This window comes from Cupressus sempervirens, chromosome 11 (genome assembly GCF_028749045.1).
Source record: "Cupressus sempervirens isolate cs-2001-9-10 chromosome 11, ASM2874904v1, whole genome shotgun sequence".
In the NCBI taxonomy this organism is placed as follows: domain Eukaryota; kingdom Viridiplantae; phylum Streptophyta; class Pinopsida; order Cupressales; family Cupressaceae; genus Cupressus; species Cupressus sempervirens.
In genome coordinates, this window is record NC_143128.1 from 25,250,446 (window position 1) to 25,322,534 (window position 72,089).

Below are 72,089 nucleotides of genomic sequence, written 5' to 3' on the forward strand. Positions count from 1 at the left end.
TGACTAAGTGAATTTACAAATTCCTCTCTATTGAGTATGGTGAAGAAAGGAGAAAGCATCTTTGTTATATTATGTCTTGACAAGTGGTTGAACCCTTATTTAAATAACATTCTGAAACATGTCAAAATAGAGTAGCCCACACATAATTGTTGTCGCCTGGACTTTATCATGAGACAAGTATCAATATGCATCAACTAGCACGTAATATCTAGATAATATCCATTCTGGAAAGTGAAGGCATTCTTACCTTCTATAGCATCTACACGGATCCTTGATATGCCAAAGTGGTCAGACTGCTTGATGAATGGGGGTAGCTTGAATGTTCTTAATGTCTTAAAAGTACGTGTTGTTACATTTGACCTTTCACATCATATAGTTGTATAATTTTCAAATGCTCTCATCTCTAAGACACGTTGTTTATAACTACAATGATCATCAATTTGATCAAACAGATATGCATACACCTTTGCAAATGTATATGGCTTCTCTCAAAAGACTCGGGCTCATAACAATGATTGCTCTTGTGCCTCCTTGACATTTGCAAATTTTGCCAAAACCTCTTTATCAAACACCTTCGATTACATTAAGGTTGTCGGCTAGATATAAATTGGCTCCAAAGGCTTGTCGCTGCATAAATCATGGACGAAGGTGATCAAGGAATTATCCAAGTGGGGTCCAAACATGCCACGCTTTTCTCATACAGACTAATAACTACCATGCTTATGTTGACATGTCATCAAACAGTTTACATACTTCTTTGTGCCTTGTAAGGTACATTCGAATAAACGCGTTTCTATTTCAAGAAAAAGAAAGGCACTTGTTATCATTAAACACAATCATCCTGAGAGCCAAAGAAACTATCACGATGACGAAAAATCAAGACTATTATTTCAGTGCGCCCGATTGCATTTCCACTCCAAGGCATTTTGTCAAACAACTTGATTGCATCGTTTGATAATGAATATTTTGTTGGACATAGTATATGCCTAATGCTTCTTTGAAGTGCATAACTTTGTATTTGAATGTGATGCAAGGTGCATCATTAACTAAGATTAATCCAGTCCTATATGCAGGATGCGCAATCCATGGGTTGTGTGATCTACACAAACGTCAGGCCCGTTGTCATATAATTGCCACTACCTCTCCTATTTAGGAACAAACATTATACAATCGATGACCACCTCAATTTTTGATACCATGAAAGTACTAGAAAATCAAAATTCTTATGAAGTGGGATTCCTCTCCCTTCCCTAACACTTTGGAATATATATATATATAACCAATTCCCCTTTTCAATGATTGCAAATTTTGATTCACCCAATAGCACATCAAAACATCATGGGATTCTGCTCTCAAATAGCACCTCGGGTGTGCTATTACTTCCTTCAGAGTGACTGTGAGGAGTCAAAGGTTTGTCATATGCTTTTGGCACCTAATGGATGAACCTTTGTAGCACAAATAAACTATGGAGTGGAAGTCGTGTCATTCACTTTAGTTTGTGTAGCCAGTGCTGAGAATCAAGCATCATTGACATGATGCAAGACCGCCTATGTGTACAATGAAGTTCTCTTGCTCAAATGCGGGTCTATTAACTCCCACGTTTCCCCTAAAATCCATTGATTATCCTTGCTATGCCTTGTGGCAGTGCATATCAAGGGTTTTGTCCAGCTATGTTCTGGTTTATACTTCAATTTGAGTATGTTCGATCATTCACAGGGTCAACTCCTCATGTCTTCAATTTGATCTGTATCTTCTAAAAATCGATGCAAGCAACCATAAGAATCTCACAATCCCCATTAATTCCATTCCTTTGGATAGGACCATGATTTGAATTTGCTAATGCAATTTTAACTATAGAGGCAATTCCAAATATTACTGCTACTCACGCGACAGGTGTCTTTGTTATATTAAATGGTTTGGTGAGTACCCAAGTGTTCAAATTTCCCTTGTGATGTGTTCTCTACCTTTGGGTAGAGCTTTATTTTTAATTTTATGTATTTAGGAAGGGACGAGCTATCTAACCCCACATAGTTATGATGCAAAAGCATGCTATCAATGAGCATGTTCTTTTCTCCTCTAATTGATTTGGCTTTTTTTTTGAATTGAGCTAAGTTTGAATTGAGTTGAGCTTCCTTGAACCAATATGAACCAAACTGAACTCATCTGAACCAACAGTACCAACTGTACCAGATTGAACCACTGAACTATACCTTCGAACTTGGATCATGGACCTCTAGGCTTGTTGACCTAAGAGCCTCTCTAAATTGTTATAAACCAGTCTGACCCACTTCAAACACAAATGAATCTGCATGTACTTGTGGACCTTGAACCTGCATCATTGAACTTGTCGATCCATATGAACTGCTTTGAACCAATTGAACCATTTTGAACTTGGTTCAATGAGGTTCTAAGACCCGAATAGAACCAAGGCATAAAGCTCAAGTAAGGATTGAAATAGGAAAGATTCACATATTTTTTAATTTCAAATGGGGGGTCGCTATGAGGGCTAACGGAATGCTAAAATAGAAAAAGAAGACATTTTGTTCTACACGAGTTCACAGTTGGTCCAAAACTCACAATGCTTGCATCCATGCATATGATTCACTATTTGGGTATGCTTGCATCCATACATTAATAAAATTGTAAATGAACCAATTGAACCATTTTGAACTTGGTTCAATGAGGTTCTAAGACCCAAATAGAACCAAGGCATAAAGCTCAAGTAAGGATTGAAATAGGAAAGAATCACATATTTTTAAATTTCAAATGGGGGTCTCTATGAGGGCTAACGGGATGCTAAAATAGAAAAAGAAGACATTTTGTTCTACACGAGTTCACAGTTGGTCCAAAACTAACAATGCTTGCATCCATGCGTATGAAACACTATTTGGGTATGCTTGCATCCATACATTAATAAAATTCTAAAAAAATTTGGGTATGATTAAGAGTGATAAAATGATATTTGAATTTGAAACTACCCCTCTACTGGTTTCCTGTATAACTTTGTTTATGCACAAAAGTGAAATAATCAAGCCCTCATTATGTCAAAATATCAGATCCAATGTGCTTCTCGCTATCATCTCTCTTGTTTATTATTCTTAATTTCCAAAATTTTGAAGAGTTAATAGTTAGGGATTTTTTCTTAAGAGGTTATGTTTTGCTTTGCATTACAAGAAACCAACCAACAATATTGATGAATGTCTCTTCATTTTATTCTTGATAATTTGACAAAAAAATAATTTTTTTGTTCATTTATCAATACTTAAATGAAATTTTAATTTTAAATCTCATGCTAAGACTGTTGGTGATTGCTAATTTATGCTACTCTGTTTCAGCATTTCCAGCTAAATATTTAAATGAAAGAAATGAAACACCAAAATACTTTCGTTATGTTTCAACCCAAATAAAACAACTAGACTTGCTTTGAATACTTATTTTGAAAACATTTACTAGCGACTAAGCCACTGCACCTCATTTGGTGAAAGATGTAAGGGGACACATAACATGCTTTGATATTTCAAAAAAATATTTTGGATAGTTGATTCTGCACTTAAAATTGGATTGTTTCCCCTCCTTAGCTATGAAAGGTCTTGCGCTCTCATTTTCATGAAGCAGATTTGCAAGGTTTATAATTGGTTATTTTTCTGAGATTTCATAGTGTTTTCCGGAGGTTTTTTCAGAGCCTATAATTGCTGGCAGTACAGCTATGGCAGTGAATCCCTCGCGTGACATACCTCACGTTTGGCATTGAAAACTTGTTGAAACAGGTTTAGATTTATTTGGAGACTGATCAGATTGAATCCTACTAATCGAGCAAAGCTTTTGGAACCATTCTCCAAGTGATTATCTGTCAGTTTACATTTTCTAGGGAAGGTGTTGATCGCATGCGCAATGATCATGGATGGTAGCACTGGGTTTCCACGTCTCTTTCCTCTACCAATGTTGACACCTCATCTTTGTGGTCATTTGCAGGTGTTTTTATGGGGAACACAAGGTTGTCGTCCTTATTATTCCAGCACTTACGCCAGTAATTTATGACCAAAATTTACTTCCATTTAATTATTGACATTCTCTGATATTTGGTAGCTAATTTGGGAGATTTGGGCAAGAAGTATATATTGGTGTCTGTAGCTCACCTTGCAATTTGAGAGTTCTGAAAAGGTATATTGCTGTCTGACTTTGCAATAGTTGTAACTATGAATTTCCAGATATTCAAAACTTGCATTCCATCAACCATGCACATTAAAAGGTATTCCGTGTTGTGAATATAGAATCAAACTTGTGTATTGATCTTCCAGGAAATTCAGACAGCAGTTATAAACACACTGAAATCTTTATCAAACCTTAAAGACATCAATGTGTTATGTACTCCATATTTATGTTCAAGTTTATATTGTCAAAGAAAATTCTTAATAAATTAGAGGTGGTCATCACATATGATTAGATTATGAATGCCAACATAACACCTATTCCTTGAGACAGCAAGCACATTAGTTATTACGGAAACCTATATCATCTCATGCATCCACTTAATCCATTCAAACAAAAATGCTATTAAATTGACTCTTTAGAGTACCTGTCATGCAAGCAGACCTTAGTCAACATTGCAAATTTGTTCTTAAATTAGAGAGCAAACCTGCACTTTTATTGCTGCCCTGCTGAAAATGATATGCCACTTGATTATTGTAAATAATTCTAGGCAACCATGATATATCATTATAAGTACGGTCTGTTTCCATGTCTATAGTTTCCTATTAGTTGATTTATACAAATGTTTCACTCAATAGTGTCTGAAGAATTCAAAATTTAAAGATACAAACCAAAATCTGCTACCTGAAGAGAGCAGTTATGCACAAAATGTTAAGTAATCCCCAATCAAAGATTGCAAGGCCAAAAATACAGTTCACAACATCACTGCATAACTAGGATTTTTAAAAGCAGTTTTATAATCTTAAAGGACCTTTTGCAGCCTTCAAAATCAGAGATACAGATTGTCAATTACATATGAGATTTATCTTAGCCTATGGGTCTCGGCAGTTTCACAAAAATGCCTCCTTTTCAATTTGTTCTGATCTTGTTTCCAAAAGATTCCTTTTTGACAGAGAACAGTCTCAAACCCTCTTTCAATTACCTTGTTCTGAATAGAGCGCTCTATATAGCTGAATTGACAGTTTTCATTGAGATTTGTCCTTTATCCAGGTAGTAGATGCATATTGGTTTTCAAAATGTTTTATGTAGATAAAATACATTTACCACCTGTTTTCATGGCAGAGAGGAAAAAATATAACCAACAAAAATATTCTCTGGACAGTCTCAGAAAGGATCCCTTCTTTCTCATATCCCATACAAATCTCTTGTACATAAAGAGGAGCAGGTATGATGCATTTATTCCAAAAGGTCCAAAATTCGTACCAGTGAGGTTCAGTAGCCTGTTTGATAAACCCCTCCATTCAGTTCGACCAAGTAAAATTCTAGTCTACCATGAATTTATCTTGACATCTAGCTTTGATAGGGCATTGCTAAATAGAGGTCAGTCGGCTCATAACACCAATAAACCACAAATAAGTAAGGTACCAATAAATAAAGGTAAGGTCCATTGGATTTCTCATCATTGGATCAAGCATGCATTTGTTAGATGGATCACTCACTTGTACAAGTGTTGGCATTAAGATGGAAGATTGGTGGTAGTTGTATGAAGAATGTGTTTGGTTGTTATTGATGGCAACTATATTGGTGGCAACTAAGTCTTGAACAGCTCAAGAGCCTGATCGGCAAAGGTAGACTGAAGAGAGGACACAATTAGGGAGCCTAAGCCTATGATCGGTGACTATTGCAGAGCGGTTGACAGCATAGAGAGCACCTTCATAGAGGTCAAGGCAGAAGTGCAATAACGGCATGTGATCATGTGTGCAGCACCTACACGATTATCCTACTGAATATTCAAGACCACAACCTAATTGGTTGAGTGGTGAAAAATGTTTGGATTATCACAGGTGTTAATAAGCAAAGAAAGAACACTTGAAGAGAGTTTGAAGATTCAAGATCATTGAACGGTATAATTTGAGCGATCTTTTTGGGTGATGTAAATAAAGACTGGATGTTATGTAATAATGAGCTGGCATTAGTTGGATTGTTGGAAAAAGTATAAGGCAGTTTTGAAGCGGTGCATTGGTGGAGTCAAAATGAATTTGACTACCTTTGAGTAATTGACAGGAAAGACCTTGTTGAAGGGTAGACACAATCATGATAAAACATATTGAGACATCGAGTTATGTGAAATGCTTAAGGAGTTTGAGCAAAAAGTTAAGGTTTGAACGAATGGCCAGGATTACGATGCTTGGTCATGTCTAATACAATTGTTCTTAAGAAAGTTTGTAATGAAGAAAGGTGTGTAAGATTACAAAGTGTGAAGGTTGTGATTGAGATACAGAGCAGAGTAGAGAACAGATGCAAAAGAGCAGAGAATCAATTGGATATGACATGCAAGGAGTGTCATAACGAAATCAGATATCTTGTTGTTCCCTAACAATTTCAGCAAGCAAATCCCTTTATCGGGTGTACTCTAACAGGTTCTTGTTATAAATACCTTAACCAGGTAACCTCTTAAAAGAATATTTAATATTCTCTCACAAGGTAGATCTTTACAAATCTATTTGTATTCCTAACAAGGTACAAATCACTCCTAACAGGGTGAACCCTCAGAAAAGGTAATTGTAAGCTCCTAACCAGGCAACTCATTGACTGCAGTAGTTAACTTGTGGGTATCATCCCCACCATGGTTTCCACCCTCTAACAAGGTTTTCCACAATACAAAAATAACTATGTTGTGTGTGACGGTTGTTTGATTTTGTTATCTTTTGTTTTCTAGCATTACTTATATGCTTTGTGGTTTGGAAGTTAGTATTTCAGTTTCACAGATCGGTGGTTGAATTTTTACATTACCTGCCTTTACTAATTCACCAGTTCCCCCGCCACCGCCTCCCCAAGTACTTAAGAATACTAAATGTTTGTATCAGAGCACCAATCCTCATGATAATAAGCCTAACAACTCGAGAGAAGGATCTACAATCATGGAAAGTTACAGGTAGGAAAAGCAACTTGAAAGTGCAAACCAGATGATTCAAGAATTGCAGGAAAAGCTGAGAAAGATACATTGCCATAAGGAGAGAACTAACTGAAAAGCTAAATGAAAGTCAGGACTGTTATCTGAAAGGGCCATGTCCGAAAATTTTGAGGAAGCAATCGCAGAGCTGATGAAAAAGAATCAGAAGCTTAGAGACAAAGTGATAAACCTAAAAAAGAGAACTTGGAAGCTAGTCTGTCAAGATGTGTTAAGACCTAGAAGGAAAGAGAACAACTGAGTAAGCAAGGAAATCTAATGAAGATGCAAAGAGAATTGTTGAGAATACTTTAAAAGAAAAGGATGAACAACTTACAGCATATCCCTATAGAATATCATCCTGCATGAGCACCTTCATGCAAAGACTGTGGAGAATCAAGAGATTATGATTGAAACTCAAAAGTTGAAAGAAAACAAAAAGTTGAAGAAAGAACTACAAATTTTAAAAAGATACAGATGTAAATGCAAAGCTGAAGCAATACAGTGATAGCTTGCAAAAGCTTGATGGACAATTGAATAACCAAAGGAGACACAATGATACAACCGGTGTTGGTTACACAGGCCAAGGAACATTTATGATCGGGGAGTCATCCAAAAGCTGAATCCAAGAAGCGGCCTAACAAACCTAATTCTTATAACTGCGGAAAGATTGGTCAAACTGCAAATGTGTGTAAAAGCAAACTCGTAAATAAGTCTTATTCATTTGAAGGTCATTATTATAATTGTCATAAGTATGGTCATGTTGCATATGAGTGTCAATCTAGACCTAACAGTAGTTTCAATAAATATTGTTGCACATGCAACAAGTATGGACACAAAGCTGAGGAATGCAGATCTAGGGTGAAAGCTCCTTGATCACGTGTTCAACTGGTGAACTCTTATAGAAGATAGCAACAGTTCAGTACTACATGTTTGGTGTGGGGTGGATTTGGGCATCTAACAGCAAATTGCAGACTGAAAACACAAAAAGGTAATACTGAAGCCTTTCTTCCAATAGTTTGTTTCAAATGCAACAAGGTTGGTCACCTTGCTGAGATTGCAGATTCAAGAACCAGTCTCCTAACCGGTCACAGCAAGGAAAAATGAAGAATCATGTAAGCCTTGATGAGATGAGAAGTGAGCTGAAGAAAACTTGTGTGAAGAAAGAAGAAAAGCTAGAACATATCAAGTCACCTGAAGGGAAGTCACCATCCTCTAGTGCAGAGGATTCATGTTCAAACTAAGCAAAATATTTGCTTAGGCGAGCACATAAAGAGAAATCATTTACTGATCCCCTACAGTTAAAAGTGGTATGATAAATTTGCACTTTAATGTGTATGTTTATATGGTTTTAGTTGTTATGAAGACTTTGAAATGTTTGAATAATTTTGTAAGAACCGCGCTAAAGATTTTATGATATGCTTCTAGTTGTTATTGGTCATAACCATTGAAGAAGCACTAACCGGTGACTATCCGTTAACCAGCGTAAACACACTAATCCTACTGTTGGTAACAGTTGAAGAAGCACTAACCAGTGACTATCCGTTGACCGGTGTAAAGGCACTAATCCTACTGTTGGTAAAGGTACTGTTTAAACCGTTGTAGACCACAACGTCTATTTCTCAAATGATAAATGGAGGAAAGTCATTTCATTTCGCACCTTTACTTTCATTTGAGCATTTAATAACTATCTTGAGCACTATTAAGCGATTGTTGAGACAAAATTAAGATTTGACAAGAGAATTGTTAAAAACTTGTCGTGAGCCCTAACCGGTGCATTGCAAGTCATCAGATTAGCTTGATATTTGATTTATACATCATTCCAGTCAAATACAATGGCAAAGAACATTGAAACAATTGCCCTAGTCAGCAATGCAGAGTCTCCACAACCGGAATTCAAAATTCATCCTATTAGAATGGTCAAAGTGGATATGCCTAGTGCCTTATCCATTATTCCTCCACGAGTTATGTTGATTGAAGACATGCACTCATATATTCACTGCAATATTAAAGAGCTGGGAGCCGAAGCAATCAGGAAAGAGTACAACAGTATGTGTGTAGATGGAATACTGAAAGATGAGCACAAAGATCTATAGACTAAAGATTTGGCTAACGTGATTGATATTCACACAGGGTTTTATCCAGATTGGATACAATATATGCTAAGCAAAGTGCACGATCAATATATGTGGCTGGATAAACCACATAGGATATCGAAGACAATCATTCACAGAGTCACAGGCTTTCGAGCACAAGGAAAAGAGTGCACATTGAGACAAATACAAGAAAATTTGGTTACAGACCTGACCAAACCCAAATTTGATGGAAGAGCAATGACAATTGACGATATTAAACATTCAAAAGTTTGTTTAGCCTCAATGGTGATAGGGCACAGAATATACCAGTCTAGCTAGACAAATAGTGTACCCAACAGTACTATTCACGCCGCTCCTCAAATTGTCGAAGACGACGTAGTGTATGATTTTTGTGAGATGATCGGAACCCAACTTATAGCAAACATGGAAAGGATAAAGAAATATGGAGCCCTACTAGTATGTATTTTTTTCTACATCCAAAACTACTTTCCTGGTAGATGTAAAGTTATATGGTCCAAAGACAAACTGGTGATCACACGAATACGTGATTTCATAAAGGAGTTGGGTGAGAACTTCAATTCTATTATGTGGAATTACTTTTAAAAATACAATCTAAAATGCACAAATGTGAAAGAATCCCTACTAACATTGTAGAAAAGTATAAAGATGATATTTGTTTCCTAGTAGATACAGACGCTTGCATCATGGAGGGTATAGAAACCAAAACCCATTGACTTCCACCTATGGCTATGAGGTAAAAGATGACTTAGTCAAAATGTTGATGAACTGTTGTCCAAACCCATGGACAAGAAGGCAAAAGAGGTTTGGAACATACGATGAAGTCCTTGCAGATGTTCATTAGGAGTTGAAGACATTGGTGACTGAAACGAAAACTAGAAGGATGTCATCTAGCCAAGAACATAAAACTGGTGGTGAGCAAGCAGGCACATCAGTATTGATACTGTTGTGATTGAAGATTCGTCTGCAAACATCCTTGCATCATACAAAAGAGCAAAAAATAAGCAGACTAAATCATTAACCAAAGAAATAAAGAGTGAACTTACAAAAAGGAGAGGTCAAGGTACTTCGCAGAAGGAAGCTCCTAGGAAGAAAACAAGTGACAAAAAGCAAACTGAAGAGGAAGAGGAGGAAAGGGCAGAATCACACAGAGAAGCGAATTGAAGAAGAAAAGTGTGTCAAGAAAAGCAACCACCATTGATGTGATGCAAAAGGTATTATCGAAACCGGTGGACTCGCAACAATCAAGGAAAAATACACTTTTGCAAGTGATGAGGATAAGCAGCAGCTTGAAGATGCAATTATACATCATTTTCACAAGTTCAATAGAAAACCCTTGGAAATACATTCATTTGTTCCTGATGAATAGTATTAATCAATTGATTTCATGTGGGCCTCAACGCTGCAAATAGATAAAGAAATCTTAGAGAACGCATTAATAGAAGTACAACCTGAGTTGGGCCCTAAGGATGCTAAAGCAACATTTGAAGCTCACAAGAAGCAGTTTGGAGCAAAAACTAGAGCAACAAGAATTCTTATTGAGGATATAAAAACTTGCACAATGAAACAGTTGAAATGAGGAAAAGCATTCTAGAGATCAAGGAAGCTACATCACAAACAGATCAATCCACACCTATTCATATAGATAATACATTTATGGTAGAACAGATCATCGGTGATGTTATTCAAGATGTTATTGAACATGTACAGGACATAGAAGTTCAAAGTGTGGAGATCCCACCAATTGGTGGAACTGAAGCTTATGTTGTTGGCATAACCAATCAGCAAGAATCCCCAAGGTACATGTAGAAGCAGTAATACCTATAAAAAAGGAAGAAAAGATTGCAGAAAGCCAGCAAGAAGAAAGCAGAAAAAGGCTAAAGAAGGATATCATGTAAAATGAAAAAATTCAGTCTTATGCAAGTGCATAGAAAAGACACAAATTGATGCAAATCATTAGAAAAGAGGAAGAAGAAGATTTAGGAGAAGATATCATTCCTATACCGGTAGACATTTCTGATAAAGCCTAAGGAATTATTTGAGTATCCAAATAAGGTAAAAAGGAAAGCCATAAGAGATGAGGAGAGACTTAAGAAGAAGAAAGGAAGAGTTCTAAGGCAAGCTAGAAACATTTCAGCTGAATTAATCCCTGATACAGCATACAATGTAGGAGATTCAATAATCGATCAGATGGACACTCTGATCAAAGCAAAATTTGTAGACCTTAACATTGAATACTGTTGAGAACTTTCAGAAGAAAATGATAGGCAAATTGACAGATAAAGTCACTGCAGATCAAGAGAAGCTAGTAGATCTAGTCAAGTACACCAAATCAAATATCGAATGAGGCTTGAAAATTGTTCACAAATGTATCAAATTATTCAGAATTTGTTAAGGATCTGAAACAACAGAAAGGAGATGTACAAAAAGAGCTAGAGAACTTAAGTAGTCAACTTGATCTAATTTCAAGCTCAGTTACTTCATACAGTGGACAGGTAAAGATCCTACACAAGATAAGACAACTACAACAGGAAGAGGATAGCAGAATGATGAATCTACTTGAGCTACAATCGTATCTATCCCCTACCATGGAGGTTATGCAACAAAACATGAAGAAGGCAGAAAAAATAATTGCATTACAAGACAGACTCTATAGATAGTGTCAATGAGACAGCTAGACTGCATCGGCCACTTACAGAAAACATGGAAGACATTTATAAAAGCAGCAAAGATATAAGGTAATCTTTGACAGTTGTAAATGAGTTTTACATATTGTTCAGCATTACACCTTAACCATTGTTGTCAAAGGGGGAGAATAGGAGATTCGAGAGAATAAGAAAATAAGGAAAATGAGGTAAGGGGGAGTGCATCTAGCATAAGGAGAGATAAGCAAGTCAAGAGGAGTAATAAGTCAGAGTATTGGTTGATTTGGATTAAGATGTTTTGCCATCAATGTCAAAGGGGGAGATTGTCGGCATTATGATGAAAGATTGGTGGCAATTATATTAAGAATATGTTTGGTTGTCATTAATGACAACTATGGAAATTACATTGGTGGCAACTAAGTCTGAACAACTCAGGAACCTAATCAATGAAGGGAAACTGAAGACAAGACACGATCAGTGAGCATAAGCCTATGATCAGTGACTATTGTAGAGTGGTTGATAGCATACAAAGCACCTGCATAGTGGTCAAGGCAGAAAGGGAATCACGGCATGTGATCACATTTGCAGCATCTACATGATTATCCTATTGCATATTTACAACAACCTAATTGATTGACTGGTGAAATGTGTTTGGATTATCACACGTGTCAAGAAAAAAAAAGAACACTTGAAGACAACTAGACAATTTGGGATCACTAAACGATATAGTTTTGAGCGATCTTATTGGATGATGTGATAATAAAGATTGGAGGTTATGTAATGATGAGTTGGCATTAGTTAGATCATTGGAAAAAGTATAAGTCAATTTTGAAGCGGTACACTGGAGGAGTCAAAACGTGTTTGACTACCTTTGAGTAACGGATGAGAAAGATATTGTTGAAGGGTCGATGCAGTCATTGATAAAACATATTGAGACATCGAGATTTGTGAAATGCTTAAGGTGTTTGAGCTGAAAGCTTAAGGTTTGAACGAATGGTCAGGATTAAGAGACAAAAAGTCATGTCTAATAGAATTGTTCTTAAGAAGGTTTGTAATGAAGAAAACTGTGTAAGATTACGAAGTGTGAAGGTTGTGATCGAGATACAGAATAGATCAGCATGAAAAACAGTTGCAGAAGAGCAAAGAATGAATTGGATCTGACTGGGTAAGCTTTTAAAAGAGAATTTGAAATCCTCTAACAAGGTACATCTTTACATATCTGTTTGTACTTCTAACAAGGTACAAATCACTCCTAACAGGGTGAACCCATAAAAAGGGTAATTGTACACTCCTAAGCAGACAACTCATTTACTGCAGTAGTAAGCTTGTAAGTATAATCCCTATTGTGGTTTTCACCCTCTAACAAGGGTTTCCACGATGCCAAAATAATTGTGGTATGTGTGATGGTTATGTGATTGTTTGATTTTGTTATCTTTTGTTTACTAGCATCGTTTATATGCTTTGTGGTTTGGAAGTTAGTATTTCAGTTTAGCAGATCAATGGTTGAATTTTTACATTATTTGTCTGTATCGATTCACCCCCTCGCCCCCCCCCCCCCCCCCCCCCCCTCAGGACTTAAGAATCCTAACAGCATGGACCATACAAAGAAACCACTAATGGATGCTTGCCCCTGTTCCCCCACAAGAATCCTCTAGACATGAAGGCCTTTGAATGACTAGCAAAGAGCATACCATGATTATCTTACCTGAAAAATTAAATACTCGTGAATTAAGCTACATGGCCCCTAAAACTAATATATAGTTAATTCTCACCAACTTTCAGCTTCTACTTCCAGCTTCAAAAACATAAATAAGCACCAAAATATATAGTGAATTCACGTGAGCTTGTCACTATTTCAAGCTTGAAAGCCATAGCATAGTGCCGAAGACATTTTAAAAAAGTGAGAACAAAGATCTATTAAGCCATGATAATGCCCTATTTCATATTGGATTTGATATATTGACGCACAAGTAGTCTGCTAAATCTCACTATAATAAGACATTCTCACAAAAGCATCTTTGTATAAGGAATAGATGCATTCAAAGCAAACATACATTGCATATTCTAACCTTGCAAAATGCTCTGCAACTACCATAAAATCCTCCTGTGCAAAAGCCACCTTACAAAATGACCACTGGGGGAGAGATGAGCATAAACTAGGAACTTCTGGCACCTGGGACACGTTGCTCTCTCAGTCCAAAATCTCAACATTGACCCTGCATGTTGTCCCCTCCTTCCGCTCTCTGCCTGTCATACCTTGGCCTGTCATCAGATCTCTGTTTGGATTTCTCATTATAAGGCTTGGGAGGATTGGGATCAGGTGTTGTAACCCCATTGTTATATCTATCACCTGATTAAAATTCACTTATATCAGAAGCATTCCAAAAATCCTTGCCCTGAAATTTTGTTTACAGATGTTGAAATCATAGTAACGAGAATCGCCCAAAAATCGCCTGAATCGGCGATTCCGCGACCCGATTCATCTTGGGCGATTTTTTTTGAATCGTGAATTGGTATCGCCGATTTTTAGGCCATGAATCGCCTGAATCGCCGATTCAGGCGATTCATGTAAAAATCGCCAAAATCGCCTTAAAAAATCGGCTGTGAATCGCCCGCGGCATGTAAAAAGGAAAGTTGAAATTTTTAAAAAAATCACTTGTTTTTTTCACTTTGTTTTTGACCTATTCTCTTTGTTATAACCCTAAAGGGCCTTCTATTTGTGAAGCATGAGTAGAAGAGAGGAAAAGTGAGAGAGAAGAAGAGAAAAGAAAAGCCATAGGTTTCCAACCGGCAAGAAGGAGCACCAAAGAGATCAGTAGGCCATTTGGGGAGCCCATCAATTGCTTTGGGAGCATTAAGGAGCCAATATCAACACTCCTCAACTCATTTGCAAAAGGTAAGTGCTTTTTTTTTTCTTGCATGTTAGTGTATTATGCATTTTTTGTTAAATTTTTAGTGTATTATGCGTTTTTTGTTAAATTTCTATAGTTTTCAAGAATTTTAGTGTAAATCTTGAATGCTCTTTATTTTTACTAAGTTGCAAGCTAGGGTTTGTTGTTTTCTAATTTTTATTAGCTTCAAACTTTGATATTTTACATAAAAAAATTTATTGCAGCAGCCTTTGCTCTCATTTTTCGCAAATTCCAATGGGTAAAAAAGATGAATGTTGGAAATATAATGAAGAGTTTCCTGGAAGAACCAAATATCAAACAAAATGCATGTTTTGTAAAGAAAAAATAACTTCCGGGGGTATTTATAGATTGAAATTCCACATTGCTGCTATACCCAGACATGATGTTACAGTTTGCACTCACCAAACTCCTGAGGCAAAACGCACTTGCTTAATGGCATTAGAAAAAATTGAAAAAGAAAAAGCAAATAGGAAAATGCAAGTTGAAGGGTTAAGGGGTATTGGCTCCCATGTTCCCGCATCCGCAGCCGCATCCACATCTGCATCTGCATCAGCTTCCACATCCGTAGGTTGTGTTGGAGAGGGTTCTTCTAGGCCTCCTCTTTATCCTAGTTCTTCTGCTCGTGCTAGTGCTAGTGCTAGTCGGTCACATACTGAGACGGAGTCCCACACCAACCTATTGCAGCCTAGAGTGCGGAAAAACAGAATGGATAGTTATTTTGTGCCCCGCACTACTCCTGGTTCCCAACCCATGCTTAAGGGCATGGGTTTGAACAAGGAGATTCACGATGCTGCCAGAAAGGAGATATGCAAATTTTGGTACTTTTGCAACATTCCATTTATTGCAGCCAGGTAATTGATTCTTTTTTCTTTGTTTTCTTTAAAGCTAAAATTAAAAGTAAAAGTAAAACTTTAATTATATCTACTTGTTTTATAATTTGAGTCTTTGACATCTAAACTTTTATTTGTGACAGGGCTCCTTATTGGCAAAATATGATAGATGCAGTTGCTATTTGTGGTCCGGGGTTTAAAGCCCCAACTGAAGCTGAGTTGAGCGGATGCCTCTTGGATGAGATGGTAGAGGACATGAGGGTTGACCTCGAGGAGAACCGAAAGGAATGGATTGCAAAGGGTTGCACCATCATGACTGATGGTTGGACCGATAGGAGGAATAGAACACTCCTCAATTTTCTTGTATCCTGTAGAGGTGATTGATCATTCTACTTTCCTACATACATTGTAAATTTTGATTTGTTGAATGCTAATTCGTTAATGATCCATTTAATATTATAATTCGTTGTTTTGTTACTTGTAGGATATACCATGTTCATAAAATCCATTGATGCTTCCGCACATGTGAAAAATCCCACATATTTATGTGAGGCTATTGAGGAAGTTATAGCAGAGGTGGGAGAACAAAATGTGATCCAGGTGGTGACGGATAATGCAGCAAATTATGTTGCAGCAGGTAAACTTTTAACTTTGCAAGTTTTGAAAATAAATTTATTTGAATTTTGAAATTTGAGTTTCTAATTGACTTAAAATTGTTGTAGGTAAACTTTTGATGGAGAGGCACCCCACCATATTTTGGTCCCCTTGTGTGGCACACTGCATTGACCTCATGTTGGAGGAAATTGGCAAACTTGAGTTTGTCAAGTCATGTGTGGAAAGGGCAAAAAATATATGCAAATTCATTTATAATCATGCATTTGTCCTTAGCACAATGAGGAAGTACACAAAAGGCAAGGAGTTAGCTCGCCCAGGTATCACGAGGTTTGCCTCGAATTTCATCACCTTGCAGTCCTTGTTGACATCAAGGGATGGACTGAGGAGCATGTTTGTTGGGCAAGAGTGGATTTGCTCTTCTTATGCTACGACCACTGTAGGGTTAGATGTGGCGGATTGCATATTTGATGAGGATGGTTTTTGGAAACCCGCTAGAGAAATCCTTAAGGTAAATTTATTGCAATTTAACATTTAGTATTTTGCTTTTACTTTTAGTAATATTATTTTATATTTATGTTTTGACTCAAATTTTTTGTTTTACTTTATATGTAGGTCACTGAGCCCCTTGTAGCTTTGCTACGAACTGCTGATGGGGAGAAGCCCTCTATGGGCTACATTTATGAGGGCATGGATAGGGCCAAGGAGGCCATCAGAGCCCAATATGCAGGAGTGCAGGAGAGGTATGGCCCTATTTGGGACATCATCGATAGGAGATGGCAGAATCAGCTCCATCGACCCATCCACGCAGCAGCTTACTATCTGAATCCGGCATTTCGTTTCCGTCCTGAATTCAAGGCGGATGCGGAGGTTCTTACTGGCTTATACACAGTGATTTAGAGATTGAGTAGCGATGAAAATAGCGCTGCTACGATTGTTGAGCTAGACCAGTTCAACAATAAGGAGGGGCCACTTTTCTCTGGCAGGATGGCCATAAATGCTCAGACAACACTATAGCCAGGTAAAAATTAAATAATATATTCAATGTTCATGAATCTAGATTCTAAACTTAAAGTTGATTATATAATGCATTAATTTTAGAGTTGTAATTTGTAAATGAGACTAATTGTTTTTATTTTTTCCTTATTTCAGATAGATGGTGGCAAATGTTTGGGGCCACAACCCCAAACCTTCAAAAAATTGCCATCCGCATTCTGAGTTAGCCGAGCAGCGCTTCTAGATGTGAGCGCAGTTGGTCCATGTTCGAGCACATCCACTCGAAGAGGAGAAACAGGTTGACAGTGCAGAGGTTGAATGATCTTGTCTTTGTTCATTACAACCTTCGTCTTAGGATTAGACAGATTTTGGGCGCTGACCCCTCTCCGATCATTCTAGAGGAGATTGCTCCAGAATCAAAGTGGATTACAGAGACCGTGGACCCAGTCTTCACTGAGGAAGACTGCGCGTGGGTTGACCAGGTGGATGTAGAGGCTGAGGCTGTGGCTAGGGCAGAGGAGGCAGCTAGAGCACGTTCAGGCATTGGTAGACGCACACGCGCACGCACAGACGCAGGCCCTAGCGATGTTATTCATGAGCCCATTGCCCATGCAGGGGACATGGCTCGGCGGTCCTCTAGGACCTACCTTACACGCCTTTCTCATAGGCAAATTGGATACTCAGAGGCTGAGGTTGAGGCTGCAGCAGAGCTAGAGGATGATGAGGCTTGAGCTGGAGCCTTGTTTTTATATTTTGTTTACACTGTATAGATATTGATAGTGATACTGAATCACTGATAGACATATGTTTCAAACTTTCATGGATCTTCATCTTAGATTTATACATACATTTATGATTTGATGTCTTATAGATCTTCATGATTTCATCTTACTGATTCTATGATTTGAATCATTATGATCATTTGATTTTTATTTACTTCAGCTAGCATACAATTTACATTTTAGTACATAATGATAACATAGTTACGTATGTGATGGATTTTATGTTTCATGTTTATGTATGTTAGATTCTATTTGATGATGTTATAGTGTTTTTAAGTTATATTCAATAAAGGGTGCATGAAATAAGTCTTAAATTGTTAAAATCTTTACATTTAAAGGGTTTTTTCAAATTTGCCGATTCATCGCCGATTCACCGGCGATTCACCCCCGATTCACGATTCAATTCGGTCGTGCCGATTCCGATACGATTCCGATTCACATTACTATGGTTGAAATAGTATACAATCATAAGATTAGCCATTCCATCCAATACTCTGTTCTTGCAGGAAAAAATATTTACAAAATTAGAAATTGGGTCTCAATGTAAACATTCTCTAAATAACATTTCCTTCAACAAACAACACTCCTCTAGCCTTACTTGTGGTTAAGCCATGTAATAGACTCGTACCTGCAAATATTCCAAGTTCAGGGTCACCATAACCATCTGGAAGTACCCAATTAACAAGAGGTTGCTCTGTAAAAAAAAGGTAAGTCCTTATTAATATTTGAGAATTTTTAAGGATATCAGAACAGATACTCACATTTTCATATAAAATTATAGGATTTTAAGTGAAAATATTAATACCATTGAGTCTCTCTGATGTAGCTTCATCAATATTGCATTGGAATCCAGTATACGTGGTTGTACTCAAGGCATATATTTTCTTTTTAGCTTCCTCTACACTGTAAAACAGACAGATTAACATCTGTATCTTAAGAAAGAATTTATGCCGTAAAGTAGAAAAAGATAAGTAAATTATGACCACGGTTCAAATCCTTCAAGCTGCTCATAACTCAAGCCAATTAATGGCATGGTTGTGATCTAATTATTACGGAGGGCATTCAAAAGTCACTCATAAAACGCTCAAAAGTATGATCCAAGAAGAATGTCCAGCGTAGCCCGTAACCACAATTAAAATAAAAACAATCAAATAACTGATTTGACGAATCAGAATATGATTTTTTCCTGACTCCCCACATATACCGATAATCAATCTCATCATTTCAGGCCTGTTTAATATTCCATTTTCATTTATTCATCACACGTGGACCAATGATCGCATTTCTTTATTTTTCCAAAGAGCTGGAGAAATAATTTCAATAGGGTCATGACTTGGGAGAATAGGCACAGAAACAAATAGAATAATATTTGATGTTTAACATCTCTAGATATGTATTGTGGATTTCCATAAAAGAAGGCTACAGAAATCTTCATTAATGAGGGACTTACAAGTTCACTTTTAAACTAGGTTGCACGGGTCCTCCCCCCCCCCTCTAGACCACGAACTGGTTTAAACCGGTTCCAAGTTCGGGTCCAGTTCGAACTTGGTTCAACCAGGTTCCTTTTTTGCAAGCCTAGTCCAGGCGAACCACGTCCAAAAATTCGAACCAAAGTCGAACCCGCAGCTACGGACGTCATTTTGACTGTTTTATTTGCAATTTTGGATTTTTTTTGGCGTCCATGTAACCTAAAAAGGTGTTACTAATTGGTTTTGTGCCCTCTCATTGTCATTTGATGTTTCTAAATAGGTTATTTTGCCTTGAAGGAGAGCACATAAGTTTTTGAGCAAGCATCTGGTTGTGCAAGAAGTTTGAAGATTGATTTGTTGGTGTTCTTCAAGTGTTTGTGCATCATTCATACACATTTGCAAACTTGCGATGGCTGGACAAGGACCAAAAGGTAAGATCTTATTCCATTTGCTATTGCTTTTGTTCTAGTTTTTCTATTTTTCATTTCTCTTTCGATCTTTATGTGTGTTGATGCGAGTTTTGTACCACTTACATAACATATTAGGATTTGAATATTCAATACGAGATATCAAACATGCAACTCCTCTCTTGAAAAGTTAATGCTCATGAGACATGAGTATAACTTCAATGTTCCTTACACTGTTGGATACTCGCTCAGTTTTATCAATGTGATTCGTTGATAATCACGTAGGCGGCCTTACGTAAATTGTTGAGGATGACTTGGACTTTGATGGGATGAAGGTGATGGTGGCTCGGTTTGTGAAATGTGCGGAAGCAGATAATGTTGATGGTGGCGATAGTGGAGGATGTGTCTGCCAATGGTGATGTTGATGGTAAAGTGATGGTGGTAGAAGGTGAGTGGATGTGTTCTAATACTCGATCTACTCTAACTTCCTTCTCTCTAAACTTCAACTACTCAACTACTCACTATTCTACTCCTACTCCATTGAATGGAAGGTTAGCAAATGGACGAGGATCGAACCTAATGAGAGCTGACCAGCGGCCTCACTTCCACAGGTGCAATGATTCAAAGGAAAAATAAACTAGCCACTTTGTTCGCTGCTTGTAGTATCTTTTCGTGATCCTTCTCATATTCCTTTGCAAATCCAATAAAAGCGCTAAGAGAGGAAAGGGTGCCCAAATGTTTTTTCTTAATAGCAACCTTTCCTAACTCATCTAGTCTTGATCCAAAATCTGTCTCATTGATATCTTCTTCTCTAATATCCTCAAAATCAAGTGCCACCCCAATGTCGCTCATCATCGTTGAAATAGAAGTGTCGACGCTTGGACTGTGTCGTGCAATCTCATTATGTATCTCTTCAAGTGTTCTAAATCTAGTAGTCAATGCAACAAACCAAGATTCAACTATACTCAATCCTCTCTCATCAACCAATCTGGCCCTTTGCAAATATGCCTCTTGTAGCCCAATGAACGCTTGTAGCCTAGGAATAGCTAAATCTCTGATGGGAAGGAAACCTTTCCACTCTTCTTCAAATAACTTGAACTTGTCTCTAATGGCCATTAATGACTGGAATGTCGAGATAAAGGCAAGAAATTTCGCCCATCTTGGATTGTATCATGGATCTAATCCCTGACTTCATGTAACTGAGCTGATATCTCTCCTAAATTGCTCCCGCTGTCTTGAGGAAGGGCTGCCTGGTGCAGCTGTTGGATGGGCTGGCTATCTCTCCAATATTTGTTCTCGGCCTCCAACTTTACTATCCTTTCGTTTGCCTTCCTTAACCTTTCTCTGATTGATGCTATACCTTCCTGGACCTCCTCACACTCCATATCATCTGTATTCCTTCCCAAGTTATGTTCTACTATCTCGTATTCTTGGGCCACAATCTCATTCACTGCCTTGTTGACTGTTGGAATAGCAATCTGAACCTTTTGGTGATCATCATTGTCGCTCTTGATTACCCTTGCCACCGTTTTTGCCTTTTGTTTTTGGTTCTCGCTATCACCCTTTTCCATTAACCCTTGGATGTCCTCAGCTGTATGAGCTGTTATCACCTCACCTCTTGGCATAAGCATTTGTCTTAACCATAGTGGTGCAGTGCATCTCCCCAAATCTGGATTTGGTTTGACTAACAAAGCATCAGCAACGGCCTCGGGTTCCTGACTTATTCCCTCAATGTCGATTGGTCCATCTTCTTCCCTACTAGTTTCTTCCATATCATTTCCTTGTTGGTTCTCCAAGAGAGGGGAGTATTTGGTGCTTTCACTATAGCCACTTGATTCTGAATCAGAGCTCACCTCCACCACGGCCCCTTTATCATTTGAATTGACCTCTTGGCTTCTAGCCTCAACTATACTCTCTCTTGATGGCACTGCATGCTGTCTCTTGGTTGGAGGCTCTGGATATTCTTTGCCCTTCTCTACCTCCAAAACTTTCTTCTTGCCATTTCTAATCATTTCCTGTTGCCGACTATTTCCTTCATTCCTTTGTCCGACTGATTTTGCTCGTCTCTCTTTTGGTTTCATCTCATAGGTAAGGGGAATCCTTTGTCTTTGTAGCTTCCTTAGTCCTTCATTATACCACAACTCGGTATGTAAATTCACTACCCTTGTGACTGCTTCCAAGGAAGGATCCTGATGGTCATCCCAATCCATTGGATTCAATTTTGTTCCTTCTACTGTATCATAGTCTTCTCTCAACACATTTCCATCATCCTCCAGTTGATCCGGAATATCGAGGCCTCTCCATCTAATAGCCCTCATCATGTTCACCGTCAACCTTGAGAGAGCTAGCTTTCTCACATGAAAGTCATCTTTGGCGTTGGCCCAAAAGTCTTCTATGGTGGGAACATGCCCAAATTCGTTTCCATGAGATGCCTTGATAAGACCATTAGGGTCAAACCCTTGCCTTGCTCTGTACCATCCTAGATGATACCATTCCAATTCCTTTTCTGCGGCTTCAAAGGAGGCCCGATTTGGGCAACTATCATTGCCAATTATGATTGAGAATGAAATGCCTGTTTTCTCTTCGTTTCTCATTATTCTATCATAGTGCTCAAGTTGCCTAGCCAATTCTAACAAAACTACCTTGTCGAGTGGGTACATTGGAAGCCTCTTGGGACAAATTGTACTTCCTGCCACTCTAATGTATGTAAACTGCGGAAATTGGATGAACCAACTCCCAAACTTCTTAATTCTTGCTTTTGCTTTCGATGAAAGTCTCTTAGCAAGTGTCCCTTGTAATACCCTTATTGTCTTCATGGCGAAGGCATCGCAAAATATCTTGTAATCTTTGTTATTGTGCAAATGGAGCTGCGGATAGCATTCATGTACCAAATATTGTCTCGGTCCGCTACCAACTTCTCCTAAGGCCTTAAGTCCCGAACTCTTGTACAATCTAGCAATTAGGTAGAACAGATAGGAGCCCATGTAGAATTGCCTTTGGTTTTACACGGTTCTGAGTTGCAATTCTAAGTTCTCGCTTATGATCTTGGCCCAATCAAACCTTCTTTTCCCTCTCTCAATCTCATCAATGAAGAGGTACATCCAGTTTTCAAATCTCATCCCTTGAGCTAGGCCCATGATTTGACTGAGTAGAACAACGAGATCACCATATTCTGGTTTGAAATCTGCCATTGTGAGCCTCGATGATCTGTTAACACCTTTCCTTCCCTCGCGTATCCAATTCTGCTTTAGATGCGTGTAATAGGCCTCTTGGTTATCTTGAAATGACTTAGTTGCTTGATCCATCATCACAATTGTCATGCCCTTGTACTAGGGAGTGTTAAATGTTTCTTCAATTGCTTGTTCTCCAATGCTGGCCAACACTCTCTTCCCTTCATCAAAAATGATGGAATTATTGTTTAGATCAAATCTGGATGCACATTCCATAATCAATTCTAGACAGGGCAATGTGGGAGGAAAGGCCGATGCGTGTACAATTCCACTCTTGTAAATCCTTTTTGCCAAGGGGGATTGTCCTTCCTTCAGTCTGTCCCTCATCCGTATCATGTCCACTGTATAAATATTGGCGTCAATTATTCTCTTCATTTTCGAGAAGAAGGAAGTTTTGGGCATCATATCCGCTTTGTCTTTCTTAGTGTTCGCCCACTTGGGATTCTTACTTGCACTATCATCCTCCATGCTTGTCGCCCTATTACGGGATGGTAGAGTGGTGGACCAAAAGGCAAGAAGAACCAAGCGGAGCAATCCTTAGACTAGAACGAAAGATGGATGTCAGCTTAAGCACCCCTTGCAACTCTAGATGATGAAAATTCACCCTAACCAATAATCTTACAACGACTTTTCGGAACCTAGGATATGACTTTCAAGAAGTTGAAATCCCTTTGCAAAATAGAAATCTACGCTTCTAAAACTATCCAACACTTGCCTTCTATGCAAAAATCAAACCTTCATATGTATCTCTTCTCCCAACAAAATTGCCAAAATCTGGTATAAAAATGTAGTCCTAAATAGGAAAAAAAATCAGACCTTCACCATGAATTGCCCAAAAATCAGAATCAGATCTGCCTCAATAAAATGCCAAGAATGGAAATTTTGCCTTTGTCTCAAATTCGCCCAAGCATGAAGTCTGAAATCTGCCCAAAATGCCACCTAGGGCACAAATCGCAGCCCACAAATGGAGGAGAAAACCACCAAAATCTGCAAAAGGTCTGCCCCTTGAGAAATCGCCAAGCATGAAAATGGAGAAATGCAAGCAAAAATCACCCAAGCATGCAAAAAACTGCCTTCCACAAAACTGCCTAAGTCTGGAAAAATCTGCTTTCAAGGAAATTCACCCAAGATGGAGAGGAGAAAAATGATTTGTGAAAATGAAATGGGGAGGAGACTCCCTTTATAGCCAATTCCCTTCTCCTCAAAGCTGGCCGACCTGGTCTAGGAGAAAACAAAAAACAAAAATTAAATCCAAATTAAGGCCCTCAATTAAATACTTAGCTCAAAAAAATTAATTTTGCCAAAAGAAAATTGCACTTTTAAATTTGTCAATTAGCTCCAAATTGCAAAACGAAATTAAATAGCCTTGAAGGTGTTAAATATTTCCATTTAATGAGGGTTTAGTAATTAATACGTCATTAAATTTGGATTTTGGCTAACCAAAAGCCATTTTTTCAATATTAAATTACTAAATTTATTAAAAACTAAAAGTTTTCAAGGCAAATTAATCCAATTAAAGCCAATTTTTTGCAATTTTCTACCAAATCGATTTTGCCAAGCTAAATAAAAAAATAAAAAATAAAATTGCATCTAGAACAAAAAATTGATTTTTTGCAATTTTCCTCATTTCGACAAAATTAAAATTTTCACCAGAGGAAAATTTGAGATTTTCTAAAAACTCAAGTCGAATTAAAATTTCCCTATTGAAAATCATCCAAATTTACAAAATTAAAACCAAATTTTCAAAAGAAAACGTCTAGTACAAAATTCACAACTTTATCCTGCCAAGTTGAAATTAACTTAGAAAATTATTCGACCTAGGGGTAAAATTGATAACTCTGGAAAATCAAGTTGAAATCGGGTGAAAATAAGCTAAGCCTCTCATATTTGTCCTAGAGGTGCCACGGCGTGAAATTTTCAAAACTCAATAATTTTGGGCAATCCAAAAATTTGCCGAGGCGATTAAAAGAGGGGAGTCCCCAAGATTTGGGGCGATGTGTGAAAACCTCACAACAATATGTTCTTGAATCTTTTCCATTATTCCAAAATTTGTCATTTTCTTGCACATATATTATGAACATGTATCTAATTTCTTGCCATAGGGAAAGGTCCGAAAGGAATGTCATCCACCTCTTCATCAATAGGCAACACCAAACAAAGAATGGAACCCAACTTTGATTCACCTCTATGGAAGTATGTAGACATTATAAAACCCATTCTAGGAGGTGGTGCATTCCGTTGGAGATGTCGAAGATGTGTAGAAAGAAATAGTTCTTATTATTGTGTGGTAGGTCATTTATGTGGTTATACTGGAAGAGGAGTCAAGAAATGCCCTGGCAAAAATGGTATCCCTCTACCAAATCACACTGTGTTAAAATATATTGAAGAGCATGCGGCAACAGAAGAGAGAAGACACAGGGCAATAGACTCAGTAGTAATAAAAGTAAAAGAGCAAAGGGAATGCAGCCCCCCTCAGATGTTATAGTACAAGACCACCCCTTCTTTAGTACTACAATGGACACTGACACTGAATTTGTCCCCATTATACACAAACTTCTTTTCAAAATAAGGCCCGAGAAATTGCTGACATTAAGGTGGGAAGATGCCTATATGCAAATGGGTTGTCTTTTAATGTTGTCCGCTCTCCATTTTGGAAGGACATGTTGAGGGGTGCCAATGAAGCTCCAAAAGGGTATTGTGGCCCCAGGTCTAAGAAAGTGCACACCACCTTGTTGGATGATGAGGTACAACGGGTTGAAAATCAATTAAAGCCTATAAGGGACTCATGGGTTGAGACAAGGGTGACAATTGTTTCAGATGGCTGGAAGGATTCTAGGAACCGTCCCTTGATCAATGTCCTTGCTGTGTCCCCTAAAGGGGCAATGTTTCTGAAAGCAGTGGATTGTGAGGGCAAAGTAAAAGATGGGCCATTTATTGTTGATATCCTAATTGAGGCCATTGAACAAGTGAGTGCAAGAAACGTTGTCCAAGTCATAACTGGCAAGGCAAAGAATTGTAGAGCAGCAAGTTTGTTGGTTGAATCATGATATCAACATATCTTTTGGACACCTTGTGCAATCTATTCACTCAATCTTATGCTACAAAAGATTGGGAACCAAATTGAGTGGATCAAAACAATGTATGAAGAGGCTGAGGACATACAAATGTTTGTCACAAACCACCACATGACTCAATCTCTTTTCAAAAATACTCAAAATTGGAGCTATTGAAGGTAAAAAACTTGAACTCAAATTAATAATTTAATTTTTAATATTTGATAATTTCTGATTTTTCATATTTTACTTGTGCAATTGCCAATGTGTATGCTTTTCTTAGTTTTCTAAAATATGTATCTAATAGTTGTTTTTTGCTCTAATTTATGTCACAGGTTGCTGAGACCCGTTTTGCATCACATATAATCGTCTTAAGACAACTTGTGCAAGTGAAAGAATCACTTCAAAGTATGGCAATCAGCAACAATTGGGATGTATGGAAGCAAAAGAACACTGAAAGGGCAAACAAAATAAAGGATAGGCTATTGGCTGAGTCATGGTGGGAACGTGTGGAATATCTCCTTAAGATCACCGAGCCCATTATGAGCATGCTTAGGTACACTGACATGGATAGGGCTTGACTTGGAGAGATCTATGATGGCATAGACTCAATGATTGAGAAGATCACGCAAGTTATAAATGAGGAGGAGCAAGATCCGCAAGAGAGCTTTTTCAAACAAGTGCAAAAAATTATTGATGAAAAGATGGAACAAAATGACCACTCCATTACATTTGCTTGCCTATGCTTTGACCCCCAAATACTATAGCTCACAATATTGTGAACTATGAGGAAGGTTGCCACCATATAGAGATCTGGAAGTGTCTGAAGGGTACCAAACAGCATTTAGAAGAATATTTCCTGATGATGATATAAGAAATGTAATCATGGATGAGTTCATAGAGTTTGTCAATGCTAGAGGTCTAAGTAATGATGTTCTTCGTCATTGGTTCAAAAAGGATGCTCATGCTTGGTGGTAACTCCATCGCCAAAAATTTCAAACATTGCAGCCCTTTGCAATCAAAGTTACATCACAAGTAAGTTTTATTTTTAAAAAATTAGCTCACTTTATCTTCAAAAGAATTTTTTTATAAGATTGAATTAATTATTTTTTAATTGCTTACCCTATGTTGTCTTTATAGGTTGCTAGTTCTTCTGCATCAGAAAGAAATTGGAGCACCTATTCTTTCATCCACTCAGTGAAGCACAACAGGTTGCAATAAAAAAAAAAGCAGAGAACTTGGTATTTGTGCATAACAACTTGCGCCTTCTTTCGCACAAGAGTCAAGAATACAAAGAAGGGGAGACAAAGAAGTGGGATGTAGATGCAGAGATTGCAGACTTGGATGCTTCCACTGTTGGGCTTACAATTGATGATTTTTATGACTTTGATGCCAATACCATTGTTGATTCTGCTACTGATCCCATTGGCCTTGGTGCAAGTAATAGCGGAGGCGGAGAAGGAGGAGATGAAGAAGAAGATGAAGATTGAAGAACTTAGAACTAAAAATTCAGAATTTTAATAGAGTTTCATTCCATTAGTTACTGTTAAACACTGAACTGTTTTAAAGTTTTTGTTCTAATTTTAACTCATGCTTCATAAAGGGGTGTGTATATATATATATATATATATATATATATATATATATATATATATATATATATATATATATATATATATATATATATACAAACAAACCCAAAACCCTTTCCAAAATTTTGTCGAACCAACAAACCGGTTCTTGAACCGCGAACTTGGAACCGAACCCGAACCGGCAAATTAGTGGAAAACTAATGCTCAAAGTTTGAGTAATATAAATGAATTAAAAAAGAATGCACAATTTTACCTCAAGTTTGCTTGATTCAGATCCGGCCTTGGCACTCTAGAGTTTTACCCAAGCTTTAATTCTTGCTTCTTCTTCTGAGTTACAAGACAGGGCTGAAACTAAGCGGGGGAGAAGCCATTAATCCATCATGTGCCTTCTAATTTTACTTCCTCTGGCAGGAACTCTTGCCTTTTCTCTATCGTTGGTAGGGATTTTTTCTACGGAAGCGTCAGAAGAAGGTGCCTGTGGAGGAGGAGGAGGGTTTTGGGACGTCCCCCATGATGTTCACTTTAATAGAGTTGTGGTTAGCAACAACGAATTTCAAGCATCTTTCCTCCTACAACCTATGGAAATCTGGCCATATGGACGTCTCCCATTGGTATTATCTCTATATTGGCCAGATTTCCATTATATCTTTTATGACAAAAAAAATATATCATCCCAGCCTGATAATGATTTCACACTTTTAAGATCAAACAGCATCCATTTCATGGGTAGATTTGTTAAATAATGCACACAGAAGCTCATCATACAAGTTGAGCTGAGGAAGGTCCAGATGATCTTTGTCATCATTATGGCTATGATGCCATTGTTGATTATGAGGAGTATCATCAAAAATGCTACCACCAATATACTGTGAATGTGTTGATGAATAATGTGGGCTGAATATGATATCATTTTTCATTTCAAAATTATTTGAATCATCATTGTGATGGTAGACCATAGAATGTGATTCAAGCTTCTCTTCTCTAATCAAAATATTGTGATATTAATTGATCATAGGTCCAACACATGAATGAGGCAGATGCAGAGGGTTCAACGGTAATCCAATATACGGTGGAACCATAAGCAGCTTAGAACAGTCCCTATCCAATATATTTGGTTTCAACTAAACTTATCAAGCATGTTTGGCATAAGAATAACCTGTCTGGTCCAAACAGAGCTAGAAGGGTAGCTGAACACAATCCACATTTGACAGATTTGAGCAAATTCATGGAAAATCAATCTTTTTGGGATTCCGTTCAAATTTTTGTGTTATTGGGATCTTGTTCTGTACATTTTTTTATATTTGGTATACATGCCTTGAGGATCATCTAAGTCATGTAATTCCAGAGTTTGGGAGTTGTATCTTGTTTGTGTAACTGAGCAAGAAGCAAGTTGCAAAGCAAGACAAGTATGGCAGAGTATTGTGGAAGTGCTTTCAAGTTCCACAATGTTATTGTAAATCTCTTTGCAGTGAATTGATTTGTAAAGATTGCACGGAGAGACTATGGCATGAGTTCAGTTCACTTTTTGCAATATTACAAAAACTATGGCACTTATCTTCACAATTGTAAGTCAATTTAATGGCTTTTTAAGAAAAGACCTTCAACGGCACTAAGAAAAAATCAAAATCATAAACCAGACTTCCATAAGTTTAAAATTTGTACTAGTGAGTTAGCAGTGAAAAATTTATGTTAATAACAGATCAATTGAAGCTGATCAGTTTCTAGTTGATATTCAGAGCTTTTCTCCAAGAAAGAGAGTGAACTACAGGATCAGTGTGAGCAATATTAGTTATATTTGCTTTAAGACACAATAATGTTACGGTGGTGCAGGACCATGATTTAATCTAACTGAGCCATGCTTATTTTGTGATTTGTTTTCTCCATATTTTACATTTTAGAGGGTAGTTTAAAATTAATTTGATACAAAGCTATTGGTATAAAATTTCCATCTTACTTGTCCAACCTGAAGTATTGCATTTACAGAAGAAATAGACCCATTATTTAGATATTTACTGAAATTCTGATTAGGCTTTGTTGAGTGGTGGATTGCAGGAGCGGTTGTTTTAAGATCCACTGCCATGGATAAATGGACCTACACTTGTTTTATTATTCTAGTTATTCTCCTTTTCAGGGAATTACCAAATTTTATGTGTAAGCTGATATTATATGTGTTGTTTCTTTTCAATTAGTTTGGCATGTGTTCAAACCAATGATGGCTGTGGCAGCGTTCAAATCAACTTCTTAAAGATCCTTGACTGGATCACAAGGCAGGAGTGCAGCTGCAACAGACAAAGGAAAATCAGATTCCTCTCAAAATGGAGCCCGCAGGAGATCAAGGAGCAATGACGCTTCAAATAACTGTTCTCAATCCTCCTCATCAGCAGACATTTTTCTGAATGGCCAAATGGATTTTGGAAATGCGACAGTTAATCCCCTTTTTCCCCTTTTTAGAGGATCCACAGTACTGGAAGAAGCCTCCAGACTCATAGAGAAAAACAAGGTGGACTCAAGTGATAGAAGAGGGCGATCATTGTCTCGTATTAGACCTCATGATGTCAATAACTGTCAATCTGAGGCTGTACGTCGGCAGAGGAGGACGTTCAGTGTCTCGGAACCATTCCATTAATCCTCAAAATAGATCTAATGAAATGGCTAATGTAGATAGTGAACAACGAGGAAGGTCTCTATCTTGTTGCAAATATTACGAATCTGAGGTATAGTTTAATTGTTATTCAGGCATTTGATGCTGAAGTTGGCTCATTCAGAATATTTCTCCATCAGAACTATTCCACTTTTTGCTATGTCATATTTTAGATTCATAAAGATGGATACAGTTGCTAGCTCAAGTGATTTATCTTTAATACACATGCTATTCTTATCCATTACTGGCAGAGTGACATGGATCAAGCATCTAATAGGATGGGGCTAGGCCAAGTAAAAAATATCGGTATTGTTGAAAATAAATGATACAGTCGAAATAAGCTTGCCAGAGATCAAGTCCACCTGCAGCAGGGGATACGGAGATGCTCAAATCAACAAAGTGGTTCACAATCCTTGGATGGCTATTCTGTAAGTCCTTGATATCAATTGCTCTACATAGTAAGAAAATAAAAGCTTTTTTAGTTAACTTTGTCTGCAAGGAAATTTAAAATGGAACATTTACTTTACCATCCATAGAAACATCCAACACGTAATTCTTGTACAACATGTAAAGTCATTTTTTTCATCAAAAGTGGAGGATTCAATTTTTGCTCTCTGATATCCATAGAATCTCCTAAAATATCTGATGTATGTATCTAAAGTAGTAATGCCAGTAAAAATTGTACCCAAATTTTTTGTTACCAGCTCATGGTAGTTGTGGCTCTGTTTAAACTTTAAATACTGGTAAATATTATGGAGATTTAGTTTGCTTTCTACTATAATATCCAATTTCATATTAGCTTTTCTATTCTTTGAAATATTGAATTTGCTTTTGACTTTCTTCAAATATTTTTGCATCACTGAAAGTTCTTAACATTTAACAGCTGTGTACAATCTGATTTTGTTTAACAGAGCTGTGTGTCATCGGTGTCTGATAATGAAAAGTCATTGATGCATCCAGAGGTCTGTGTGGAAGAGAAGACAATCAAATCTGTTTGTGAACAGACAAAGGTTTATTTTTTCTACCATAATTGTGCAATGTCATAACTAAAAACAGTGCTCACTCTTGTTAGCATGTCTGAAGTGTGTTATATCCAAATTAACAAATAGTATATATGCTAGTTTTTATGCATTTAAGTCTTCATCATTTAATCTGGTATCTGCCTCCTTCCTCCCTTTAAATGGATTCTGACTTCAAGGTCACTGCAATTCATTTTCAGTCTTTTCAGAGTGATCATCCTACTGGAGACACAGATGCTTCAGGACTAAATGAAGCTATTCGATCAGAAGTCCAATGTGCTGTTTCTGAAATTAAATTTGACATTGAACAAGTGCATTATAGAGTTGATTACATTAGTTGCCTGCATTAAAATCTTCAATTTGGCATTGTGAAGAGTATGCAATGCTTTCATCTACTGCAGAACGAAGAACCCAGGTTATATCATTTGTATTACCAGCTGTCTGGTAGTTTATTGTGTCTCCACTTCCGTTTAGAAAATTTCTTTCATGTGAAAACTGTTGAGTGATTACAGAATCCACAGTATTGCTACTTTCATTGAACAGATTAGTATTTGTGAACTTTCCTACACAAGGAGATGAGTTTTCCCATTGTGTATTTTCCACCACATAATCCCCCATTTTACCACATTCTAATAGTCAATTGAAGGGCTTTAAGGCGTTGATCTCTGTGATGGGTGACAGACAAGAATGTGTCTTGTAATGGTGGGTTGTGTGAAGGATGGAATTGTGGTGGAGTTTCTTGCTCAATAACAAAGCACACTAGATGCATTATTCTTCAACAAGCAATCTCAATTCCACTTTGGCAATCTCAATGCTTTAATGGTGATTGCACTTTGAATTCTAGAGCAATTCTACCTGCATGTACCTACAATGATGACTCGCTGACATATCCATCCCAAAACTCCAAAATATAGGCTAAGGAGATCCAGGAAACCACCAACAGTCAATACCATGAGCCAATTAATCCAAGTTGTACCATGCTCCCCTCTCCAAGAGTAACTCCTTAACAATTTAGGAACAAATGTAAACAGTATACACAAGAGATATCACACAAATTCAACAAGTAAATCTGCTGATGCCTCCTAGGGAAGAAGTGTTCACCTATTTTTTCAAACATTTAGTTAAATGAGAGTATCACACGTAGAGATGTGAATTTGATTTCTGGAGAATTTTGGACAAAAGTGATATGTCACACACAATCAATATACTATTATCCAGTTCTTATATTTCCTCAAAAATGATGCAAGGCTGCAGGAATAGTTCCACTGGCAAAGAACAAAATAGAACATTGACTATTTGAGCATTGAAATTTATGCTGCATCAAGCAAAATAATTTAAAATTATTAAAAATACAATGGAGAAATTGATGTTCTGATAGAAATTTAAGATAAAAGTCATGAGGTGCACAATGTTGGTTGTGCATCCCCATTAGCCTAAAATCTCTAAACTATGACTTATATGTCAAAGGTTAATAACAATTTACTTTTAGATTTCAGCGAAGATAAAAAACTTGTTAGTAGATATTAAAAGCCTAAAGGCAAACGTTTCATTCTTCTCTGGATATTGAGCATCACTAATGCACTTACATGTGGAAAAGACAGTGCATCGACTCTATTCATAAATCATCTCCAGAAATACATGCTCATGGCAAGTTTCAGGCTTATATTACACATTGTTAATAATTCAGTCCCTGCAAAAATAACAAATTTGCAGTGGTTAGAAAAGAGTTCTATTGTTTCCCCCAAAATGTAAAATGATAACAAACAAAACAATGTACCCATGTGCAAGGCACTGAAATTGATTATTGGAAAAGGAACAGAATCTATACCAACGAGTTATGACTATCAAAGAACACAGGCATTAGCAATGGAATAAATCTAAGATAAGATAGCTTACTTACCAATACTTTATCATCCCATCCCAACCACATGTAGCAACCTTACTCTGTTCCAGAGGATGCCACTCACAGCCTATGCAGACACTTTCATGGCATTTAAGAGTTCTGAAAACTTTACATGTTTTCCAGTCCCAAAATCAGCACCTGCCCTCACCATCTCCAGACATGACAAACCGCCCATCAGGTGAAAAGTTGACTTGGCAAGCATAATCTGCTGCAATGTGTCCTGCAAACCTCTTCTTCTTGTTGAGCTGGAACCTTTCCCTAGTACTATAGATAAGAATTTGATTATCCAAACTCTGTGCAGCAAGCCAATTTGTGTTCGGATGGAGCGAAATGGATGGCATTGAATGCATATGTGGCTCACTAATGTATTTAATAACCACAGGGATACCAAATTCCCACTCTCAAAGACTTGTCATCGCTCGATGTTACAAACCTCCTGTTATTGTCAACAAATGTAATAGTGTTAACAGCACCAAGATGCTGGTCATATTCCTAAGTGATCTCCCCACTGTTCATGTCCCACTGCACAATCTTTTATCACTCATACCTGCAAGAAGCACATTTTGTTTATCCTCATCTGGATTGAGCTTTACAACATACGGAATTTTCCCCGTGGAGAATGTTGAAATCACCTTCCCTGTTTCTGTGTCCCAAAGCCTGATGTTCCTGTCATACCCGGCACTCAAAAACCTGTAAACATCATTGCTAAATGATATATCTCTGACTGCCTTGGAATGACCCATGTATGTCCTCATGCATTTACTGCTGTTAAAAACATCCCAAATTTTGATCTTGGTGTCCATACTGGCAGAAAGCAAGAGATGACCATACTTAGGAAAAAATCTAATTGCAGAGACCCCTTTTGTATGACCACTCCATGTGTGAACCCACCGCTTGGGAATATAGCAGTGATCATTTGTAGCCTTCGCATCTTTTAGAGGAGCAACCCATGATCTGCCCTGATAGTCTCTCTCTTCCTTCCCATGGAACGTGGTCTTCTCTGTGAATACCTCTTTCTCACCCGTCTCTTTCTCCCCCTTCTTCTCCGCATGCTCTTCAGCATACTTCTTCTGTTCTTATGTCAATTCACTCTGCAACCCTTCCTTCTTACCAGCCCAAGGGCTCTTTCTATTCTTTCTTAACAATTCTTCAGATGCAGGATTCTCAATCTCTTCGCCATTGTCTTCTTCTTCTCCATTTTCTTCCATCTGAGCTGTTTTCAAATCATATTTCCGTTTCTTGTGTTCGCGTTGAGGCAAATTATAAACAGACAACCCATCATTCCGCTTCAAGGCCTCTAAATCTCCAACGATGTTATTGGCTACCGAAGCAGAAGGATCGGCCAGCGTAGCCATACCTGACAATAGACACAATTTTAGTAGCTATAACCTAAAACAAAATTATTGAAAACTATAAGCTAAAATTTGCCCTTGTTTAAAATAAAACCCTACCTGTGAAAAGTGTTGTACTGTTCATCGAACATGAAGGGCTCGATGGCGGCATCTTCCACAAACCCTAGCTTGTGATTCCGCATGCCCTGGGCAATACCGTCCTTAGCATAGGGATGCGCGGGACTATAGATGGGAGCCCACAGTTGGTCATACGTCGGATTGAATTTCACGCTGTGCTGAACTGGATCGATCGGCTTGCTATGTAAATCTTTCGGTGCGCCTGGAACACCCAACGCCATTAGGGTTTCGTCCACCTGCGGTGCGCAGGATTTAGACGGCAAAGACAACCTTAAGGGAGATGAGTCTGGAGAAGAGCTCTCGTGTTCGATTCCCGATGAATGTTTAGCTTCTAAGCTTGACTCTTCTTTGCCACTGGCGTCATCGTAATCCTGCAGCAAATCCATTGCCTCCCTTAAACTAGCAACAACTGCTACTATTAACCAGCGGAATCGAACTCGAGAAAGAAATTAATGATTTAAGTAGTTTTGATATATGAAATTGCTTGACCTTCTGTTCGATCGCAGGCGAAACTAAAATTTCAGAGAATCGAGTCAGTGAAAATAATTGAAGTATGCAGTGTTCAATTCGTGAATCAAACCTTGGCTAGTTATTTATCTCTCTCGATAAGGATGCCAATGAAATCTAAATCGTAAAACTAAACAACAAAATAAGCGTTTGTGTTAAATCCATCCTCTCAGTCTGAGTTCTTCCAATTCCAATACAAATATGTAATTTTACGAGACTTAATGTCCAGTGAAAGGAGGTGTGCACATTATGGTAAATGGCGTTTCACAAAATTAAGATTCATTTCTTTTTTACAAGATTTTTCAATTGTCATGTTCTTTATTCTTTAATTCTTATTTAAATGATTTTTATTTTTTTAATGAATAGTTCTTTTCAATTAATAAAATTTACTAAGATTACAATTCACAAAAAAGGGGTCGGGGGATACAGGATCACCCCGCGAATGAGTTCAAACGGTCGAAGCCGGATTAAACAACATGGCCGCAACCAGAAACTATAAACTATTCATCAAAAAAAAAAATTAAACAACCTCAAGCTGCCAAGGCAGTACCAGCAGAGGGAGGAGGATCATCTTTATCAGGAAATCCCCACGCATCAGTGGGATTGTGAGGCGGACTGGGAACAGTCCAGCCGTCAGCAGCATCTGCAGGATCTCGGGTAGTCGCAGTCTCTGCATCCTTCTTGTCTGGCCACGGAGGAGAAATTGCCAAGGCCAGCCGAGGAAACTTGTCAGAGTGCGCCCGTCCAGGGGGAGGAGTCGGAGACCGGCCAAAAGCTAGCCCAGGGGGGGAGTCGAGGACTAGCCAGAACCACCACGCGGTGGGGAAGCAAAGCGGCGCCTCCAACCGCCATGACCACTGCTGGGAGAGCGATAGCGAGGACCCTGGGAGCGCAACGTGTGTGAATGGCGGCCAGAGGACTGGCGTCGAGAATGGCGACCACGAGACGAGGAGGCATCCGGAGGCACTCTGGCAATGGTGCAAGGAGCATTGCCCCAATGATTTAACAATTCCTGTAAGTGTGCAACCTCCAGGGCAACTTTATTAGCTTGCACTTGTATCTGCATAATGACATTGTTACAAATGCGTGCCTTAGTGTACATTGCAATGTTAACATCCAAAAAACTGTGAGTGAATAAAACTGCATTCCTATCTTTCCATAGAGAAAACAAAATTTCCATCCTGAAGGTATGCCAAATCTGTGAGAACTTCTGCGGAAATCTGGGGGAATCACCCAGTAGGATCATGTGCCATGAAAAAGGTTCGGGCCTGAAAGGCTTGAAAAAATCATGAATCCAGTGCCAATAATTCTGAGCACGCTTGCAAAACCAAAAAATATACAAAAAGGACTCAGGTTGGCCATAGAAGGGGCATCTGGGATCAGGAACCCCAATGTGCTTAAGCTGAGGCCCCAGGGGAAGACCTTAGAAGGCAAAGCACCAAGCAAAGTGAGCAATCTTAGGTTCTGTAATGGCACTCCAAATGGTGTCGAACCGTTTTCTCCATTGAGAAAGCGAAGAATGCAAATGCCACCGTTGATTAAGCGTGTCCACCATCGGAAGGTGGGGCGAAAGCCATCTGTATCCCATATTGGGCTTATAATTGGTAAATGGAGTGGCAGGAAACCACTTCCAATCATACCACCAAGGACAAACAGACTGAATCCCCACTTTATGAAGTAAGTGCACAGGGATGGAAGACAACAGAAGGTCATAAGTCTGTCGATCGGCATGAACAAGGAGGTATTGAACTTGCATATCCTCCCATGACCTAAAATTCATGGTGACTCTTGAAAGTCCTTGGTAGTGCGGATGCCACGTTTAAAGAAACGCAGAGCACTGGCACCTTGAGTCTTGGCAAGAGGAGTACCCTGGAAGGCAAACAGGGGAGACCACCAAATGTTCTGTTGATTTAAGGACAGCCCATTGCGAAACTCATCACCAGCCCAACGAAGCCAAGGTTTAACAGCTTCCCAGGCTTTCCAGATGCTCTTTATAACAAAAGAGCCCTGTATGACCACTAGTTCACGCATAATGAGAAGGGTCTAAAAACCAATCCCCTTCCACGTCGGTCTGTTAGCAGGGAAGCTTGAAGAGATGCAATGCCTAACAAGAATTTTCCAGGCTTCATCTCCAGAAATAGCTCTGATAATCCATTTAGCACAGAGGGCAAGGCCCTGCTTCCGAGTGGAAAGCAGGCCGAGACCCCCAGATTCCCTTGGGAGACAACAGAAATCCCAAACAACTATGTGAAAACCATGATGGTCAAAACTAGAGGCCTAAAGAAAATCTCTAAGCAAACGTTCTAATTTGAGATAGGAAGCTTTGGAGGGAGCCCAACAAGAAGAATAATACACATGGGTGGCAGCCAAAAATTTAGAACAAATCTAGAATTTACCAGCAAGAGAAAGCGGCTTAGTGATCCAATAATCAAGCTTTTTGCTAATCTTTGTAAGCACAGCATTCCAAAGTTCCACAGGGGAAGCCTGGAAAGCAAAGGGAATGCCAAGAAAGCGAAAGATTTCTCCATGAGTAACCCATTTCTATTGGAATTGGCTGAGCCAAGGTGGAGCTGGCAAAAAAGACTGTCGATAGCAGAGCGTTTTATGCCATTGAATGGCAGAGCCAGAGGCTTGACAAAAAGGGTCTAGACAATTTAAAGCATTTTTGATGTTTTCTTCATCTTCAAGAAGAGTAAGAAAAGAATCATCAGCAAAATGACCATTGACTAACTGGGAGGAAGAATCAGGCAAGGAAATGCCACGGACCAGTCCTGAAGACACAGAGTGAGCAAGTAAATAACCAAAACTTTCAGCAGCAACGACATAAAGCGCTGGAGCTAGCGGACAACCTTGTCTGATGGAACAAAAAAGTCCAAAAGCTTCAGATTGCGAATTATTGATGGTGATGCAAGCATTAGCATCTTCACGGACTAAAGGAAATTGGGACCAAAACCTAGAGCCTAAAGCATAGCCAAAATGAAAGGCCATTCAATGCGATCATAAGCTTTAGCAAAATCTATCTTTAAAAAGATAGTCTGCTGCTTGGACTTATGGGCCCATTCCATACCTTCCTAGACAGCAATGATGTTGTCAAGAATATATCTGGATTTGATGAAGCCAGTTTGTTCAAGCCGCACAATTAGAGGAAGCATATGGCGGATTTTGAGAGAGAGCGCCTTAGCAATGATCTTATAAGACACATTCAGGAGGGTGATGGGCCTCCAGTTGCAGATGTCCTCAGGATCACCAGCTTTAGGTATGAATTTAATATTGCCTTTATTTATGATCGCTCCTAAGCTTTTAGAATGGTATGCTTCAAGATAGACTTTGTGCAAATCAGGACCAATTTGCTCCCAAAGATGTTTGTAAAATTCACAAGGAAATCCATCACACCCAGGGGATTTGTCATCCGCCATGGAGTAAATTACCTCTTTAAGGTCTCGAAGGGAAAGAAGTTGCTCACAGAAAGCGCGTTGCTCAACCGCGAGGCGGTTTGGAGTAACAGTAATACACTTTCTGAGGGCCTCCTCCTAAGCAACCGAATGGCCCTGCGAAGCAAAAACGTTCTCATAGTGAAGAACAAAAGCTTGCAGGATGTCAGGCAGACTGGAAAGAACATAAGTTCCTTGTTTTATCTTTTTAATCCCAACATTGGTATGACGGGCTCGGAGAGCCTGGAAGAACTCCTTCGAGGCTTTGTCACCAACCTCCAACCAGTGGAGGCGAGCTTTGATTTGAGCTCCTCGGGCAACATAGTTATCAGCAATTTGCTTTTCATGGCGAAGCTTGGAAAGCTGAATTTGAAGATCCACAGCAAAGGGGTTGAAGGTGAGCGCTTCAGAGGCTTTTTTGAGGGCAAGGGTGTTGGCTTCATAAGACCATTTTTTGAAAATTGCCAGCTGACGCTCATAGATACGCAAAAATTGAGTCGTTCTGGTAATGGCGTCATTCCATCATTGAATCCAACCTCGACGAGAATGTGGACGTGGTTCCAAATTCTAGACATGTTGTATGTGGGAGATGATGGAAGCATGCAACAACACAGACGTGTTGAGGAAGAATTGAGACTTGGCCACTTTAGGGATAGCTGTTTGCCAAAAAATGCCAAAATAAATGAGATAGTGGTCTGACAACGTCACATTTGTCAAGGGAATGACAGGTAGATCATGATCTTCATAAAAGAAAAAAAAAAGATTGCGCCGAGATCATAGCACAATCAAGACATTTCAATATGCAGTCAAGACCGGCTCGAAAATTGGACCAAGTGTGTCATGCCCCACTATCATGACGGCGGTTAGTATTGGGATCAAAAAGGCCCAATTTATGATGCATGTAAAACCAGGCTTCTCTTTCCCCAGCTGTCCAACGGAAAGGTAGAATGCCATCTTTGTCAGAGGCCACTTCAACCATATTGAAGTCCCCACACAGGACCCAAGTAGCTGGCGGCAAGTTGTCAGCAAGCCAAACCCACATTTGTGCCCTTTCCACAGCATCATTGGAGGCATAAACATTAATGACTCCAAAAGAATGATTGTTAATGGAAAGCAAAAGCCAAATAATACGGTGTGTGGGGTCATAACCGTGCGAGATAATAGCAAAATGAAGGCGAGGTGACAGGAGAGTAACTACACCACCTCGTCCAGCTTCATGCTGAGAAGAAAACATGACGCTATCCTGCCAAATGACGCGGCATGCAGCAGAAAGCATGAAACCAGAAATCTTAACTTCTTGTAGGCAAAGAAAATCTAAATTCCCAAGTCTATGATGGGTATCCCGGACATAGAACTTTCTGGGGAGGTCTGTAAGACCTCGAACATTCCAAGAGAGGAAGTTCATGAGAACTCTTCCATATCATCCTTGTCCTCCAGAGAGGAGTAACTATTCTGCAAAAAGGTATAAACCAGATGGAAGTCAGACGAAAAATCCTCTAGACTTACAGCCTGCCATTTTACCCCTAATATCTCTGCACGTCCAGGAGGACTGCGAGAACGCCTTGTTGCTGGTGGTACTATGGAAGAGACTGCAAGAGGAGAACGAGCCCCAGCCAAGGACAAGGCCCTGGCGGCCGCCTTAATCCCTTGCAAACCAACAGGGTTTGAAACCTACGAAATCGAAACAAGTGTAATGGAAGCTGCTGGCATCTCCACGCTAGCAGGCGCTGACACTTCGGTGGAAGCATGAGGAATCATGGTAACTGTCGCATAGGATGGCTTGGGGGCCAAAGGATTCAAGGCAGGCTTTCCTTTGCACCCAACAGTAACCCATTCTTCTTTTTTTCCTTTGACCTGTTTGACAGGCGTCACTTTAGGCTGGGGTTTGACCCTAGGCGTAGCCAAAGGGCAATCCCTGATCTTATGTTCCGTAGACTAGCACCTATAATAGGTGTTAGGTAGGTTCAAGTAAAGCACCTTCTGTGTGAAGGTTTGAGCGCCAATATGGATTTCCACAGAATCCTTGAGATCTTTAGAAAGATCAACTTCAATGCAAACACGCCGCTGAGGGTGAGCATTAAAAAATTTCTCTGGCTCCTTGGTAGCAACTTTGCTAAGGGCTTAGGCAATAGACTCAATAAAAGGCCAGTAGGGCAAGGGTAGACCTGGGAATTCGACCCAAACAGGAAGCCTAAGCTTTTTATCATCCAAGATAGAGAAGTCTCGGGACCATTTCTAAAAAACAAGCAGAGAGGAACGCACAGACCAAGGGCCGTTGGTAAAAATCGCGTTGGCTTGCAACGGGTTAGCAAAGTGAAATAAAAAAAACCTTTGGTAAGGTTTTGCACAGTGTCAAGGTGGACTCCATGAGGAGTCTAACTTTTGTTGACCCATTCTCTGAGCATAGCTTCAGGGGGAGTCCTACCAACAAAATACCCTATCAAGGTATGTTGTTCTAACCAGTCACATGCAGCATCAAATTCTTGCAAAGGAAGGACAATATCAGGATTACCTCGTGGAAAACCTTCGGGACAAACTTGCGCGGGTGTTTGTTCGGTGGTGGCGCCATGGCAGTCCAAAGCAACAGCGTGAACACCAGAAACAACTCGTTCACCGCTGGCCGGAGCCATTATATCCTAACCTAAAGCTCCCGTAGTAAATACGGTATGACAAGTGCCGGTAGAAGGGGAGTGCAAGCGAAGGGCTGTATGCAAAAAAAATTGAAAGTTCGCATGAAGCAAGAAAACCCTAGCAGAGCAAAAAAACCAAGACTCTCGAAGTGCTTGGTGCTGGAATATTTTGAATATGAAAATTTATTTAAATGATATTTGACTAGTTATTTATTTTTAGTGTTCCACATTATGTTTTTTATTTATTCTTATGTAATAATTTATCTTGATAATAGATCATTTAGTTCTATCAAAACCATATATCATTTTTTCCATTATTATATGTTAATCCATTGAATACATTATTATAAAGTTATTAATGTTTTAACTATAATATATTATTATTATTATTTATTGAGTTTAGATGATCTTATGAATTGTGGAAATTATTTTTCCTTTTAATTGAATTAATTTCATATATTTCATGTAATGTTTTCAAAACAATATCTTAGCTCAATTGAATTGCTTGTTTCTGAAATTAGAATTCTAAGATACCAAAAAGTTTTTTATTGAGTCATTTGCTCTACAACTAGGGCACAATTCTCAAGGAGTCCTTCCCTCTGACTAAAAGCTCCTTGTATTTATTGCAAATTGCAAGTAGTGGACTCTTCTTTATGGGAACTCTTGCACAGAATAATGGCAATTAGCAGGCAAACAATAGAAGCCAAGGTCGAAAGGAGAAGAGTTCTCAAGACATAATGGAGGGTAAAATTCGTGTTTCGGATGACGTGTGCTTCTACCAACAAACCAAACCCAAGCGAACTCAGGTCAGCCTCAGGGGAAGGATGTAAGATTTCTTGCACGAGATCTCTTGTTATCAAGCCAACTACTTCCATGGCCATGGCTATTAATGTTGAGAAAAGTAGGCTTAGAAACTCTACAAATTTTTTGGTTGCTCGAGACATTATTAACATCCCCACTAGGAAACTTATGAATGATTAAACTCAAAATGTGTGGAATAAGAAATTTGGGTTTCAATTTTTCGTATTTCAAGCTAATACAAAAAGCTTTGTTTCTTGTTTTTTTTTTTGCAACTCTAAACACCAAGAAGAAGTAGTTGCCAAGCAATACTAGAAAATTGAGTTTACTATTTTATGTGCCCTACCCTAGACATCAAATGTAGTCCTTGATGAAGTCGTTGCCTATCATGTCCAAGATGGGTAACCGTGGGGAAAATTCCTCTATTTTTGTGGAACTCCATCCCTCGAGTCATGGCCCCGATTGGGAATTTTATCAAGATTGACCATACACCAGTCTCCCTCCCATGGATGCTCACTTTCTTATTGCCATTAACCCAAGAATTGATATCCCTAAAGAATTAACCTTCGATAAAGAGGGCCATTTTTTTCATGGCTTGTTACTTTCCTCAAAGGGTTTAACATTTGTTTTTTTGCAAGAAAGAGGGACATAGAAGGAAGAACTTGTTAGCCCCAACTGATAAAGTTGTTAATGTGTTTGAAAGAGCCATATTAGTTGTTATGTTGACATTGATGTCAAGCCTTAATTGGTTAGACATTATGTTAATTCAGTAGAGCATCATATCATTTGATTGATGGAGAGGATTTGAAGAAAGTATAATGATGATGTAAGTGTTGATAAGTGTATGGTATTTAGTGGGCACTTGCAAGAGTTAGACTTTGCTAAGTATAATGTTAGTTTGATTATTTTACATGATTGGATTAAGTGTTCAGGTCATGTATAAGTAAGACATATTGGTTGGTGAATGAAGAACCATGATATTAACCAAGCTACTACAGTTGTCACCGAGCACCCGATGAAGAAGTGGAGAATGTATAGTGTTAACTAAGAAATTATACTGTTAACTGAGAAATTATAGTGTTAACCGAGTCTAGTATTGACTAAGCAAGATGTAATGTTAATCGAGCATGAAAAGGAAGAACAAGTTTAGAAATGATCTAAGTTGAGGCTAACATTTGATGAAAATAAAGATTATTCAAGAAATTTGAAGGATAAGGATGAATTTAGTTATGAGATCAAAAGTTGGAAAATCTAAAGAAGAACTAGTGAAGGAAAAATCTAACAATTTGAAATAGAGCACAAAGTTTAAGGAGGAAGTATAGTTCCCAAGCATCTAGATTCAATGAATATGAACTTGATGAAGATTTGACGATTGTAATTAACTAGTAAAGCTTGAAGATTCTAGAGGAGTGAAAAAACTTTTCTATTTAAGGGATGAACATTGTGATTTCGTGTTGTTGATCAATTTGAAGAAGAAAGTGATAGCAAGAAGGAGAACAAAGCATAATATCATTATCAAAATGATGCAATGCAAGGCTGAGTGAACCCCCAATGGAGGTGACCAAGCCCCCAGCAAATAACCACAAAGTGGAAACACAACACACAACTCAAGATCTAATAGAAACTCAACTTCTTTTATTCATCAGATATTGCTTGCATGCAATGTGTCGGGTTGCAAGGCCCTCCTAGTTATGGCCAAATAGAAAGCAATTATAGTAATGGTTTTACAAGATTCAACCAATCCTAGTTATTCTAGATCTATAACAATACAACAATCTAGTAGAAACTGCAAGCAATATCTAAACTTTTGCTTGCAAGCCACCAAGCAATCTTTTTTTTTTTTTCCAAAGCCTGCACTCAACTACTAGCTCTTCTCTCAAGTTTGTAGCTCCAGATTCCTAACTTGAATATCTGCTACTTAACCTTTTCTTTGTTTCCTAAACACTACCCAAACCCCTCTTTTATATTTGCACAACCACAAGTCAACCTGTTGCAAATAGAATCATCTACAACCCTAATAAACATAACATGCCTTAGTTGGCTTATAACAATCATTAAATACACATAGAAGAAAAACATAGTGTTAGAATGCTTAGAATCTTAGAAAATCATATTTCAAACAATGGGTAAGAAGAGAGCCATGGATAGGAGAAAACAAGAAATAGAGTTGCAAAATGAACTCTTTCTAGCTAAAAAAGAATTGCAAACTAATCCAAAAAATGGGTTGGGAGTTTTTCGTTATTAGAGAAGCATTGAAAAAGCTATAACATGAAGGAGAAAGAACTAGTGCAAGATAATGTGGAGAACGTTGGGATTAAATTTTCTAGTGTAATCTCCAAAAAAAAAAATCAAACAAATATTCTACAACTAGATAAGGATATCTCATAAATGAAAATACTAAGGGATATTTAGAATATCAATAATGACAAAGCTCCCAACCCTGATAACCTACCCATAAAGTTCTATAAACATAATAGTGACTGGATTGGCAAAGAACTCCTAAGAATTTATAATGAGGCATTTCCAAGAGGATCATTAGGAGAAAATATAGATGTCAGACTAATCAAATCAATTCCAAAAGAGGGGATAAAAGACAAATTAAAAATTGGAGACCTATAACTCTCTTAAATGTCTCCTACAAAATCCTAGCCAAAGTATTAGCATCTAGATTGGAAGATATCTCACCAAAAATAATTAGCAAGACCCAAACTAGATTTGTTAAGGAGAGATATATCCTATAGAATTTGATTACCTATTGGGAAGCATTAGACTAGGCTAAGGATTCTAACCAATAGGCAATATGCTTTAGATGTACAAGTTGAGAAATACAACTTCACAGAATCCAAAGAAAACCTTCATACAAAATAACCTATCACAAAAAAGAATGGAGTAAAAGGCAAGAAGATGGCTCTGAAAATAGGAAAGATCTATTTCATAGATAATGGAATTGAATTTACAAAGAGATATCAATCCTTATAAAAGGAGATCAAAATCCCAATAGGTTACCAATGTAGGTTGCATTATAATAATTAATAAAAGAATTAATTATTATATGCCTAATATTTAGATTAAGTAAAATAGAGATAATAAGTGACTTAATAATTTTGTCAAAATGATTTAATTAATAAGAAAATACCTAATTACTCTAACACCCCTCTTAAGATAAACTTAGGAAGTAGCTAGAAACCTATAAATTACTACTAAATGAAAATGTAAATTGGTCCTGGCAATAAAGACATGATCAAGTACTGAAGTTCAAGAGAAAGTCTATATAAAGAGAAGAAATGGAGAAAAACCACATGGAAAAAACTTTACTCCAAAATGAGACAAAGAACAATAAGAACACCACTGAAGCATGAAGCTACAAACTTTGTCAAACTGTTGATATGAAGAACATCCACTGAATAGAACATGACTAGGAAGAGAAGACTATATCTGAAGACTTGATCGATCAAAGATTAAAGATATCTTCATGGCCTCAAAAAATAGGAATGAAAGAGTGTTCATATGGTAAATGATCCATCTCAATGAAATGCATAGATACCCAGCCACTAGAATCGCCTAGTACAAAGGAACAAATATTGACTACATAGCTCACTCTCAAACCAAGAAAGCATTAGAACTGAGAGAACACCCCTATAATGTTAAGAGGTAAGATAGAGACACTAAAAGTGAATCCACAAACTCCTGCAAAATGAAAAACTAGGAACATCAAGAGTGCAAAATAAGTACAAACACCTTTAAAGGCATGTATCATTGACATATCATTAGACTAATTTCATTGAAGGAATGCCCACTTGAAAAAGGAAGATGGTGAAAATGGCCAACATGAAATCGCCCATGAGAGTTTATAATGTAGTGTGAGTACAACAAGACACAAAGATGTACAAGATCCTAAAATGCAATAGAGTGGAACTTTATCTAAGTGCATTTGCAAAAAAATACTACAAAAGATGGCAACAAAGATCAAAAAGAGATGTATGATTGGTAGAATAGAAAGTACAAACCAAGACAAGTTATCCCATATAACAAAAATGATCCTTAGACCTGAAACAACCAAGATATTCACCATATTGCAAAAGTGCAAAAATATGAATAGAATTTACTTGCAGTAGAATCTAGAAGAAAAGCCACCATCATTGGAAAGATCATAGAACACTTTTAAAAATGATATAAAGTTTTCAAAAAATGGAGTTTAGATGCTCAAGATATGTCTCTCGGAGTGCAAAATATAACTCTTGAATTTGACAAAAAAAACACCATCCAAATAGAAAAATCAATGAATCAAACCTTCATCAGTATAATGGGCTTGGAACCATCTTTCTAATGATATCTTATTTCTAAAAAATTGAGTCCATATGACGAAGATATGGTAAAAAAGCCCAAGGTTTCTTTTTATGACAAAAAAATCAAATACATGACAGCTTGAAGGTCATCAAATTTCATCTAAAAATATGGCATCCCTACCTATGTAGACCTATCAATACCTATGTCCTTGTTGATATTAGTGGTTGTACTACTGACACAGGAATCCTCACATGATGTAAGCATCCTTGCATGCACAATCAACTATGTCCAAACTAGATGTGCCTTATATAGAAATAGGATTTTGAGGCACTGTGAATCCATCCATGAGGTCTCTATGGATCCAAATTTTTCTGATAAAAAAGGCCCACCTCAAGATCTAATAAAAAAACCTCTAAAATTATCAAACCCATAAAACTCCAAAAAATCTTCAAATTAAGAACAAGTAGTAGCAAGTCAAACTGTGATACCATGTATAAATTTCTATAATTGTAAGCTACAAAACGATTAGATCTAGCTTGGAAATGAAAAAATCATCTTTGCAAAAATTCAGAAATAAATAGAGTTGAATATAAACACATATTTATCATTCCATGATAATAATAATAATAAAATGATTACAATATGAAACTAGTGCATGGTTTACATAATAAAGAAATGTATGAATACCAAAAATTGAGACCACTGTTGAAACAAGTTATGGTGAGATTATAATTATAAACTAAAACATGAACTACGATCTAGGAAATCACCTTTTTTCTATGCAATAACTAGGTAAGTCACCATTAGGCAAGAGCTTGCAACACAACGGTAACTTGTGAGTCTCTCATGTGGGAGGTCTTGGGTTCAAATTCGTTTAACACATAAAAATAATTAATTACAATAAATAACAATAATTAATCTAGGCTTCGATCGTTTACCAATAAAAATATAAGAAAAAATAGGCAAGTCACCATAAATAACAAATCAAACAAAAGGTGATTGCATAGTTACAATTAATAACTCTAACACCCCCTTAATTCTAGCTAAGGACAATAGAAGTTAATGAAGAAATGAGAAAAAAAGGTCTTTTCTGATAAGAAAAATATAATCCACATATGTAAAATCATAACCACCATGGTGTTGAATTAAGAGCCTCCTTTGAAACCAAGAAAAATTAGGATCAATCTACATGACTACCCCCACCGACACTATTTAAACAATGAACAAATGATAAACAAAGCCAAAACATTTGTCAACCAAAGATACAATAGAAAATAAATTGCATATGTGCTCCAAAATAATGAATAGATGGAAAATAGAGGCAAAACATTTGTCATTCATGGGTGCATATGATACATGAATTTGTATGAGTGACCCTAATGACACTACTCAAGCATGCAAGGATAAATTCTTGATTGAAAATACAGGTGCCAAATGTATGAAAATCTTATCAACTGTGGAACCTGATGGGACTGAAAATTGCATTCTTGTTTTGAGTGTCATTCCAAACTTTTGAGTCACTTTGAGCCCTATAAATGCATTTTCATGCTTATCTACTTGGTTATTGTTTTAAGACCTATAAGGTGTTTTATGTTTCTAACACCTTGCATTCAACATATCTATGCATTCTATAATGATAAACTAACATTTTGAATCATTTTGCAAAGTTCTATTTTGAGCAGTGTTTATTCTTGCATTTTTGCCTTAGTGTCAAACAATGACAGGAAGCCTAGTTTGCATTCAAATATCTTGTACTCGATAATGTTTCATGACTTTCTACTTTGGAGTTGTTTAGTATGCATATCAGTGAACCCATGTTTCAATTTTTGAGTCATTTTGATATGTTTTGACTAGGTTTTGAATCTCTCAAAGTTGGTTACTTATCTCTATCATGCTGATGCATATTGTTCAGAATTCTAAGAAGCCCTATTTGACTAATTATAAATTTGACCCAATTGACCATACTAAGAGAATTCCTTTTGCATTGTATTTTAGAGATCACACACTTGTTATGCTATAGATTTGAGCTTGTGATGAATTTGTTTGATACATTTTTGAATGCGATTCTGAATACAATTTATAACCTTTTACTGGTGTCATAAAATGTAGATTGGTTGGTACCCTTGTTCGAGATGTCATAACTTTGAATCTGTGATTGCCTAGATCAAATGGTTTGTTCCACTATATTCTACTCTGAAGATACTTCAAGTGTGCCAGCTTGTAAACCTTGACCAATCCATTTGCACACTTTCCCAAGGCCATTACATTTGCAAAAAATACTTTTCTACTGATGTTTCCAGTCCTGCAATATTGAGTAGCCCACTTCTTGCACTTGCCAAATGCGTCCTGTTATTTGTCATGAGTCCAAATCACAAATCTATTTTCTCCTCATGGAAATGAACTATTTACCCAGTTTTTGTACCCTAAAGTATCTATTTGCCTAGTTTTTGAAACTAAAACCAAATGTGTTTTATGGTTTTTTAACATGTTTATTTGTAGGAAGTTTCGACTAGGCAAATTTTGAATGTCAATATATTTTGACTGAGTGGTCGTCATGCGACACGATCTGGCAGGGTGTAAGGATGTTGAACAAAGAATCAGTATGTCAGATCCTAGGGCTCGGTCAGGTGTTTGAGTTAGTTTTCAAAGCCAGTTTTTAGGCTTTCGTGTTAGTGAATCATAGTTTGCAGATAAGTGATAAAACAAGTTCTAAAGGATGTTTCAGTGCTCAATTTTGAATTCAGATAGTTTGAGAAGATCAATGGATCAAATTGAATTTTTAGCTATTTAAAAGTGATTTTTTTTTTGGCTAGACTCACTTTGGGGCCCAACTAATTTTGTTAGGTGGACAAGGCATACTAGGTTTTAGAGATTTTTCAAGTGAGAAGTTATAATGGTTGTAATCAAATAAATCTTAAATCTTCAGTATGAGTGCTTCATTTTTAGGGATCAATTAGATTTGTGTTTCCAAGATGTGGTTGGAGGTGAAAGGAAGTAAATATATTCAAAGGATCTTGAGGCTTGCACAGGACAATATTTTGGTATCTCTACTGCACCATTTTATTAGCATAGTCTAAACTCCATCCAAAGCATTTTATTATTCCCTCTATTTTTCATTATTCCCCTTACTTGTTGAATTTCATGCTTCATACCCATCCCCTGTTTGAATGATAGAGAGGGAAGCCCTAGTAGATGCAAAGGGCATCTATGGAGGGGAGTAATCTAAGGTTGGAGCAGGACAAGTATGTGCAGAGGCTCAGTGTAGAAGTTTTTAGGCGCTAAGCACATATTGAGGGCCACTTAAGAGTATTGCGCAACAAGGAATGGAGCTCCATGGAAATGAAATAATTGGAGGGAGCATAGAAGTCGATAAAAAGGGCATTAGGACAGCCACAACATTGGAGGATCTGTAGCAAACTTCAACGTACATGAGGAAAACTGTAGGGAAGGGACATGGAGTAACCTTGCCCATGGCATGAGACTAGGCAATCCACAAAAGGGTCCACATCCAAAGAGGAAGCCGCAACATGAAAGATGAGCTCCACGCAAAGTAAAGGTAGGAGCAGAGCTCCATACAGAAGGAATTAGCGCTCTGTGACTAAAGTTGATGGAGAGCTCCCAGTGTTTTTACCTTTGAAGGAAAGAAGAGCATCCTTGGTAGCTGATGTTTGAGGCCACAGTATGAAAATGAAGGAAATATGTGCCCAAGGCAGGAATAAGGCAACTAGATCTACCACCTTTATCCCACATGCATCCAAAATGGAGGTTTTCTAATGTTTAAAAATATGGGAACTTAATGATAACATTGTAACGCCCCGCTCGGGAACCCAAGAGAAAAAAACCTAACATGTTACAATGTTTACTGAACTATTTTTTTTTTTTAAAGTTTTAACAACATCAAGATAACATTAATGCAGAAGTAACATGAACATACACATCAAATACACATAATCAATTACAGATATAGTTTCAATTCCTCAAGAGTTCCTTTACGTTGAGTCACATTTAATAATTTTAAATTAATTAGTTTAAGTTCCAAGTACAATGTCTCAAGATCATAAAGAAATAATAGATACATAATCGCATAAGCAAAGCATAAGTATAACTAATACAATGAAAGTACATCCAATAAATAACATCCACTGCACATGTCGCAGGGTATGTGAGAATAGATACAATACATCATGATACATGATAACGTATATACATCATCTGAAAAGAAGTCTCTAAGATAAGAAATAAGAATGATAAAGGTACATCTTCTGCAACGAACATCCAACAGCTAGCAATGTGAGGGGAACCCAAATGGTAAGAAGGCACTACCTCCCGACCGCGTGGTTACCTAGTCAGGCTTCCACTCCCATCGTGCAGGGAAGATAATGAACAATCCACATACGCTAAAACAAACATAAAACATTCCTAGGCAAGGTACCCCGAATAGCCAAAACTACCTCAAAGGTAACACATACTACTCAAGAAGATAAAATAATCCAGAAGTAAGAACACTCAATCCAATACCGACACCACATAAGCAAACATCATACACAAACCAAGTATAAACCAAATACCAAGATCATAAGATAAAGTCAACGAAAGATAATCATCTCAAGTCAAAAGCCACATGTCAAAAGTACAACATCCATGAATCACCAATCATCATCAATGAAAGTAAATAACCATAATAGACACATCCGACAATAGATACACCACCAACAATAAGTACACCACCAGAGGTACACAAATCTACAGAGGAGACTCAGGCTACATACTAGGGAGTGTCATCACATGGTTGCTTGAGTTACCCTAGATCGATCTCTTAATAGACCCCAGACCCTCAAGCGTTGAGTTACCCTGGATTGGTTACTCTGAACCCCGGACCCTCAACATCACACATATGGAAACTAGAAAGCCCTCTCAAGAAGACGAGGCACTCATCCCATTCCCATCCTTAGTCTATACAAGCATTCAAGGCATGGGTAGATCAAAAATCTCTAACTTATCTTTTTAGTGTGTTTTCCCCCCAAAAGTTTTAATTACTAGATTATCACTTATTACATAACTTGCATTAGGTTACCTTGGCACTGACCACTTTGGGTCCTGGATCCCTATGCAAGCCACTCCCAAGTCACGTACCTAGACAACCTCTCCTAAGCACATAAAAACATAGTTGTGTCCCATACCACAACACCCATAAAGATCAAACTCGGTTCCTTAACAGGCAACCTGATAACAAGATGGTTCTGCCATCCAAGAACACATAAAAGCTCCACAAGATAAACCTCATAAATATAATCTCCAATATAAATCACAAAACACATCATGACATCCAGCCACATAAATGGTATAAAAGAAATCTGACAAAGCCTCTGGTGTACATCCTAGACTGGTCAAACTAGGTCAACCCCAAAATCCACAAGTAAAGACAATACATAGAAAACAGTACAATTTCATAGTTTGGGTTTGATCTGAGAATACTCAATTTGATTACAAGTAAAGTTTTCAATTTTGTGTTCAATGTACATTTCAAGTAGATACAATCCATTGTTTACTCCTTCCATTAACCTATTCTTTCATTTAAATAATTACGCAATCACCCCTATATTGGGTTTTAAATAAATTTTTTTCCCAAAAATACTCTAAGAGAATTTATCTATTTAACTTATTACATAGTACATATCGATAGTTAAAATTTCTATGGAGTAACTTCGATTATCAATTAACTCGATTTAAATTACAATTAATTAAATTAATTATTACAAAAAAATATCTATATTAATTTCTTAATAATTACCAGTCATTAATAAAATAACTTCACTAATAACTATATTCTAAAAGCATTATTATTTAAATTAATAATCATTATTAAAATTCATTAATAAATATAATTAAATAATATTGAAATCTTATTAATAAATATTATTGATAACAATAGTATTAAAAACCTTAACAAATATAATAATTTAAAACTTTTATAAAACTTTAATATCATCCAAAAACTTACCATACTTAACAAGGAGGAATTAAAAAGGTATGAAGCGATCCATATCGCTGCCTGCGCGCTATTAATATGCGTGCAGCCTGTGGATCGCAGGTACCCTGCGATCACGCAGGTACGAATTACGTACACCGCCAGGAAAGGTCAGTGGGGGTACGGGTATGTCCCTCCCCAATACATTTGATAATATATTTATTTTTATTTTTATTTAAATTTGTTTTTAATATAATCCATTCCTCATTTAAACAATTAAACTCAGATTCCCATCTCCAATAAATTCTTTAAAAAAATATTTATATTATAAAAAGAAATCATTTTTAGAAAATTCTCCTTCTATGATCTTATATATATATATATATATATATATATATGATTGAAATTGTAGTCTAATAGGAAAAATAAGTTGAACCCATCGGATTTTCAATCTAGGATTATCATTTCCAAAATTAAACCCTTTCCAAATTTAAATTTCTAAATCTCATTTTTAAATCAAAACCTAGATCTTGATTTAATACTATTTTCTTTCAATTGTAGAACGAGGTTATCTAAATATATATATATATTTTTTCAATCTAAATTCACAGATGAAATCAAATAGCAGAAGATGTAAAATGAAGGGTGGCAAGATTCATACAACGAAATTTGAGAAATCAATTCTCAACAAGCACGAAGAAGACAGAGATCCAAAAGTACTTCTACAATGGTTCACAAACCCTACCTTGATCTAATGCTAACAATCTGGTGAAGCCCTTGCTAATCCAAACCCTTCAAACCGTCTAAAGATTTCTTTATCCCCCTTCCAAAAGTGTGTTCCTTGAAACCTGTGTGTGCCCTGAAAACCTGTGCGTAGCCTGAAACTTGTGTCCCCAATAATGACCCGAAAACCCTCTAATATAGACTCTAATTACCTTTTAGGGTTTCTGTCTCCACAACTCTAAAATTATAATTATTTTATTTAATTAATTCATTCATGCACAATTAATTTTCTTTTTAAATTAAAATATTCTTTTATTATTCCTTCACTTTAAGTGAATTGTTAAATTACTTTATTTAACTTTTCACTTTACTTTACTTTAAATTAATTTATTAACTTTAATCTCATGCGCACTATAATAAAATATCTTAATCAAGTTCACATATTTTATCTTTTAAATTAATCTATTATATTTTAAACTCATTCATGCGAACTTAAATCTTTTTCATAATTTAATATCTTTCTCCTTTTAATATATTTTTGAACGTTTAATTTGATAAATATTTATTAATTTAAATAACAATAATATTTAGCATTTATTTAAAAATGAACTCTAAATATATTATTATTAAATTAAATAAATATTATCACGTTCTAAATTTAATCTTAAAACTTTTATCTTCAATTTAATTCTTTATATTTAATTAATTTCTCAATTAATTAAATATAATTAAATATTCATAATATCATAATAATTTTCCATTAAATTAAATCATTAAGTTAATCCTTTAATTAGACTTAATTAATAGAAAATTCACCAAAGACTCACAAAACAACATATGCACAAAAATACTCATGGGTTTAAAAAAAGGGTAGACAGTCTGTTACGAGTCCTCCTTGCAGGACAAGTATTATAGGCTATGGCTAGGATTGGACCTAATCATTATCTTCCCATTCTCACCATTTGAGTATTTGTAATAAGGCACGCTCATCCTGGCAATTCAGGGAAGTCGATGCCCGGTACCTGCATCTTGCATAAAAGACAAGCATGTACATGTATATAATATATCCAAACTAAACAGACAATGGCGGGGAGTGGTTCATCATGTAGATCCCAACTAGCAGGTGACTACGATTCCCTCCCTTAGCCACATCAAACATGTCAGACAGAAAGATAAAATAAACACGCGCACCATACACATGCAAGTATGGGGTAAGTATCGTAAAAATCACAAGTCTAATATCAAATGTGCACATGTAATAATGCATCTCTATCAATACAACATAATCATCATTAAAGACATCATGTTAACATTTTTATGAAAGAAACCACATTTACTAGCTAGGATCATCAAAATATCATTAACGTCATGTGAAATGAAATCAACTAAACAATTATAATCGATATATTTGTAATTCAAGACATGAAATAATATCATAATATTGTAAATCCAATATCTCTAAAACTAATCAAAGCATAAAATCAGCCTAAAAGAATTTGACAATGATAACAGAAATGCGAACTAGGGGCAGGCACTACAAACATGTCCAAAGATGCGAGCCTTTTGAGGACAGAGCTTATATGGAGGGGCCCATCATAGCTAGCTAGATGCGTAGTCAAACAAATTTTGACTTTTCAAGAATTGAGAAAGAACTATTGGGAGATTGCAAGAGGTAAGGTTGTGGAGCTTCGATGTTATGCATGTAAGATCTCATGACAATCTCGGAGGATCAGGAGGTGGAGATATAAGTAATACGATGTTACGGTGGTCCCGAGCATTTCATAAGATTGAGAGGCTTCAATTTAAGGTCTAAGATATTATGCCATTGTCGTTTGATAGGAAATGTAAGGATAAAGAGGTACGATATTACGATTAATCAAGTCATATGATCATAAAGGAAAAATTGCAAAGTCTCGATGCTACGGGAATCATAAGATTGCCAAGGTAAAATATTTGTGTTAAGATAATAAGATGCATCATAGTATCATATAAGCATAATATCGTAGGCAAATTTCAAGTGTTTCAAATACAGTGTAATGCAAAAGTGGGGCCCACTTGGGTATAGTTGACGAATGACGAAATGACAAATGGCAACCAGTGACTAAAGGATAGGATTGGAATGAAATCAAATTATTAAATTAGATATTTTAGTTCGAGCATGCATTTTGATAATTTGAAAGGTTTGAATTAAAATGATATGTTATAAAGTTCTAACTATATAGTTTTTTTTTAATTTTTCTTTTTAATGCTCTTTTCATAGCTTGGGGCCTGAAATTTTGAATGGACCTCAGGAGTATGATTTTTATCCAAAATATGTACTATAATATACCATTGTAATTGACAAGAGATGAATTTTCCATTTTTGCAGTTGGTTTTTATACAAGTATTCACCAAAAGTAGCTACAAGAAGATTTGTAATTTTAGGGCATTTTTGGTGCAAATGTTGATTTGATGTTTTCAAATGAAATAATATTAGGATTAGATCAGAATTTGATGTGATCAAGTGCCCTGAGCAACTATAAAGGTAAAATTGAATATTTCAAAGGCAGTTGGAAGCAATGAAGTGTTTGTGGACAGTACAATTTAATTTCATGGCAAAAGCAGAAGTGACAAACCAAGATTAGATTTGAAGCACCAACACATTCTATGATGTATCTGATATTTCCTTAGAGGATATTTTGTTGATTAATTTAAGGAGATATATCAGATATTTCTACACAACAATTAATGATTTTTGATGGCCGATAGATGAAGAAGATTAGTTTCAACAATATCAGGATGAAGACAATTTCAGCAAGACACATGTCAGTATTAGATTATAGATCCAAAAATATCTTTTTCTTCTATAAATTCTTCTTCTCTATTGATTGTTGGTGTTCTGGTTTTTGGATATCTTTCATTACAGTGTGACCATTCTGTGGTTCCAGTCTAGTTGAAATCCTTTCCCATTACTACGATACCATTTTTCTTAGTATTCCTTTGCCATGAACAACAACAGTGTATTTCTTTTGAAGCATTTTATACTACACAGTCATTCCTTGGTGTTTTTTTTCTAAGTTTTGATATATAGATGATGAATTGGTTTCAATGAGATTAATACAAGAGCTTCATTTTTCTTAGTTTCATTCTAATTCTCATCTCCTTCCTCTGTTATCTACAATCTTTTGTGTTTAAGAATAGAGAGCTTAAACTCATTTGTAATCCCTTAAAATTGTATGTCTGGATAGGTTTTCTATTGGAACAAATAGCCAAGTAAATGCTTATTTACCTGGTCAGGGTTGCAATTTTTCACCAAAAGGATATTACAATAAATATGAGAGTTTTTATGAAGATAGATGTCTATTTGTAAGCCAGATAGATGGATCAAATATACAAGTATATGAGTATATTAGGATATCCATCTATATGTTAAGGTTTAGTTAATGTCCAATGGATAAGGGAGTGGTCAACTTAGAGGTTGCATGTTCTCTATTATTGCATACCTAGGTTATGTTGAGATCCAAATCTTTAATCAAATATCAATTTACCTTTTTATGTATTGAAGAACTAGAAGTGTTGGTCATTACTTATTTGCATCTACTTTCCCTTTGATTATAATTAGCTACTATAATCAGGAAGTTTATTAGCAAATCATAGAAGAACATTGGCTATTTCTGTTATAGGGGATAGTCTTACAGAGAAGAGTATCAAGTTAATAAGATCAATCCCTAAGGTTTGCCCACCTTGGCCCTACAGAGCCTAAAGTAAAGTGAGTCCTGATGACTTTGTTAATGTTGGCCTAGAACTAAGATTTAGCCTTGTTGAATATAGGATTTAGCTAGTTCTTAGGCTTGTCCCTATCTTTTGTTTCCTGGTATCAGGTTTAAACCACCTGATATGTTCCTTACTAGAAAGAACTCCAACAGAACCAAGAAAGCATTCACATAAAGAGGTATGGTAGATTCACAAAAAGTACTTCACTAGAGAGAAAATGAAGGAAAGATCCATGAGAAGAGAGCATGATCTTGTCCCATGTCTAACACATAATCAGGTTTAACCCCTAACAATGTGATTTTTCAATGCAAGCCTCTACTTGTAGGCCTAAGCAGTATTGGTGGCTTTTGTTCAAGATAAGAAATTTAGCTTAAGTAAAATAGAGATAATAAGTGACTTAATAATTAAATTAAAATGATTTAATTAATAATAAAATACCTTATTACTCTAATAGTTGTTAGACTATGAAAAAACATACGATGTAACAAAGTGGGGCTTCATTAAAATGATGATGAGCCAACTTGGATTCCGAGGATACTTTTGCAATATGGTTCAAACCCTATGCATAGATGAAAATTCTAGGGTAGAAATTAATGGAAATAGATCTAAACCTTTTGTGTTGACCAAATCTATTAGGCAAGATTGTCCACTAGCACCTGCCCTATTCGTTATAGAATTTGGTGCTCTTGGATACATCCTCAAGGATAACAACTTATCTCCAAGAGTGAAAGGCATTAAGCCTCCCTAATGGAAATGAAGTCTCCAATGTCTAGTTTGTTGTTTACATGACCATTAACTTAATAATGGAGCAAGAGAATATTCAAAACTTGATGATGAAACTAAAACTATTATGTACGACCTCTAGGAGTAAAATTTCAATCCCAAAATCAATCATAGTAGGATGATAGGAAGCCTCCCCAATATGGTACAATCAATATGGATTTTCCTAGGCAACACCTAATCACATTGTAAGGTGCCTAAGGATCCCCTTCTTAGTCTACCCAAACCTAGGAGAAATGTGGAACTGGGTTAAGAATAAATTGGATTAAAAAAATTAATAAATAGAATGTTAAATACTTATCCCTAGCTAGGAGAGTTCAAGTATGCAAAAATATTCTATCCTTCTACACTATATACTATGCTTCAGCCTGGATGTTCAACCAAATCTAGATCAACTACCTCTAAAAGTTAATAAGAGGTTTCTTATGGTTAGATAGAAAAGAAAATAAGAAGCCACATGCAGTCAAATGGAAATAGTGCACTATGAACAAAGCAATAGGAGGAATGGGCCTTAAAGACCCAAGGCTTCAACATATTTCTTTAGTAGTTAAGTGGATTGCCAAAGCTACAAAAGGAAATGAACCTTAGAAAATGATAGGAATAGTATCTCAAGAGGAGACCCAATCAAAGCCTCGTACTGTAAAAACCTAAACATTAGTGATATTTTATCAGGAAACTTTTTAGTTAAAGTTAAAGGATCTAATGTTGTCAAAAGAATATGGAAATGTTGGGAGATGATGAAGAAAAATATCAAGGATAATGGAGTAAACAAAAAGGGTAATGCAATATGTGGAGAAAATTCCATCTGGTGGAACCTAAAACAAGGGGGATAACCCCTAGATTTGATGCCAGGATGTTCAACAAAGAAATGGGATTCCTTGGGAATCAACTCAGTCAAAGATATCCTCAAGGAAAGGTCACTTGTTATTTGGGAAATCTTATCCTCCAAATATGATTTTCCTACTACCTAGAAGAGAAAATATGTAATGATTGAAAAATCATGTGAACCCTTGTTCCTTCCTATAAATATGTATGTCATAGATGATAGGTGCTCGACCTTGTCTTGGAACGATGGTACTCCCTTATCATAAACTAACAAAAAACTTATCTATAGCTTCCTATCCTCTAGGACATATATCATTGAACATCTTAACCTTTCCTACAAATGGTTTTGTGGACCCAAATAATGGGAAATTATTCACCTAGACCTATGGCATAGATGAATGGAACCAAAAAATAGTATTTTTTCTGGAGATCCCTCTTGCACAAATTTTAAATTGTTAATACAAATGGGGGAATTAAGATATGCTTATGCTATAGGAAACTTGAATCCTTGTTCAACATATTCTTTGATTGCATATTTGCTAAAGAAATTTGGGGATTGTTCGGTTTTACTTTGATCAGAACATTTATATTAATAATATCATTACAAGGAAGATCTTGAGCACCAAAAATGATTGTAATACATTCTGGTATGTTATTTTAGCTAAGATTATATGGTTATGATAGAAAAAAGAAATGATAAAATGCTTTTTAGTGTTTCTATAAATCTCAATGTGTCTCTTAGGAGACTCATATACTCTAATATATCATTGCAAGTTACACTAGTGCTTAAGGTGGAGGAAAAAAAGTTCAAGGACTTGCTACAAGATAGAGTTGACATTATGTTAAAGAAAGAAGTCAAAGCTGGATCATAACAAAAGTTGATCCTCTAGTACTATCCATATTTGAACAAGCAAGAGAGGCTACTAGAAGAAACATGCAAAATAATAGAAGGCCTCATGTTGTTGTAGTTCCAATTGTAATCCTGCCACCTGTTCTTGTCATAGTTGTTCATATGGGCCCTTAGGAATTGTCTACAACAATCTCAAGGAATATTATTCTTGTTTAAGGTTTTATGTTATGTAGTGATCATTATGAATGCATCACACCTTTTTGATGATGTACTAAAAGAGCTAGAGAGCTCTCATATAAACTTACGATCAAAACTGATAGAAACTCTCAAAAGATGAAATTTTGACTCTGATAGTTGCAGAGATATAATCTTGTTAAGTCCTTATAGTTAGTAGGGAAAAAATTGTTTGTTTCTTAGGTATAAACTGTTAATAATTAAATTAGTATAAAGATAATATATTCTAGATTTATCCTTAGGTGTCTTTAGGTTACATGTATATCACAATAAAGTAATGGAGAGGAATTAGGGTTTTGGGATTAAAGTCTAACAAATTGAAAGCTCAATTAAACATTAATATATTATATTATTAGTACTTGCATGCTTTTGTGATTGCAACAACAAGTGGATAGTGTTTGATAATAAAAATAAATTATTAGTATTATATGGTGTGATTAATTATTATAATTATTTATTAAGCTTGACTAGACTCGAACCCAAGACCTCGTAGATAAGAGGCTCACAATTTACTGTTGTGTTGTACGCTCTTGCCTTAAATTATTAATAGTTTCTAATTTTAAAAAAAAATAAAAAATAAAAAGACAAAAATAATTTCTTTATTTATATTCAATTGATCATTTATGAATAAAAAATTTATTTAAAAAAAAAATCCATAAAATAAATTACTATGAAAAAATAATATGAAAAATATTTTAAAATAACAACATTATGAACATTACCTAGGCCTATTAATGGGAATGGAGGGGGCTAAACCTCATGCTAAAATCAAGGATAAGGTTATATGGGAACTGCCTAAAAAAGGTTGGATAAAAGAATTTTGATGGTGCATTAAGGGGCAACTCAAACCCCTCAGGTATTGTTGTAGTGGTACAAGTTGAGGATGGAAATTTTTTGGCTATATTTTATAAGGGCATTACTAATGGTACAAATAATCAGGTGGAAATCCTTGCAATACTGGAGGCAATCTTGCTTGGATTGAAAGTAGGCGCTCGAAAGATTCATTTGGAAGGAGATTATCAATTGGTTGTATAAAGCATTGAGAAAGGGGAAATGGAGGCCTGGTACCTGAATAAGTACATCAGGAAAATTAGGTGCCTTCTAAACAAATTTGAATATTTTAGGGCCACCCATTCCTAAGGGAGGCCATGATGTAGTGGACAAGTTTTTTAAGCTTGGAGGAAGTACACTCGACACTTTATGAAGATTTCAGGGATATTGCTCCATGTGAGTTGGCCTACCCCTTGCATTAAATCTATCATTACATCATCCTATATTTAAGCAAACTCAAGTATGTCATCTCCTCATGAGTACCTGTACTTATGATATGTGTGAGCAACCATAACTTCCATAAGCATCATGGAGTAATGATTGATTACTCTCCCCTTTATAGGCTTCAAAATCAGCTTTTTAATCCAGATGCTCTTGCTTATTGCAACTTTTTTAACCAAAGGATTGCATAGGTGGGTACATTTGAATATGGAGGCCAACTTTTCATTGAGAAAAATAGGTCAAATTCTATCTTTTGAAGGCTTGATTTATGTAACATGGCTTCAAAATATGTTCAAGCATGACCATGATCCTTTTTGGTAAGCCATGAAACTAATTTTTGAGGAGTATTATTGGGATTTTGATTAGAGGCTGAGATCAAATCTCAATATCCCTAAGAAATTTTCTTAATGGTCACAGATTCCAAGCCAAAGGCTCTAGGTGTGGCTCAAGCATGCAATTAACCAAAGTGGGTAGTATGTTTGGTCAACATTATCAAGGGGGTTGAATTGGGGGTCGAGCTTCACATGGAGGGTTAGCTATGGAGACTAATTGGTGGTGGCCCTAGGGAGTTACTGTGTATACAAAAAGTGTCACTCTTCTCTAAGACATTCTATCTAAGGGATCCCATGGATTAGGAACCTTGAATGAGAACTTATAAGAGCTCCCTATCTACGACGTGCAAGAGGTGAAAATGTAAGTGTTGTGGCTCTCAAATGAGCTTAGTTATGTAACCCTAACAAGGTACACCATAGAACAAAAGATTCGAAGACAAGAGCAACAATGCTACTGTCCAAGAACTATTAGGATTAATCATAGACATAAATAATAATTACATGCAAATAGAGTACAAAGAGGGAGAAAATATACGTCTACTTAGTTGTTTTGACTGACTACAATTCATTGGGGTGTGTGGTATTTATTGTTTCAGTTGTTTTTGAGCATGAGGAACTATTGGAACATTCTTTTGGAGTATCATCTAGCACTACATAATCATTTTCTTTCTTCTCCTATTGCTGCAACAATTCTTTGTACAACACTTTCTCATTGAATATGACGTCTCTGCTTCTTACAATTTTACAATTTTTAAAATTCCAAAGCCTATAACCAAATTCATTAATTCCATATCCAACAAATACACATTTCTTTGACTTAGCTTCCAAATTGGTTCTATTTTTAGAATCTATATGTGCAAATGCTTCATAATGAAAGGTTATGAGAAAAGAATAACTTACCTTCTTACTAGTCCATGCTTCCTCTAGAATATCACAACCCAAAGGAATAGAGGGCCCTCTATCAATCAAATATATAGTAGTCTTGATAGCCTCCACCCACATGTTTAAGGGCAGCCTAGCATACAACCTCGTGATCTTTGTGTACACTCGAAAGTGTCACACTCTAAACCCTTCTATCCAAACGATTCCATGAGTTCGAAATGCTTGGATGCCGGCTTAGAGCTCCCTATCCATGGAGTGCAAGAGAGTATATTTCAAGAATAAAAAGGCTCTCAGATGAGCGTTAGAGATACTCTTCTTGCTAGTAAACCATGCAATGGGAGGTTCCAAAGACAAGATGCAATAATGCAAATGTCCCAAGGAGTTCCTCAAGAATGCAATGCAACTAAAGATTAAGCTAGAATGAATATGAAAAGTGCAGCTATTCTAAGCATGGATGAGAGTGTTACAATCCAAATATTAAGCTATTTGAGATAGATTATTGCAAAATAGAAGCTAAACTAACATGCAACATGAATCTAAGCTAAAATGTTATGGTATGAGAGAATGTAGACAAGAAAGAGAAGTTCTCCACAAAGCTCCAAAGAAACCTGTTAGAAAACCTGCAGCATAACAATATTCAAAATGAGGATGGATTGAGGGGGAAAGCTCTCTCCCTTTTAAAGATGTATGGACAGTAGAGATCAAGATGAAGATGGTGGATGATCAACAGTGGAATTCAAAAAGAGGAGTGATCCATGTGCACACACAAGTCAACCAATAGAATATAAGTTGACTTGTCATATAAGACAAAAGTCACAAAGCCTTTTCTTTTAATTGCAAAATAGAAAAAGGACTTTATGTGTGCACTTTAAGTGGGTTAGAAGAATGAGGTGTTTTATTTAATTAAAAGGGGACATGTTCTTTTAATCAAATAATGAACTTAGGATAGCATAGTCAAACTATAGGTTATAATCAAATAAATTGATTATTAGCAATTTGGTCTAAATAAATGATTAAATTAATTTAGCCAAAATGTTGAAAAGGGGGCTAATAGTCTGGATGACCATTTTTAGGTGATTGCATTTGCCCCTCTTTGACTAATGTGTGATCGATCTGAGAACACATTAAGTCAAAGAAAATAGAAAGCCAAGTAGGCTGTGATAGATATAGATGTCTGATTCCGAAGAGTGAAATGCAAAAATAGATAGCAAGTCCTGAATGCACAGCTTGATAATGGTAGTACTGAACACTAGGAAGAGAACAATGTTAGAATTCAAGAAGAATGTTAACACCTAGAAAAGTAGATAGAGTGAGAGCAAGTGAGAAGATCAAACAAATGCTCCTAAGAAGTGATAGAGTATAACAATCAGCAATAGAGTATTTCTACCCCCTCAGGATCGAAATTGAAATGAGGTAAGGGGATGCAAAAACTGGCTAGACATGAGAAAAATAGAATATAGCAATGTCCAAGATGACAGATAGATGATTAGAACCCAAGAATGACTATAAGAAATTGATGAAATGCCCCAGTTTGACTAGAGTTGACCTTGAAGGATATAGCATAAAAATAAGGTCGAAATGAGTAGAAAGGTGATTTTAGACATGAAACAGTGAATTGAAGTAGATATGAAGTATAGAAATGATGAAGACATGAAGAAATGAAGATGCCCCAGTGATGATTCAGAGATTAGACCTCAAAAGGTCAGCTAACTGCTCAGAAGAAAGTAGAATTTTAAAAGACAATTTTGACCATCAAGATGAACTCGAATTTGGATTTCAATCCCGAAAATGAATCTAGGACGTCAAAATTATTTAAGAGGTCAAAACTTTATATAATGTGATGACAAGATAGAAAAGAGATGAAGCGAAAGATTAAGAAGGTGAAAAGACATGAACAAGAAGAAAGTGAAGAAATATATGAAAGGAGTTAGCTGATATGTCCTCAAAAAGATGAAGAAAGAGAGCTCTCCCCATATGCAAGAATGCAAGACTAAGCTAGAAAATGAACCTAAAATGCAAGCTAATATGCAAAGTGGTTTACCAGCAAGAAGTGCATAACATTTAGACTCTTAATTTCATCATTGAGCATTTATTAGGGACATCATGAGATCATACAACCATCACTAGTATAACTATGAGGATAAGAATATGATCGATATCAGATAGGTATGTGGAAATCCAATCTAAGCATTAGAGACATGTAAGTCAAGATAACTATGTGATTAGATTCCCTAAGTTTAATTTAGCAAGATTACACCTGTATCAAGGCATAAGCATCAGGATAAACCCCAAGTGTGATTTTGCGGTCTTGCAAAACAGTCAAGGATGATACATTTGTAAGTCAACATGTTGAATAGGACCAGCATAAATGCTTACAACACTATAGAAAAACAAAAGTATACCCACAGGCAGAAATCAAGAAAATATATCCCATGCCCCCAGTCTTCTAGTCAATGACATCCTCGAAAGACTATTAGCGAGGGAACACATGGCAAAGAAATCATCATAGACAACACACAAAGTAGATATAGATTAGCATAGCTCAGTCGTTTAAGTGTTAAAGTGCATGTGTGCAAGTCACTTGGCCATTTCTTCAAGACTTGATTCTGATAGTGAGAAATATCGCGACATCGGAGACCATAGGTAAACTATCTGTAAAGCGTTAAAAAACACTTGATGTCAAAGTGGGGGAAGTGTTGAGAAACATTGTTTTGTGAGTTGTCAAAGAAACCCTAATGCACAAGAATACCTCAATAGGCTAAGTAGCTATGCCCCCGAGATGAGGACAAGAAATAATTCCAAGCTAGGAAATGTGTAGCGAAGTGGATGATTGAGATTGATAGACATAGGTGCAAGGGTTTCAAGTAGCGCCTGTTTCCAGGTTTTCACCACTTGACAGATTTTTTCAGGACTTTTTTCAAATTTTTTTTATTTTTGTATTTTTGATTTTTTTTTGTGATACATCAAAGCACCTATTGCTAGGTTTTCACTAAGATGATCTTTTTTTAGGACATTTAAATTTGATTTTTAGAATTTTTTCAGCATCATATATGATTTTTTTTGGAATTTTTAGAATAATTTAGAAATCACTAGTTCTCAAACAAGATCACATCATTTTCTCCCAATGTCTAGCAAGGTATAGGACATGATGGAGAAACAAGCCGATGGATAAGCAAAGATGCATGAAAAAGGAGTATGAAGCAAGTGAAAGTGATCCTCAAGGATTGACTCCTCAAGAGCACCCAAGCTAGGGAAAGAGGTGAAATAGTCATATGTAGCATGTTTTGGATAAGAAATGGAAGTAATGAGAAAGATAGCATGTAGAATAAGCAGTGAAGCCAACAAGTGAGATAGCATGAAGCATGTAGTCCAAAAGAGTAGACATGTCAAGAGACCTAAGAACCATTTTTATTTATCGTGATCAAGACCAAGGGGTCAATTGGATAGTATAGCAATGGGATAGAGCAATAAGAATAAAGCTCAAGATAGAGGCTATGAGTGAATGGGAAAGCACAATAAAAATTCTCATGGATAAGATAACCAATATGCAAAGATAGCTCAACATTGTCAAGATCAAAGAGAGAAGAGGGGATAGATGGATGATGGAAGAATTACGCATCCACAAGAAGTAGTTTTCACCAAGGCACATTTTTTTTTTGCTTTTTTTCTTTTTCTATTTTTTTTGGAATTTTTTTTTTTGAAATTTTTGTGAGTTTTTCGCACGTTTTCACGATTTTTTGAAAAAAAGTCGCGCGATACTTTTTAAAGTATCGCACGGCTTCAGAAGTATTATTGCGTGATACTTTTTTCGAAAAAAAATGTCGCACTGCTTAGGAAAATGTGTCACTCGAGGGACACCCAAATGTTGCACGATATGGTGCGAAGTGTCGCACCACGTAAAAATGTCGCACTATTATTGAAAAAAGTGTCGCGCGACATTGTTTCAGAAAAAGTGTCGCACTCTTATTTAAAAAAGTGTCGCGCGACACTGTTTCAAAAAAAGTGTCGTACTCTTTTTGAAAAAAATGTCGTATAGATAGTTTTGTTATTTTTCTGAATGCTTTTTTTCGTCATGTGACTATTACTGATGATTTCTTGTTTTACCTGGACAAGAGGTATTCCCGGCATTACAGATTAGAGCTCCCAGGGTGGTTGGTTTACGCGTTGTGCATCATTTGAGTGATGAGGAGCAGACTGTGGTAGTGGTTATGGGCTTGCGCTGTGTTGTACGGATGCCCCATATTCGGGCAAACCACGATTTGCTGTCTGCGCTGGCAGAGAGGTGGCATAGCGAGCATAACACCTTTCACTTACCGACCGGCGAGGCGTCGATTACTTTGGAGGATGTATATCGCATTCTGCGAGTGCCATGCCATGGCGAGCTGGTAAGTTACTTGGTTAGTAGTTTGTTGATTTAGCCATTTCAATGTTGGATGCCAGGTGTACTGATGTTAAGTTTTCATGATGGTACAGGTGTACTATGATACGACCCCGACAGAGGGGCGAGCGCGAGTGCAGGAGCTTTTCCAGGATGTGACCATTTTGGATCGTCACCTGAGTTGGGAGAGATTGATGACTGAGTATGGATATGATTATCCTTTTCCCAGCTTATTATGTTCTTTGGTAGCCCAGGCCCTGGTGACAGACCGAGGCCAGAAGGGCTTTCCACTAGGATGGGGTCGGCTGGTATATGATCTGATCTCTCGACCACGTAGGATGGCATGGGGGCCTGCGATATTGGTAGAGATGTACCACGAGCTTCATGAGATAGTATATCATGAGGGTGGATCATGGGCATGCGGAGCAGTGTTAGCGCAGATCTGGGCTTGGGAGCACATTGTTGTGATCCGACCACGGGTGTAGCCACGAGAGCATAGCCAGCCATACATTTTTTGTTATAGAGGTTTCATCCCATAGAGGCATAGTGGAGATGTGACCTATTATCGACGCGTGTTTGATGAGCTGACAGCATTCACATGGCGACCATACTGGGAGTGTCAGCAATGGTCAAATTCATGGGAGTTAGATTACATGTGGTATAGTAGACCGCTGGTGGGTCGGAGCATAGACATTGTGGAGCGATTTGTGATCAATCGCATATGGCGGTAGTTTGCAGAGTGACAAGTGGTATCAGTGGAGACTACTACCTATGCCCAGATGCGCATAGATGAGGGATTGGGATGGTTGCCGATGTTGGACTATCATACAACAGTTCGGGATACCGCAGCACTAGTGGCGACTCCCTGGGATTATCGCCTAGATGTGGCAGATGCAAGGGCTGATCCAGGGTATCTTTATGAGATGCAGAGGCACCCATTCCCCCGATTCACACATCCAGATGCAGCACCTGCAGGAGTGGGAGGTGGAGGTGGCGACGGAGGAGGAGGAGGCGGAGGAGGAGGGAGAGGGGGGAGGCAGATGGAGGGGGAGAGTTCCCAAGCAGGGCGGAGGAGGATGCGAGCGCAGGTGAGGCATGCGGTAGAGGGGTCCTCGAAGTCGGAGGAGGAGGAGGTTCCCTTGAGGAGACGGTGAGCAGTGAGGGTAGAGGCACCTGCAGAGCAGCCGACAGGAGGAGAGGAGGAGGTGCCCTTGAGGAGGCGGCAAGCGATGGGGGTGGAGGCACCTACAGAGCAGCTAACAGGAGGAGATGAGAAGGGTGCGAGGATCCGTGCCTTGGAGGTAGAGATGCAGGCACTTCGGGTGACTATCGCAGTACGGGATCAGCAGCTGATGGACGAGCGAGCATGAGCAAACGAGCTACGTCGAGAGCGGGATGCTGTGAGACGAGAGGCAACACATCATGGTGCTCGAGATGCATACTATTATGCTACCTATAGGAGTGTGGTGCCACCAGGACAGGGTCTTCCTGATTATTCAGAGTGAGCAGGCAGATCAGAGGGTGCAGTGTAGGCACCAGATAGGAGACAGGCTCCTCCACCAGGGCCATCACCAGCCGCAGAGGGTGGCAGTCAGACATGACATTGTGTTTTGATTTGTACCTTATGTATTTTTGAGACATATATCCAGATTTTGGATCTCACATTTGTATATGTACCATGACACATTTGATATATATATGAGATACTGGGTTTATCGATATTCTTGTGTACTTGTCTCAAAAATGTATGTTTTCAGCTTTCATGTGATGTTTCAGTTTTTTGTTTCCAGCTCATGCATGTGTATATGCTTATGTGTATTGTTTTTGATCTCTCATATGGGTGGTATAGATTTAAATGTTTTCGTGAAAATGTGACATTTGGATAGATCGTATGTGAACTCGAAAGTGTCACACTCTAAACCCTTCTATCCAAACGATTCCATGAGTTCGAAATGCTTGGATGTCGGCTTAGAGCTCCCTATCCATGGAGTGCAAGAGAGTATATTTCAAGAATAAAAAGGCTCTCAGATGAGCCTTAGAGATACTCTTCTTGCTAGTAAACCATGCAATGGGAGGTTCCAAAGACAAGATGCAAGAATGCAAATGTCCCAAGGAGTTCCTCAAGAATGCAATGCAACTAAAGATTAAGCTAGAATGAATATGAAAAGTGTAGCTATTCTAAGCATGGATGAGAGTGTTACAATCCAAATATTAAGCTATTTGAGATAGATTATTGCAAAATAGAAGCTAAACTAACATGCAGCATAAATCTAATCTAAAATGTTATGGTATGAGAGAATGTAGACAAGAAAGAGGAGTTCTCCACAAAGCTCCAAAGAAACCTGTTAGAAAACCTGCAGCATAACAATATTCAAAATGAGGATGGATTGAGGGGGAAAGCTCTCTCCCTTTTAAAGATGTATGGACAGTAGAGATCAAGATGAAGATGGTGGATGATCAACGGTGGAATTCAAAAAGAGGAGTGATCCATGTGCACACACAAGTCAACCAATAGAATATAAGTTGACTTGTCATATAAGACAAAAGTCACAAAGCCTTTTCTTTTAATTGCAAAATAGAAAAAGGACTTTATGTGTGCACTTTAAGTGGGTTAGAAGAATGAGGTGTTTTATTTAATTAAAAGGGGACATGTTCTTTTAATCAAATAATGAACTTAGGATAGCATAGTCAAACTATAGTTTATAATCAAATAAATTGATTATTAGCAATTTGGTCTAAATAAATGATTAAATTAATTTAGCCAAAATGTTGAAAAGGGGGCTAATAGTCTGGATGACCATTTTTAGGTGATTACACTTTGCATGCTCCATTATTGTCATGTTCATGCGTTCAACCACTCCATATCCTTGTGGAGTCCTTGGAATAGTTGTTTGTCTATGAATACCATTAATGGAGCAATAATCTTCAAATTCATAACTGTAATGCTCACCACCATTATCAGATCTAAGACATTTTAATCTCTTACCAGTCTCATTTTCAACCAAGCATTTCCATTTCTTAAAAGTTTAAAATACATCATATTTTTATCTAAGAAAATAAACCCATACTTTTCCAATTGCATCATCAATGAATGTAACATAATAATGAGAGCGACCAAGGGAAGATACCTAAGCTGGTCCCCATACATCTATATGCACAAGCTCTAATTTCTCATTTTTCTTTCCCCACTCTTCACAAAACTAACTCTCTTTTGTTTTCTATAACACAACTTTCACAAAAATCCATATTGACACATTTTAGACCTGGTAAAACTTTCTTTGAATGAAGTAATTTCATACCTTTATCACTCATGTGCCCAAGCCTATTGTGCCATAGCCTTGTATCATAATCTACATCAATTGTTTGTTCTCCCTACTCAACTGCAACAATTGTTCCTGAACATTCATCTTTCTCTAAAATAATTAAAGTAGAAGGAACAATATTGTTAAGTATTGGTAGCTTTAGTTAGGATAATCTACAGTGCATGTGTGTGTGTGTGTTATATCTCTATCTCACACTTATAATATATATATATATATATATATATATATATATATATATGAGATATTTATTTGTTATTATATTAATTACATTCTAATTAATAGACATGTTCCATGAAGAGACATGTCTATCCATACTTCATCCTGTATTAGAGAGATGACTGCCATTTGGAAAGCACATACCAAAAACATTATGGCAGTGCTATTACATTTATAGTAGATCTGAAAAACTCAACATGGTATCAAAGTCAAATTGAAAATGTACAAGTGAATAATAAAATGTTAAATATGCACCACAGGGCATAGACTAGAGGAATACTGAAGAGAGGAAGTTATAAAATTGTGTATTTTTTTTGGTCTACCTCATCAACACATTAGACTAGAAATAGAAACTTTATATGATTGAAGTTTTTATTGACATCCTACATTTGGACATGAGAAATATTGGAATAACTCTGATTGGATTGACAAAATGATTGGATAGCACAAGTTTACTTCAACTTATTTTGTTTAATAATAGTCTTCATTTGTGGGAGTTCCCAAGTGATGTCTTGCGGATGCTTTGCATGTGAATATAGATTATAGCAATTGATTCTCCAAGTCATATAGGTGGATGTCACAATTCGCTAACTTGACAAAATCATTGTCAAAGTGTAGTGAGAGGAAGACTGATGGAACTTGATGAAGTGTTGCACCATTGCCTTAAAATTCCAAGCATCTATGGTCAAAATTGTGCTCCGCCTTGAGCGACAACATCTGGGATCTTTGGCATGTGCTTGGTTTGGAATGGAATTAGGTTTTCTAATATTTATATGTTTGAGGGAAGGCTTCCATCACGGTTCTATAACCCATAGAATTTTTGTGTCAGTTCATAGGCAATTGATAAAATCATGAGATTATGAAGATTGCAATTTGGTGATTGTTCTTGATATATGTTTTCATCGAGTAGTCAATAATGACATTAGAGCTATGTCACAAGCAACTTACAAGAGTATGAGAATATAAATCTCGATGTTACTAAAGATGGCCCACATTATGATGTAGATCAAAGGTGCTCATTGAAAATGTCACTGTGCAAATCAACATGGTCACATATTTGGTTCATAGACATATGTGTTTAATAATGGAGGAAGTGTGTGGATTCAGTCACAGATTAAAATAAGCCACTAACAAATGTCCTCATAACTATCATAAAGTTAAATATCGATGCCTCCTAAATTAATTTTTAGTCTTTTCAATGAATGATTAAATGTGTAAATAGTTCAAATTGAGTAAGTGAAATAAATAATATATTTTATGGTGCTCTTTGAGAATTGGTCCTCGCATATTACATGGGTTTGCAAATAATTGGATGGATCAATAATTGCTTATATGATCTTCAAAATGTCTTAGTTAATGGGTTTCTCAAGTTTCTCAATGTTAATAAAATAATGGAGAAAATTTAAATATTTCATACAGAGGAAGTTTAAGTATCTCTTTACATGTGACTATAAAGGCGAATTTGTGCGATTAATGAGTTTTGAATAAATGTATTTGTAAATACTGACACCGTGGAAGATTGTTGGAATTAGAAGTCAAATAGGTGATACATAGAGGACAAACATGTAATGCCAAGTGCATGAACAAGACATTCCTACCCATATTTGATAAACTTAATGGATAGTATCAATCTTCCTATATTATTCCATGACTCGATGGGGAATAAACAATTGTAGTGCAAAATGATATGGAAGTAGGAGGTTTATATCTCTGTAGTCAACACTCTCTTAGAAGGTTTATATCTCTATAGTCAACAACCTTATGGGTTGGAGATACACTAAGAAATGTAGACCATATATCTAGTTAGCGGATGGTAGAGTCAAGTGATAAATATTAATGAAGGATGAAAATTGATTCATGCATTATATTTCCTATATGGGCTCACCTTATGAAAGGAAATATTTGAAACACAAGGACAAAAGCATATGGAATTCATATTCAAAGGGAGATTCAAAGGAAGTTTGGCATCTTCAAGAGGTCTAAATGTCGATGAACTGAAGCTTCAAAGGGAGTAGATGGGTTCAGTTAACTTGTGACAATCTCGATCATAGTGATTGAGAGGGAGTTTCACTATTGAAGGTGAAACACTTATGAGGTAAACTTGATTTAATTGATTATTATACTATT

At 36.9% G+C, this 72,089-nt stretch overlaps 2 protein-coding genes, 1 long non-coding RNA gene and 1 pseudogene across 4 annotated transcripts; 2 read left to right on the forward strand and 2 right to left on the reverse strand.

Annotated features, from left to right (window-relative positions):
* Positions 1-13,491: 13,491 nt before the first annotated feature.
* LOC149528048 (multiple organellar RNA editing factor 9, chloroplastic-like) lies at positions 13,492-19,480 on the reverse strand. The gene is made up of 3 exons (XM_089810638.1): positions 18,796-19,480; positions 18,619-18,684; positions 13,492-14,208 (listed from the first exon to the last, which is right to left on the reverse strand). Exons 1-3 carry the CDS (start codon positions 18,914-18,916, stop codon positions 14,063-14,065), a joined length of 333 nt encoding a protein of 110 aa, XP_089666764.1. The 5' UTR covers positions 18,917-19,480; the 3' UTR covers positions 13,492-14,062.
* LOC149528049 (uncharacterized) lies at positions 15,659-18,074 on the forward strand. Its single transcript, XM_089810637.1, has 2 exons — positions 15,659-16,723; positions 16,828-18,074. The coding sequence occupies exons 1-2, from the start codon at positions 16,334-16,336 to the stop codon at positions 17,110-17,112; spliced, it is 675 nt and encodes a 224-aa protein (XP_089666763.1). The 5' UTR covers positions 15,659-16,333; the 3' UTR covers positions 17,113-18,074.
* A 10,818-nt stretch (positions 19,481-30,298) lies between the features above and the next one.
* Positions 30,299-32,070, forward strand: LOC149528050 (uncharacterized). Its single transcript, XR_016358796.1, has 3 exons — positions 30,299-30,810; positions 31,294-31,392; positions 31,602-32,070. It is a non-coding gene; the product is annotated as an uncharacterized LOC149528050 (long non-coding RNA).
* Positions 32,071-33,297: 1,227 nt separating this feature from the next.
* Positions 33,298-35,488, reverse strand: LOC149528051 (uncharacterized; annotated as a pseudogene). Its single transcript, XR_016358795.1, has 2 exons — positions 34,756-35,488; positions 33,298-34,661 (listed from the first exon to the last, which is right to left on the reverse strand). The product of XR_016358795.1 is annotated as an uncharacterized LOC149528051 (transcript).
* Between the last annotated feature and the right edge of the window lie 36,601 nt (positions 35,489-72,089).

Bases quoted from the DNA above. Each gene is read 5' to 3' on its own strand.
- LOC149528049 (XM_089810637.1), top strand. From the start codon at position 16,334: ATGGAGAGGCACCCCACCATATTTTGGTCCCCTTGTGTGGCACACTGC. The intron at 16,724-16,827 runs GTAAATTTATTG...CTTTATATGTAG, and splicing joins CCGCTAGAGAAATCCTTAAG to GTCACTGAGCCCCTTGTAGC.
- LOC149528048 (XM_089810638.1), bottom strand. From the start codon at position 18,916: ATGTTAATCTGTCTGTTTTACAGTGTAGAGGAAGCTAAAAAGAAAATA. The intron at 18,685-18,795 runs GTATTAATATTT...TTTTTTTTACAG, and splicing joins TACATCAGAGAGACTCAATG to AGCAACCTCTTGTTAATTGG. The intron at 14,209-18,618 runs GTACGAGTCTAT...AATTTTAATCAG, and splicing joins TGAACTTGGAATATTTGCAG to GTGATAGATATAACAATGGG.